Below are 71,633 nucleotides of genomic sequence, written 5' to 3' on the forward strand. Positions count from 1 at the left end.
ATTGCTGAGTCCCTGTGGCTCACAGATTCCTACTATACCAGATGCAGGTCCAGGTGACTCCGCTCCAGGTGATGCGTATGAGCTCAAGTGGGAGTTCGACGAGGACTCTCAATGTTACTATGTGTCTTTTCCTGATGATCAGTAGTGGTGCCCAGTTGGGGTGATCGGGACCGTGTTGCATGTTGGGTTATCTTCTATTTTGGCGCCATAGTCGGGCCATGAGTGTTTGGATGATGTATGTTATTTATGTACTTTGATTTGACGTGGCGAGTGTAAGCCAACTATGTGTCTCCCCTTTTATTCTATATATTACATGGGATGTTGTGATGATTGCCTAACTTGCGACATTGCTTTCAATGCGGTTATGTCTCTAAGTCGTGCCTCGACACGTGGGAGCTATAGCCGCATAGAGGGCGTTACAAGTTGGTATCAGAGCCTTCCCCGACCTGAGGAGCCCCATTGCTTGATCGTTTTTAGCAGCCGAGTTGTGTCTAGAAAAAATGTTTTGAGTCATTTAGGAATTATATATCGGAGAGCTTAGGAATTCTTTTTACTTCCCAATCTCCTCATCGCTCTGGTAAGGCATCCTGACATAGAGTTTTGACTCTTCTCTTCTCAAATTTCACTAAAAAAAAATTTAGGATCACGCGAGTATCTTGGAATCGTTCCGATGGTTTTATGATGAGAACATTGTCTTGGTGCCTCCTGTCAGGGGTTTAGTGGAAGTGTCCCGGGGAGTTGAGCTCTGAGGTGTTGTCATCATAATTTTATCGTTGCAATTCTGGAATACTTGAGATATTTTTGCCGACATCGAAAATCTCTTTTATGCAGTTCGTTGGTGAGATAACCTCGACGCCACCCAGTACTGGGGCGGGAGTTCGGGAGTATCGCCATAACTTGTATAATGGATGCTTTTCGAAGGTTGAGGTAGATGGTTTTAGAAGGTTTCTTGGTTATGTGTTGAAGGATGGATACAGCTGGATGTAGGAATTGCTAGTTTGGGTGAGATATTATGCTTCCCCTGTATCCCCAACACCTGATAGCATAACCGGAAAGTTTCGGGAGTTTCATAGGTGGGAATTCTCGTAGCTCTAGTTCTTCTTCCATGGATATTGGTTTGAGATTGGGATTTCTTACCAATTATTCGTTCTTGATCCGTACCTTGTTGATTTATTTATCTACCTTCATTCTACGTGGCTTCGCAATTTATGGACATGTGACCACTTCAAGAGAAATGCATTCGTTCATTTTGTTCGGATGTGAAGACTTTATGTTGCAATTTTCATTCCGTTGGTTTCAGCTTCATTTATCTGTCTATGTGCTAACGGTGGTCAACCTCTTCAGGATGGCTCCCGCTAAGAGCACCAGTCAGAACCAGAATCAAGATCCGCCAGCACCTCCACCTCCTCTGGAGGCATGGCAAGCTGTGATGGCCGCAACCAATGCAAACACACAGTTGATCATGCAAATCCTCCAAGAGCGCAATCAAGGCAGTCAAGGGAATCAAGGCAGCAATCAGAATCATTTTGCTACACTGAACCAATTCCTTGCTAATGGGCCAAAGACGTTCAGCAATTGTGTCGAGGCAACCGATGCTGACGATTGGCTTGTGGATCTGGGTAAGCATTTTGAGTGCAGCAACGTCAGGCCTAAAGATTTCGTCAAGTTCGCTTCCTTCCAACTCAAAGATCAAGCTGCAGAATGGTTCCAGCAGTACAAGGATTCCAGAGGTGGACGTCTGATCACTTGGGATTATTTCCGTCGAGATTTCCGAGCTCATCACATCCCTCAAAGTGTGGTTGAAAGTAAGCGTCAGGAATTCCGCAATCTGAAGCAAGGCTCTTTGTCTGTCTATGACTACAACAAGTTGTTCCAGAAGCTCGCCCGCTTTGCCAAGCAGGACGTACCTGATGAGAAGAGCATGATATACCAGTTCAGGGTTGGTCTCAGAGAAGAAATTCAGCTCGCTCTTGTCCTCTTTGAGCCATTGAGATACGATGAGTTCTACAACATGGCACTGAATCAAGAGGCTGCTCAGTTGAGGTGTGATGCTTCCAAGAAGCGAGCCAGAGATGCTACTCCTTCTTCCTCTACTCAAGTGGCCAAACAGCAGAAGTATTGGCTTCCTCCTCCTCCGTTCCGTCAGCCGTTTCAGCAGAAGAGCAAAGGTGGCAGTGTTTCTTCCCACCCACCCAACCCTGGCTTTCAGAACAAGTCTTCGTCTCAACCTCCAAGATCGAGTGCTCCGTACCACCGTCCACTTTCAGAGGTCACGTGCAACAAGTGCCAAGAAAAGGGTCACTATGCCAACAAGTGTTTCAACCAGAGGCGTCTTCCTCCTCCTCCTCCTGTGAGATCGGCAAGTATAGCAGTGGTCAAGCATAACCCCAAGCATGCCAAGGTCAACTTGATGAATGCAGCTCAGGCAGAGGATTCTTCAGATGTCATCATGGGTAACCTTCCTGTTAACGATATTCCTGCAAAAGTTCTTTTTGACACTGGTGCATCGCATTGTTTCATGTCGAGACCTTTTGCATCTAAGCATGATTTTGTTACTCAAGTGTTGTCGAAACCGTTGGCTATTGTTTCTCCGGCCCGTCAAATGACATCTCGAGTATGTGTTCCGGATGTTACAATCACTTTGGGTGACTATAAGTTCTTGTCCTCTCCAAATGTTCTTGGTGACTCGGATATTGATCTTATTCTCGGAATGGATTGGCTTTCTAAGCACAAGGCTCAGCTTGATTGTGCAGCCAGTCAGATTCAATTGACTCATTCGTCTGAGGATGTAATTGTCTTTGCCGCTCGTGATAATACCATCCCTCTGTTTTCTCTCAATGAGAAGGGTGAACTGGATTCCATCTCGCAAATTCCAGTCGTTTGCGAATATCAAGACATCTTTCCAGAAGAGCTTCCAGGAATGCCTCCGCACCGGCCAGTTGAATTCGTTATTGATCTTGAGCCCGGTACGGAACCTGTGTGCAAACGTCCTTACAAGCTCGGACCTGAAGAGTTGAAGGAGCTGAAGAAACAACTCGATGAGCAAGAGAGAATGGGTCTCATCCGGCCTAGTTCTTCTCCGTGGGGTTGTGGTGTTCTTTTTGTGAAGAAGAAGGATGGATCGGACCGACTTTGTGTTGATTACCGTCCATTTAACAAGAAGACCATCAAGAACAAATACCCACTTCCCAACATCAATGAGCTGTTTGAACAACTCAAAGATGCTCAAGTATTCTCCAAGCTTGATCTCCGTATGGGTTATCATCAGATTCGAATCCGTGAGCAAGATATTCCCAAGACGGCTTTCAGGACAAGTTTTGGTTCATATGAATACACTGTCATGTCTTTTGGCCTCATCAACGCTCCTCCGACGTTCTCTCGCATGATGAACTTCATCTTCAACGCCTACACCAATGACTTCATTTTGGTCTATCTCGACGACATTCTGGTTTTCTCCAAGAACAAGGAAGATCATGCCAAGCACTTGCGTTTGGTTCTTGATAAGCTGAGGGAACATCAGTTCTACGCCAAGTTCTCCAAGTGTGAATTTTGGCTCGATGAGGTTCTTTATCTTGGTCATATCATCTCTGCCAAGGGCATTGCCGTGAATCCTGAGAAGGTGTCTGCAATTGTGAATTGGGAACCTCCTCAAAACGTGAAGCAAATCCGCAGTTTCCTCGGTCTCGCAAGCTATTGCCGAAGATTCGTTGAAAACTTTTCTAAGATCGCGAAGCCTCTCTCTAATCTTCTTAAGAAGCACATCAAGTACGTTTGGTCTCCGGAGTGTGATATTACTTTCAACACTTTGAAAGAGAAGTTGATCACTGCTCCAGTTCTGACTCCGCCTGATGAATCCAAACCGTACGAGGTCTTTTGTGATGCCTCTCTCCAAGGTCTTGGCGCAGTGTTGATGCAAGAGAAGAAAGTTGTTGCTTATACCTCTCGCCAGTTGAAGCCTAATGAGAAGAACTACCCCACTCATGATCTCGAGTTGGCGGCAGTTGTGCATGCTCTTTTGACTTGGAGACATCTTCTATTGGGAAGAAAAGTGGACATTTTCACTGATCACAAGAGTCTCAAGTACATCTTCACTCAGCCTAATCTCAACCTCAGGCAAACTCGATGGGTTGAAATGATTCAAGCGTATAATCCAAGTATTGAGTATACTCCAGGCAAGGCCAATGTGATTGCTGACGCTTTGAGCAGGAAAGCGTATTGCAACAGTCTGATTCTTAAGCCTTATCAACCCGAGCTTTGTGAAGCTTTCCGCAAACTGAATCTGCAAGTTGTTCCTCAAGGTTTCCTCGCCAACCTTCAAGTCTCTCCTACCTTGGAAGACCAGATTCGCCAAGCCCAGCTTCTTGATTCTATGGTGAAAAAGGTGAAGATTGGGATTGCCAAGAGTTAGTCCAAGTACAAGTGCTACCGCCTTGATGACAAGGACACTCTCTTCTTCGAGGATCGAATTGTTGTACCCAAAGGTGAACTTCGTAAAGTGATCATGAACGAGGCTCACAATTCTCTCCTCTCCATCCACCCTGGGAGCACGAAGATGTATCAGGACCTCAAGCAAGCTTATTGGTGGACTCGAATGAAGTGCGAGATCGCTCAATTCATGAATGAATGTGATGTCTGCAGAAGAGTGAAGGCAGAACACCAAAGGCCAGCTGATCTCCTTCAACCTCTTGCCATTCCAGAATGGAAGTTTGACCACATTGAAATGGACTTCGTGACTGGGTTTCCAAAGTCCAAGCGTGGCAATGATGCTATATTTGTTGTCATCGACAAGCTCACCAAAGTGGCTCACTTTCTGCCTATCAAAGAGTCGATCACTGCAGCTCAATTGGCGGAACTCTATACCTCTCGGATTGTCTCTCTGCTCGGTATTCCTCAAGTGATATCTTCAGACCGTGGCAGCATCTTTACCTCCAAGTTTTGGGATTCTTTTCAGAAGGCCATGGGCACCAACATCCGCTTCAGCACAGCTTTCCATCCTCAAACAAGCGGTCAAGTCGAGCGTGTCAACCAGATTCTTGAAGATATGCTCAGGGCTTGTGTGATCTCCTTCGGCATGAAGTGGGAGGATTGTCTTCCTTATGCTGAATTCTCCTACAACAACAGTTTTCAAGCAAGTTCGGGCAAGGCCCCATTTGAAATTCTGTATGGCAGGAAGTGCCGTACCCCTCTCAACTGGTCTGAAACCGGTGAACGTCAGCTGCTGGGTAATGACTTAATCACAGAAGCAGAAGAAATGTGCAAAGTCATTCGTGATAACCTCAAAGCAGCCCAATCCCGCCAGAAGAGCTACTATGATAGTAAGCACCATGATTTGGCTTTCGAGATCGGAGATCATGTTTACCTCCGCGTCTCTCCTATGAAAGGTACTCGTCGCTTCGGTATCAAAGGGAAGCTTGCCCCTAGATACGTGGGACCTTTCAAGATTGTCAGCAAGAGAGGCGACCTCGCCTATCAACTCGAGCTTCCTTCAAACTTTGCAAATGTTCATGACGTGTTCCATGTCTCTCAGCTTCAAAAGTGCTTCAAGACTCCTGACCGCACAGTCAACTTCGAGGACATTGAGCTCCAAGAAGATCTCTCTTATCGTGAGCACCCAGTTGCTATTCTTGAAGAGACTGAACGCAAGACTCGCAACAAGTCAATCAAATTTCTCAAAGTCAAGTGGTCACACCATTCCGACCGTGAAGCTACCTGGGAATGCGAGGATCACCTCCGTTCTGAGTACACGGCTTTCTTTCAGTCCTAGATCTCGGGACGAGATCCTTTCGTAGTGGTGGAGTGTTGTAACGCCCTGGATATAGCTTTCCCAATTTGTACTCCAACTCTTGCCATTTCCGGCGTTAAGTTATATTTATTTCCTCGGGTTCGGGTCTTTGTCTCCGTGTGTTGTTTTTGTTGTCATGCATCTCATATCATGTCATCATGTGCATTGCATTTGCATACATGTTCATCTCATGCATTCGAGCATTTTCCCCGTTGTCCGTTTTGCATTCCGGCGCTTCGTTCTCCTCCGGTGGTCATTTCTAGCTTTCTTTCGTGTGTGGGGATTAAACATTTCCGGATTGGACCGAGACTTGCCAAGCGGCCTTGGTTTACTACCGGTAGACCTCCTGTCAAGTTTCGTATCATTTGGACTTCGTTTGATACTCCAACGGTTAACCGAGGGACCGAAAAGGCCTCGTGTGTGTTGCAGCCCAACACCCCTTCAATTTGGCCCAAAACCCACCTAACTTTGCTCCATCATCTAGAGCGTTCGATCACGATCGCGTGGCCGAAAACCGCACCTCATTTGGACTCACCTAGCTCCCTCTATGTCTATAAATAGACCCCCCCCCCCCATTTTTCGGATCTTCTCCTCCCACGAAACCCTAAAAATCCCATCACACCGGCCGGACATTGTCCGACCCGGCCGGACACCGCCGCCGCCCTCTCCCACGCTGCCACGTGGCAGGCGCCACCGCCTCCACCGCCGCGGCCCGCCAGGCCCAGGGAGGGCCCCCGCGAGCCCGCGCCGGCCGCCGCCCTCCTCCCGCGCCCGACCTCCTCTTCTCCGACGCCGGCGCCGGAGCCTGCCGCTCCGCCGCCACCTCGAGCGATCCGGCCGCCCGCCGCCCGCGCCTCCTCTCGCCGCCCGGCGACGCCGCCGCCCTCGCCGGCCACCGCGGCGCCATCGCCGCCCCGCCGACGCCACCTCCCCCGGCCGGCCTCGTCCTCCTCACTCCGGCGGCCGACAATCTCCGGCGGTGAACAGTGAACCCCGAGGAACCTCGATCCGGGCGCCAGATCCAGATCTAAAAAACCCTAGGGTTGACTTTCCCCCTCTCCCATCATTTTTTATGCAAACTTTGACCTGTGATATCTCCGTATCCGTAACTCCGTTTTGGACATATAGTATATCAAAATGTTCGCCTCGATGAGTACATCATTTCATTCCATTGCATCATTTTCATTTGAATGCATCTTGATGCCCGAAATTCTGTTAGAAGGAGGCTTCTTGAGTTAATTGTCAGATCCGCTAGTTCATCTTAGACTTTTGTCATTTTTGCCATGATTGTTGTGTGCATGATATGCCCGTGAGTCCTACATATGTTTTGTTAAGGATTTTGTTACCTTTCCAAAGGTGCAACCCATGCATTTTTGTGATGTGTGTGGTGACTTGTGAAAGCTTGCAAAGTGAGGCACCCGGTAAATATGTTTTCAGGGACTTAGTAGTTTTCACTAAGTCTGGGATTGTTTAGTTCATGATGCCATATGTTCATGTTGTTTCCTAGTGATCCGTGCCTCTTTTGAGGATGATCAGTAAAGGAGTTTTATTAATATTGTCATGCTCTATCCATCCATTTCTTTGTTTGCAATTATGGAGCACCCTAGCTTGAGTCAATCAAGATCTACTTTTGCTTCGTGGTGAATCTGGGCAGATTGTCAACTCGTTTGCGATTTTGCCGATGCTATGGTAGTTGATCCGTGCATGCTATGCCATTGTTCTTGCCATGTATAGCTTGCATTTTGTGCCTTCTTAATGGATGTATGCTTGCCTTGCCATGACTTGCACCGTAGTGAGTGCATCGAGCTCGTTTACATGCCTTCGTGAGTTATGTTTCTGCATGTGTCAGTTTTCACTAAGTCTGAAAACTGATTATGTTTTAGCTATGTTCGTGTGCTTGTTAGTATATTTTGTGATCCCTTTTGGCCCAAGGTCACTAAGGGTCTTTTTTTAAGCTTGTTGAGTAGCTCCATGCCATGTTCTTCTTTGTCATAATCAGGTTCTGTAGCATGTTGTTTTGTTGCTCCGAAAAGGGCTTCATGATCTGAAATTTCAGACAAGTGTTAATTTCACTAAGTCTGAGATCTGTTTACCATTTGCGTTTTTGCCATGCTTGTTTGAACCTCTTATTGGATGAATTGGCCGTGGCTCAGTGCTAGTCTTTTGTTAAGCATCTTGAATGCTTCCCTGCCATGTATTTTGATGCCATGTTTGAGTGCTATAGCATGTTCATTTCGTTGCATTTAGATGCCTACTTGCTGTAAATCGCAGACCGGTGCCAATTTTGAATCGCTTGCCATTTCCAAACCGTAACTCTGATTCCGGTGTTCTTTATATCGTTTTCAAGCGGTTTCATCTCATCTTTCCAGTGGAACACTTGGATTTCCAAGTTGAGGCCAGGTTCATGCATTTCCTATCATATCTTGCATTTTTGCATCCCGCATCGCATCCCGCATAGCATACCATCATTGCATCTTTTTGTTTGAGTTTGCACGTGGTTGATTGTTTCCTTGTTGCTTGTTTGTCTTGTTTGGGTAGAGCCGGGAGACGAGTTCGCTAACAAGGAGCCCGTTGAGTTTGCTTTTGAGGATCCAGTCAACTCTGACAGCTTTGTAGGCAAGATGATCATACCCTCGAAATCACTACTATCTTTGCTATGCTAGTTTGCTCGCTCTTTGCTATGCCAATGCTACGATGCCTACCTTTTGTTTGTCAGCCTCCCAATTGCCATGTCAAACCTCTAACCCACCATTTCCTAGCAAACCGTTGATTGGCTATGTTACCGCTTTGCTCAGCCCTTCTTATAGCGTTGCTAGTTGCAGGTGAAGATTGGAGTCGTTCCTTGTTGGAACATTTATTTACTTGTTGGGATATAATTATATTGCTATGTTATCTTAATGCATCTATATACTTGGTAAAGGGTGGAAGGCTCGGCCTCTCGCCTAGTGTTTTGTTCCACTCTTGCCGCCCTAGTTTCTGTCATATCGGTGTTATGTTCCTGGATTTTTGCGTTCCTTACGTGGTTGGATTATAATGGGAACCCCTTGATAGTTCGCCTTGATTAAACCTTTTCCAGCAATGCCCAACCTTGGTTTTACCATTTGCCACCTAGCCTCTTTTTCCCTTGGGTTTCCGGAGCCCGTGGGTCATCTTATTTAAACCCCCCGGGCCAGTGCTCCTCTGAGTGTTGGTCCAACCCAGAGCCCCTTGCAGCGCCACCTCGGGGAAACTCGAGGGCTGGTTTTAGTTGTACGGATTGCTTATCTGAGTGTGCCCTGAGAACAAGATATGTGCAGCTCCTATCGGGATTTGTCGGCACATTCGGGTGGTGTTGCTGGTCTTGTTTTAACCTGTCGAAAAGTCTTGTTGTACCGGGATTGCGAGTCTGATCGGAATGTCTCGGGTGGAGGTATATTCCTTCGTTGACCGTGAGAGCTTGTCATGGGCTAAGTTGGGACTCCCCTGCAGGGATTGAACTTCCGAAAGCCGTGCCCGCGGTTATGGGCAGATGGGAATTTGTTAATGTCCGGTTGTAGATAACTTAAACATAAACTTAATTAAAAATGAATCAACTGTGTGTGTTACCGTGATGGCCCCTTCTCGGCGGAGTCCGGGAAGTGGACACGGTGTTGGAGTAATGCTTGCGCAGGTTGTTCCTCTAGATTCTCGTTCGCGCTTTGCCTCCTCTTCTCGCTCTCTTTTGCGTATAAGTTAGCCACCATATATGCTAGTCGCTTGCTGCAGCTCCACTTATATTTGCCTTACCCCTTCCTATAAGCTTAAATAGTCTTGATCGCGAGGGTGCGAGATTGCTGAGTCCCTGTGGCTCACAGATTCCTACTATACCAGATGCAGGTCCAGGTGACTCCGCTCCAGGTGATGCGTATGAGCTCAAGTGGGAGTTCGACGAGGACTCTCAATGTTACTATGTGTCTTTTCCTGATGATCAGTAGTGGTGCCCAGTTGGGGTGATCGGGACCGTGTCGCATGTTGGGTTATCTTCTATTTTGGCGCCATAGTCGGGCCATGAGTGTTTGGATGATGTATCTTATTTATGTACTTTGATTTGACGTGGCGAGTGTAAGCCAACTATGTATCTCCCCTTTTATTCTATATATTACATGGGATGTTGTGATGATTGCCTAACTTGCGACATTGCTTTCAATGCGGTTATGTCTCTAAGTCGTGCCTCGACATGTAGGAGCTATAGCCGCATAGAGGGCGTTACAACGCCGGCCGAGCAGACGGAGTGGTTGTCTTCTTTACTTGCTTACGAGGCGGAGGAGAAGGACTACGACGCGCCGGAGCAGCTGCCGGAGCGGCGGCGGGTCTCTTCCGCCCTTGCTAACGAGGCGGAGAAGGAGGAGGCTGGCTGCTCGGGCGCGCCGGCGCAGGCGGAGAAGGAGGCGGAGTGCCGCCACGCGCCGGAGAAGGAGCCGGCCGAGTGCCCTGATCGTCACTCGCCGGAGGAGGAGGCGGTGGAGGAGGCGGAGTGCCCTGACTCGCCGGAGGAGGAGGAGGAGGCGGAGGCATCCAGTTCGGAAGGTTGATGAGCTCCTTCCGCCATAGGCATGGAGTCTTCAGAGAAGAACCCAGCCGAGTCTCCCCTTCTCTAGTAGGGTGGTCAAGCTGGAGGTCCTCAAATCCCTCCGTTATGTCATCCACCATCACCTTAACATATCCTTCTGGAATCGGCCGGCAGTGAAAAGTTGCACCGGGTTCATTAGGAAAAACAGAGCCAACAGCCGCCTTGACCTTCATATTAATCCATTGCGTCACAAGGTGGCAATTTTGAGACTCCGTGATAGCATCCACGGGATAGCTGGCAGGAGCCGTCAAGACATGCTCCGGCTGAAGCAGCTCGGTGGAAGCCACACTGCTTCTCCACTGAGATGGCGGGGTAGCTTCAGGGGAAGCTTCGGCAAGTCGTTTGATGCGATTTGCTTCTCGTTCCTCTATCGCTTGTACCCTTGCGTGCAGCGCCGGTAGTTCGGTCTGCTCCACTTTCTTCCTCCTCTCGTGGCATTTGTAACCGCCTGCGTCCGGAAACCCAGCCTTCCATGGAATGGAGCCTAGCGTGCCTCGTGTCCGTCCAGGATGCTCAGGATTTCCGAGGGCCTTTGTGAGCTCGTCGTTCTCTCTGTCTGGAAGGAACGTCCCTTTCTGCGCTGCATCGATATAGTACCGAAGTTTCTTGAAGGATATGTCAAGTTGCTCATCCGTCCAAACGCACTTCCCTGTTACAGGGTCCAAGGATCCGCCAGCCCCGAAGAACCAAGTCCGGCAACGGTCTGGCCAGTTCATTGTCTCTGGTTCGATCCCTTTATCAAGCAGATCAGTGTCAGCCTTTGCCCACTTAGGACGGCCTTTGAGGTAGCCACCTGACCCCGTGCGATGGTGAAGCTTCTTCTTCGCAGCATTTTTCTTGTTTGCTTCCGACATCTTCTTACTCTTATCCGATGTCTTGTGGGCCACAAATGCGGGCCATTGATCTCTGATCTTCTCATATTTTCCCTTGAATTCTTGTGTCTCTTTTTTGTCAACAAACCTTTTCAGCTCATTCTTCCACCTCCTGAATAGCTCTGCCATCTTCTTAGGAGTAGCAGACTTAATTAATTGTTCTATAACCGGCTTCTCTGGATCCTCCTCTGGCGGTAGGGTGAAATTTGCCTTCAGCTCATTCCAAAGATCTTCTTTCTGCATATCATTGACAAAAGACACCCCATGGTCTTCTTTAGCCGGCTTAAACCATTGGTGGATGCTGATCGGGATTTTGTCCCTAATAAGAACCCCGCACTGAGCAGTAAATGCATCCTTCGTCTGGATGGGTTCAATCGGTAGGCCGTCGCGCGCGATCGCTGTGATCTCAAACCTTTCATCCTCGCGCAACTTTTTCTTCGGGCCTTGTCTCTTTACCGAAGTTGAGCTCGATCCGGAGGGCTAGAAAAAAGAAGAAAGACGAGAGTTAATTAATATGTGTACATACCAAAACAATGAATGCATCAATTAGCTAGTCTCAGCATAGGCTTAACTAATATATTTACCTGGCCGGACTCTGTTCGGTCACCGGAGCTGTCACCCTGTTCTTCCGGACCTACTTCTTCACCCTGCTGTTCTTCCGGACCTGCTTCTTCACCTTGCTGTTCTTCCAGACCATCATTGTTGTTAAGAAAACATGACATGACATCACCTCCATCTAAGATTATGTCCCGCAACCTCTCTTCTGCTTCCTCGTCTCGTCCGTGCTCCATTGTTTCTGCAAATATATATTACAACATGGCAATTATTACACAAGCATGACAGCACGTGGATATATTAGTTTGGGTGTACTCCTCAAGAGTTTTCACTGTCGAAGTTATCCGGGAGGGGGTAATATCGACAACGATGAGATACGTACATGGGAAAATAATATTATCGGGGAGGGGGTATATCGACCCCCCCCCACGTGTTGAAGTTATCGGGAGGGGTACATTTATATCGACAACGACAATATACGTACATGGGAAAATAATATTATCGGGGAGGGGGTATATATATCGACCCCCCCCCCCCACGTGTTGAAGTTATCGGGAGGGGGTAATATCGACAACGATGAGATACATACACGGGAAAATAATGTTATCGGGGAGCGGGTATATCGACCCCCCCAACGTGTTGAAGTTATCGGGAGGGGGTAATATCGACAACGACGAGATACATACACGGGAAAATAATGTTATCAGGGAGCGGGTATATCGACCCCCCCCCCCCCACGTGTTGAAGTTATCGGGAGGGGTTTATATATCGACAACGACGACATACGTACATGGGAAAATAATATTATCGAGGAGGGGGTATATCGACTCCCCCCCACGTGTTGAAGTTATCGGGAGGGGATATATATATCAACCCCCCCTCTTGTTGAAGTTACCGGGAGGGGGTAATATCGACAACGATGAGATACATACACGGGAAAATAATGTTATCGGGGAGGGGGTATATCGACCCCCCCCCCCTGTGTTGAAGTTATCGGGAGAGGTATATCAACGACGACAGACCCGATAAAACATAAGAAAACGAAGAAGAAATAAAAAGAGGAGAAGAAGAAAGGAATAGCTAGAGGAGAAGATCGAAGAAAAAAACGAAGAAAAAAAAAGAGGAGAAGAAGAGAAAATAGAATATTCTATTTTCTCTTCTTCTCCTCTTCTTTTTCTTCTTTTTTCTTCTTCTTATTTATTTCTCCTCTTCTTCCTCTCCCCTCTTATTCTCCTTTCTTCCTCTTCTTATTTCCTTTTTCCTCTCATTTTTCTTCTTCTTCTTCCTTCTTAAAAATACATGAAGTAGTATTGCCTAATTCATTGTTCATATGAATATACAAACATTTGCATATTTACAATAATTAATATCACCAAAAAAATCTATGAACAGAAAAAATCCTAATTTTTCTAAGAAACTATCTTTTGCATATATACATGAACATATATATACACAGAGAACATATATATATATATATATATATATATATATATATATATATATAACAAGCATATATATGAAAAAAGCATATATATGAAAAAAATGCTAGCTAGGGAGGGCGCCGGCCGGACCAGGAGGACCGCGGGGTCGGTGGCGAGGATGGCGGCGGGGCAGTGGGCGCACGCTCTGGGTTGGGGGCGCAGGCGACGGCGACGGCGGGCAGGGGCGGCGCGCGTCGGGGAAGGGGCCGGCGCGGGCGACGGTGAGGGCAGGTCGGGGCAGCGCGCGTCGAGGCAGGGACGCGGGCGATGGCGACGGGGGCGGGCCGGGGCGGCGCGCGTCGGGGCAGGGGCGCGGGAGACGGCGACGACGGGGGCGGGCCGGCAACTGCAAGATGAGAGTGACAATTTCCTAAGTGTGGACTTATATAGCAGAGCCTTTAGTCTCGGTTCGTGGCAGCAACCGGGACTAAAGGTGGGCATTAGTCCCGGTTGGTGCCACCAACCGGGACCAAAGGCCACTTTTCAGCAGCCCAAAGGGCGGGAAGCGGCGGCCTTTGGTACCGGTTGGTGGCACCAACCGGGACTAAAGAGGGTCATTGGTACCGGTTCGTGGCACCAACCGGGACTAATGCCCACCTTTAGTCCCGGTTGGTGCCACCAACCGGGACCAAAGGCCTTGTGCTGCTGAGCCCGCGTCGAAAGTTTAGTCCCACCTCGCTAGTTGAGAGGGGTGCGCAGTGGTTTATAAGCCCCACTTCTGCACCCCTCTCGAGCTTCTCTCCATTGCAGGCTTACGGGCCTAATTGTCACTGTTATGCCTGTGAGCCTACTGGGCCTCCTGCGGGCCTGAATCCTGGCCCATGGATGGGTTTCTAGTCGTATTCAGGCCGTGGGGGCCTAGTAGGTGGCACTTTTTTGTTTTTTTGTTTTTTGTTGCTTTATTTATTTTATTTTGTTTTTTGTTTTATTTTTTAATTCTTTTTGCTTTTAGTTTTATAAAAATTATAAACTTTCTATTAGTGCCATTAGTTTTCAAATTAGAATAGTTAAAATTTGAATTCTTTGAAATTTGTGTGAATCACAAGTTTGTGATTAACTTTACCAATGGCCCTGTTTTTTTGTTGCTTTATTTATTTTCTTTTGTTTTTTGTTTTATTTTTTAATTCTTTTTGCTTTTTGTTTTAGAAAAATTATAAACTTTCTGTTAGTGCCATTAGTTTTCAAATTAGAATAGTTAAAATTTGAATTATTTGAAGTTTGTGTGAATCACAAGTTTGTGATTAACTTTACCAATGGCCCACGTGGCTGCCCTTTTGAGAGTGTTCTTGGTGAGAACATTGTTGACAAGGAGCAAACCGGGATTAATGGTATTACGAGGGCCAAACCATAAGACATTAAAGCATTTGAAATGAACTCTGAAAAAGTTGGCATAGCATGTGCATGTACAAAACGGAGAATGGTATCATACTCATCTGTTACAAAGTTGGCATGGTATCATCATAATAGTTGCGGGAGAAAGTCTTCACTTTTTCGTCGCTTGTATCATTTGCTTATTGCGCCGTAACCGTGGATAATCTTCATCGTTTATCAGGATGCTTGGGTCAGCCTTTACTTTGAAGGGAGGAATTTCATGAAACTTTTCATAATCTTCAGACATGTCTGTCTTGCCCTCCACTCCCACGATGTCCCTTTTTCCTAAAAGAACTATGTGGCGCTTTGGCTCATCGTATGATGTATTCGCTTCCTTATCTTTTCTTTTTCTCGGTCTGGTAGACATGTCCTTCACATAGATAACCTGTGCCACATCATTGGCTAGGACGAACGGTTCGTCAGTGTACCCAAGATTTTTCAGATCCACTGTTGTCATTCCGTACTTTGGGTCTACCTGTACCCCGCCTCCTGACAGATTGACCCATTTGCACTTAAACAAAGGGACCTTAAAATCATGTCCGTAGTCAAGTTCCCATATGTCCACTATGTAACCATAATATGTGTCCTTTCCCCTCTCGGTTGTTGCATCAAAGCGGACACCGCTGTTTTGGTTGGTGCTCTTTTGATCTTGGTCAATCATGTAAAATGTATTCCCATTTATCTCGTATCCTTTGTAAATCAATATAGTCAAAGATGGTCCCCTGGACAACAAGTACAGCTCATCACAAACAGTGTTGTCACCTCTGAGACGTGTTTCCAACTAGCTGCTGAAAGTCCTGATGTGTTCACATGTAATCCAGTCGTCGCACTGCTCGGGTGTTTGGAGCGCAGACTGTTCTTGTGTTCATCGACATACGGGGTCACCAAGGTAGAGTTCTGTAGAACTGTGTAGTGTGCTTGAGACCAAGAATATCCGTCCCTGCATATTATTGAGTCCCTTCCAAGCGTGCCTTTTCCAGTCAGTCTCCCCTCATACCACGATTTAGGGAGACCTATCTTCTTAAGGCCAGGAATGAAGTCAACACAAAACCGGATGACATCCTCTGTTTGATGGCCCATGGAGATGCTTCCTTCTGGCCTAGCGCGGTTACGGACATATTTCTTTAGGACTCCCATGAAGCTCTCAAAGGGGAACATATTGTGTAGAAATACGGGCCCCAGAATGACAATCTCGTCGACTAGATGAACTAGGACGTGCGTCATGATATTGAAGAAAGATGGTGGGAACACCAGCTCGAAACTGACAAGACATTGCGCCACATCACTCCTTAGCCTTGGTATGATTTCTGGATCGATCACCTTCTGAGAGATTGCATTGAGGAATGCACATAGCTTCACAATGGCTAATCGGACGTTTTCCGGTAGAAGCCCCCTCAATGCAACCAGAAGCAGTTGCGTCATAATCACGTGGCAGTCATGAGACTTTAGGTTCTGGAACTTTTTCTCTCGCATATTTATTATTCCCTTTATATTCGACGAGAAGCCAGTCGGGACCTTCATACTGAGCAGGCATTCAAAGAAAATTTCTTTCTCTTCTTTCATAAGAGCGTAGCTGGCAGGACCTTCATACTGCTTCGGAGGCATGCCGTCTTTTTCGTGCAAACGTTGCAGGTCCTCCCGTGCCTCAGGTGTATCTTTTGTCTTCCCATACACGCCCAAGAAGCCTAACAGGTTCACGCAAAGGTTCTTCGTCACGTGCATCACATCGATTGAAGAGCGGACCTCTAGCTCTTTCCAGTAGGGTAGGTCGAAGAATATAGATTTCTTCTTCCACATGGGTGCGCGTCCCTCAGCGTCATTCGGAACAGCTAGTCCGCCGGAACCCTTTCCAAAGATTACGTGTAAATCATTGACCATAGCAAGTACGTGATCACCGGTACACATGGCGGGCTTCTTCCGGTGATCTGCCTCGCCTTTGAAATGCTTGCCTTTCTTTCGACATTGATGGTTGATCGGGAGAAATCGATGATGGCCCACATACACATTCTTCCTGCATCTGTCCAGTTATATACTTTCGGTGTCATCCAAACAGTGCGTGCATGCGTGGTATCCCTTGTTTGTCTGTCCTGAAAGGTTAGTCAGAGCGGGCCAATCGTTTATGGTCACGAACAACAACGCCTTTAGGTTAAATTCCTCTTGTTTGTGCTCATCCCACGTACGTACACCGTTTCCATTCCACAGCTGTAAAAGTTCTTCAACTAATGGCCTTAGGTACACATCAATGTCATTGCCGGGTTGCTTAGGGCCTTGGGTGAGAACTGGCATCATAATGAACTTCCGCTTCATGCACATCCAAGGAGGAAGGTTATACATACATAGAGTCACAGGCCAGGTGCTGTGATTGCTCCTCTGCTCCCCGAGAGGATTAATGCCATCCGCGCTTAAAGCAAACCATACGTTCCTTGGGTCCTTTGCAAACTCATCCCAGTACTTTCTCTCGATTTTTCTCCACTGCGACCCGTCAGCGGGTGCTCTCAACTTCCCGTCTTTCTTACGGTCCTCACTGTGCCATCGCATCAACTTGGCATGCTCTCCGTTTCTGAACATACGTTTCAACCGTGGTATTATAGGAGCATACCACATCACCTTCGCAGGAACCCTCTTCCTGGGGGGCTCGCCGTCAACATCACCAGGGTCATCTCGTCTGATCTTATACAACAATGCACCGCATACCGGGCATGCGTTCAGATCCTTGTATGCACCGCGGTAGAGGATGCAGTCATTAGGGCATGCATGTATCTTCTGCACCTCCAATCCTAAAGGGCATACGACCTTCTTTGTTGCGTATGTACTGTCTGGCAATTCGTTATCCTTTGGAAGCTTCTTCTTCAATATTTTCAGTAGCTTCTCAAATCCTTTGTCAGGCACATCATTCTCTGCCTTCCACTACAGCAATTCTAGTACGGTACTGAGCTTTGTGTTGCCATCTTCGCAATTGGGGTACAACCCTTTTTTGTGATCCTCTAACATGCGATCGAACTTCAGCTTTTCCTTTTGACTTTCGCATTGCGTCCTTGCATCGACAATGACCCGGCGGAGATCATCATCATCGGGCACATCGTCTGGTTCCTCTTGATCTTCAGCAGCTTCACCCGTTGCAGCATCATTGGGCACATCGTCTGGTTCCTCTTGATCTTCACCAGCTCCCCCCGTTGCAGCATCACCGTATTCAGGGGGCACATAGTTGTCATCGTACTCTTCTTCTTCGCCGTCTTCCATCATAACCCCTATTTCTCCGTGCCTTGTCCAAACATTATAGTGTGGCATGAAACCCTTGTAAAGCAGGTGGGTGTGAAGGATTTTCCGGTCAGAGTAAGACTTCGTATTCCCACAATTAGGGCATGGACAACACATAAAACCATTCTGCTTGTTTGCCTCAGCCGCTTCGAGAAATTCATGCACGCCCTTAATGTACTCGGAGGTGTGTCTGTCACCGTACATCCATTGCCGGTTCATCTGCGTGCGTTATATATAATTAAGTGTGTCAAAAACCATTACAGAACATCATGAATAGATAATTAAGTGACCAAATTAATATAAGTTCATCATCACATTAAAACCAAAGTACATACATAGTTCTCATCTAACAACATATAGCTCTCCAGAGCATCTAATTAATTAAACCATACATTGAAACTATGTAAAACATTTCAATGCGAAAACAAACGCGATCATAATCGCAACCAAGGTAACAATTGATCCAACGGCATAATGATACCAAGCCTCGGTATGAACGGCATATTTTCTAATCTTTCTAATCTTCAAGCGCATTGCATCCATCTTGATCTTGTGATCATCGACGACATCCGCAACATGCAACTCCAATATCATCTTCTCCTCCTCAATTTTTTTATTTTTTCCTTCAAGAAATTGTTTTCTTCTTCAACTAAATTTAACCTCTCAACAATAGGGTCGGTTGGAATTTCCGGTTCACATACCTCCTAGATAAATAAAATCTATGTCACGTTGGTCGGCATAATTTTCATAAACAATAAATGAACCAATAGTTATAAAGATAATATATACCACATCCGAATCATAGACAGGACGAGGGCCGACGGGGGCGGATACCAAAACCATCGCACTATATAAGATGCAATAATAAAAGTAAGAAAATGATACAAGTATCTATCTAAACATACAAGTAAGAATATTTTTCCTTTCAGAAAGAAGATAAGAACAAGAGGCTCACCACGGTGGTGCCGGTGATGAGATCGGCGCGGGTGATCGACGGCGGTGAAGACGGGGGCGGGGCGTGACGGACCGCTAAACCTAGACAAATATTGAGGAAAATGGAGCTTGGAGGTCGAGCTTGGAGAGGAGAAAGCTTAAGTAGTGTGGCTCGGGCATTCCATCGAACACCTTGTGTGCATAGGAGGTGAGCTAGAGCACCACCAAGCCCTCTCCCCCTCGGCCAGAAAAAACAGAGCAGTGTGCTCTGCTCTTGCGCGAGGGGGTATATATAGGCACCACCATTGGTCCCGGTTGGTGGCATGAACCGGGACTAAAGGGGGGCCTTTGGTCCCGGTTCATGCCTCCAACCGGGGCCAATGGTGGTGGGCCAGGAGCCAGGACCATTGGTCCCGGTTCGTCCCACAAACCGGGACCAAAAGGTCCAGATGAATCGGGACCAATGGTCCACGTGGCCCGGACGGCCCCCTGGGCTCACGAACCGGGTCCAATGCACCCATTGGTCCCGGTTCTAGACTGAACCGGGACTAATGGGCTTACCCGGCCTGAACCTTTGCCCCCTTTTCTACTAGTGACACCGTCCTCGAGAAGATCGGCCTCATGGTGTACAAGCTCGACCTCCCGCCAGAGAGTCAGGTGCACCCTGTCTTCCATGTATCCCAGCTCAAGCCATTCACGCCGGACTACACGCCAGCGTATGCAGAGCTGCCGTGCGTGCCGGACCTCACTGTCTCGTCGGCGGCACCAATGCAGCTGCTGGAACGGCGCATGATGAAGTGCGACAATGCGGCCATCATGCAAGTCAAGGTGCAGTGGGGCGATGGCTCGCCGCCCGCCACCACATGGGAAGATTACGAGGTTCTCTAGCAGCGTTTTCCTGCAGCAGCCATTTCGGAGGACACCGGGGCAAGCTCGCAGGACGAAGCTCAGTCTTAAGGGGGAGAGAATGTCACACCTGGCCACTTGGCATGTGTGACTTGGCAACCCTGCGGGAGGGACCCCCCGAAGTGTGCGTGTGTGAGTCGCGTGAGCATATAAGCTGGCCGCATGTGGCTGGTGTGGCGTGCGTGATGTAACCAGCTCAAACCTCTCACCCAATCCTTCCTCTGGAAGTGAAGTTCTTCTTCCTCCCCAAGCTTTCTCCCCACCTCTCACCTTCCTCTCGATCTCCTCCCCCTACGTTCATTACAGCCTGGCGATGGAGAAGCACAACTTGGTGGGGACGGGGTCGAAGCCATGGAAGGAGGGGCGGTCGGCAGTGCATGGCATACTGGCATGGATATGGTCTGGAGGACAATGGAGCTGGCGGTGGCGATGGTGTTGATCCAGACGAGAGAGAGAGAGAGAGAGAGAGAGAGAGAGAGAGAGAGAGATTGACCAAGGGGAGGCACAACATCGTTGGGTCACTAGTACTACGTAGTATGGAAACGGCGGATGCTAGGTGTCATCCAGCTGATCCGCACGTGGGATCAGCCGGGTCGCTAGCCACTCGATCCCCACGCGACTGGTTTGGTAGCCGCAATGTATACATGACCTTAGTCACAAAAAAATCATATACGTGACCAAACCAATCTGTGTTTGGACAGTTAGAGGGACAATGGTATCCCCAACCCACCAGGATTCAAGTCCTGGTGCTCGCATTATTCCTGAATTTATTTCAGGATTTCCGGCGATGCGTTTTCAGTGGGAGGAAACGTTCCCGTCTACGGCGAGGTGCCTACGGTGACTTCGTAAATCTCAAGATGATATGCGCACTCAGTCTCTCGAAGGTGCTCATAGAGGTAGGGTGTCCATGTGTGCATTCATAAGGGTGAGTGTATGCACGTATGTATGAGTGCTTGCGTCTGCACTGTGTTTAATGAAAAGTTGTTTTTAGCTCAGGTAAAGTTATAAGTAGCAAGTCGTCCATTGCCAAAAAAAGAAGCAAGTCATACATGCTCACGCGAGGACAGTAACTGTTGAAGAGAGAAAAGAAAGGCGACCTCGCCTTCCCTCACGAAGAGCTTCTTCCGCCGCCACCTTCCGGTGGCTCTCGTTCGCCGATGACCTCGGTCGTCGGTGGTGAGGGGGGTCGCCGGATCCACGCGTGTGGATAGGTTTAGGCCAAAGTTGCTTAGTTTTTAGGTTGTTCATCATCTTGGCTTCGGCGAAGGCGATGTCGGCGCTAAATAAAGTTTCTTCGGTTCCTACTCCGAAAAGGCAATCGGTCCTATGGTTGGGGATGGATTTGGAATCCAATCTGTTCAAGCAAGGAATGTGCAGCGGCAACTGCATCCTCTTGGTGGACCTGTGTCCTCGGGCTTCATCGTTATGGTGGCGTTTGCTCCAGCGCCGGCGCGGAGTTCGGGAGGTACGTACTCAAGGAGCGGATGCAGATTGTGGTCTGCATCGACGGCATCTGGAAGATGGTGGATCGTGTGCTGGGTTCGTGATACGTGGATGGCAGGTATGGTGTCCTCCTCCGACATCTTAGTCGTGTGTGGTTGTCAGATCTGGAGTTTGATGGCATGACTGGGGTGTTGCCCTGGTCTGATTCTTTCAACGGGAATGATTTCGCCTTTGGCAAGCCACCTTGGAGGTCCGCAAAATTGCATATCAGCAATGGAGCCGCGTCGAGCTCGGGTGTGGAGGTGATTCGTCATTATTTCCTTTGGTGATTGTTGTGCTGCCAGAGACAGGTGACGGGCATCGGTGTCAAGCTCAGAGATTTCTTCAGTCTTGTTTACAGTTTTACTTCTTGGCTGGCGTTCCATTGTGCAAAGGCTAGCGTTCTGCTAATGGTTCAATTTTGTCAGGTTGGTATGTATGTGGCTTGTACAATGTTCTTTATGATATAAATGAGGCACGTATTACCATGCAAAAAAGGACAAAAGCTGCTTCAAATACAGCGGTGGGGTGGCTGTTGCGTACTAGGTCAGATGCGCTGCAAGCCGAGATGACGATGTCGCGAGGGGTGGTCCGGCTGTTGGGGACGTAGTGTGAGGGCGCGAGCCCGACTACTTCGACGACGACAACAATGCTACCAGGCATGCTGTGACGGAAGCCTGACTACTTCGACAGCGGCGACGATGCTACGAGGCATGCTGCGACGAGCCCGGTCGCTTCGGCGGCAGTGGCGATGCTACGATGCATGCTTGGACGGAAGCCCGACCGATTCGACGACGATGACGAAGCTATGAGGCGTGCTGTCACGGAAGCCTGGCCGCTTCGACAGCGTCGGTGGCGATGCTACGAGCGTGCTGCGACGGAGGCCCGGCCGCATCAATGATGTTGCAACGACATGCTTCGACAGCCGTGGCGATTGCGCGGTGATGCTGCGGCGGCAACTCGGCTGATTCGACAATGTTGCAATGACATGCTTTAACGTAAACCTGGGCATGGACAACCCGGCCCGGTAGCCCGACCCGACCCCGGCCCGAAAAACCCAGGTCGGGCCGGGCCGGGTTCAGGCTTGGAAAACAGAGCATGTCTAATTTTCGGGCCGGGCTCGCGCTCTAAAATTAACCCGAACGAAAGCCCGGCCCGGCCCGAGCATTTGCTGCAAAGAGGCTGAGAAGCAGCGATCCGGCCCAACAGGCTGGCCTTCTAGCCCACAAACTACCTAACCAGCTACCCCTAATGCCTACCCCCCCCCCCCGCTCGCTCCCGCACCCGCACACACACCCCGAGTCCCCGACCAGTCCACCCTCCTCGATCCCCCTCGACTGGCGGCAGCGACGCAAGTCCTTGCTCCTGCTATGGCGAGGCCCCGGCGCTGCTGTACCTCGTCGGCCTGATGAGCGGCGGCTGCGGCTGTAGCCCCGACCAGTCCACCGTCCTCGAGACCCCAAGTCCCCAACCCACCCTGTCTCGATCCGTCGACCGGCAGCGGTGTTGCAGCTCTGGCACTGCAATGGCGCGGCCCCGGCGGTCCTTTCCCTCCTCGACCTGATCCTCCTCTAGGGCCATGCATCGGCGACCCTTCCTCCCCATCACACGGTGGTGCTACCTCCCCATCAGAAGGCGGCGCTCCCTCCCCATCTGACGGCGGCGCGCCCTCCCCATCCGACGCCGGCGACCGGCAGGTATGACCTTCTGTCCTCCTCTCTCTGTTGGTATGTTTATTGTTCCATTTAGGATTTTTTTGCTGCGTAGTAGATTAATATTTGTGCTACTTTGTTTCTCTTGTGTGTTGTATTTTATGGTAGGCATGACTAGTTTGTGGAGTCTAAGTGATGAAGTTCATGAAGAGGAAGAGGAGGATTATAATCCCAGTGTTGAACAGGACAATGCTGCCACAAGTGCAAGGTTGGACCAGATCGTTGTGCCTGATCCTGCTCGTCGCCGTGCTGTCCCATCAGCTACTGCTACGGCAGCACCTCGCAGCAAGCGTACAAGGTTGAACCAAGAGGGACATGGACATGAAGCAAGTCAGCCGCCATCGCCACCGGCACCGCCAGGACCAAAGGTTACTACTGCTCCAAAATTAAGGTCAAAAGCATGGAAAAAGTTCACTAGGATTGAACAACCTAATCCTGATGAAGTAATGGCAGAGTGCAATATTTGTCATACTATACTTAGAGCGCCCTTGAAGAATGGAACATCTAGTTTGTTAAGGCATACTGCTCAAGTGCATCCACATAATACAAATGAAGTGAATAGCTATTTTCTAGAAACTGAAAAGAACGCGGATGGCTCACATTCAGTTAGGAACACAAAGTGACATGGAAACTATTAGAGCTGCAATCTCTATGTTCCTAGTTGGGGGTTCACATGCATTTAGTGTGATAGAAGAAGTGGGGTTCAAAAAAATGATTGGTGTTGCTTGTCCTCAGTTTAAGACTGTTAGTCGGTACACAATTAGAAGGGATATCATGGCAATGTTTGAAAGAGTGAGGACTGAATTGAGAGAAATTATCAGCAACAGCCCTGGTAGAGTTAGCTTCACCACGAACAATTGGAAATCAGATGTGACAAAGTTTAGTTATATTTGTATTACTTGTCATTACGTTGATGATGCTTGGAGACTGAACAAAAGGATAATATGGTTTAAAAAGTTGAATCCACCTTATGATGGGGCTACAGTTGCTGATGAAGTCCATTTATGTTTTCGTGAGTGGAAGGTTGACACCAAAATAATGTGCATGACTCTTGATAATGCTGCATACAATGATTTAATGATCAACACTTTGAGAACTACATTGCTGCCTAAAGGTGTGTTACCATTGTTTGGAACTTTCTTTCAAGTCCGATGTTGTGCACACATTTTAAATCTGATTGTCCAAGCTGGTCTGAAACTTATTGATAAATCTGATTGTCCAAGCTGGTCTGAAACTTATTGATAAATCTGCTGACAAGATTAGAGAGGGCATTCAATATATCAAAATTTCTAGCAATCATATTCACAAGTTCTATGAAACTTAGTGAACTATGTTGTGGACTTATTGAACCCTGTTGCGGACTTGTCAAACTATGTTGCTTGTGTCTTTGGACTTGAGAAATATGCTGCTGTTATGTAATATTGTAATGAATGGATTACATGTATATGTATATGCTGTTGTTTTGTGAAATGCAGCTGTTTTGTGAAATATGTATATGCTGCTGTTTTGTGAAATATGATGCTGTAGTATATACCATGCTACTGTTTATAATGCTATTGTTTGCTGAAATATGTTGTTTCTGTAACTTGTTGTACATCAGGAATTTTCGGGCTTCGGGTCGGGCTACGGGCTTCGGGCTTTTCAGCCGGGCCAGGCTCGGGCTTGTAAACGTGAATTTTTGTCGGGCTTTTCTCAGGCTCAGGCTTTACATTTTAGCACCGGGCTTTCTAGAGCCCGGCCCGGCCCGAAACCGGCCCGGCCCGAGAGATGCCCGGGTTTACTTTAACGCCCGTGGTATGCTTCAATAATGCTACGACGGCAAGATGTTTGCTTCAATAATGTTGCAATGGCTGTGGCGGGTGCTTCGACAGGCGAGGTGATGCTACGACGGCAACGCCGCTACTTTGATGATGTTGTGACAACGTGCTCCGACGGCTGCAAAGATGTTACGACGAACCGCAATGGCGGCATGTTTCAAACGGTCACGGTGATGCTGCGATGATGTGCTTGGATGATCACGGCAATGCTCCAACGAAGGCCCAACTCCTTCAATGATGTTGCGACGGCGTTCTTTCCTGTCGTGGTAGTGTTGCGATGATGGCACGGCTGTTTCTACGGCTTCGACCACCGCGGCAGCGACGGCGATGATAGAGGCGTCAAGGATGCTACTCTAAGCATTGCTATATCCAAGCAAAACAGGACTCCATAAGCTTGTGTTGAGATTATCTGCAGCATTGCAGCATCACGTACATGTGTAGGTACGTGCTAAGCACTACTAGCGAAGTACGTATATATATAAGTGAAAGGAGCACTCAGCTTCAGGAGCCGCGATGGGTAGCGTAACTTCACGTAGTGACACCGAGACGCTCCGCACCACACGATCGCGTGCGTGCGATCGCACGGCGCCGGACGCGGCTGACGAAGCCAAGACTTCATCCGACTGTTTTTAATCGATTTCCTATGGAAATCGGATCCTAGTACGTGAAGTAGTCTCGATTAGGACGTGGGATGTGACTTGTATTCCAATCGTATAGTGGGCTCCTAATGCGAAACGGGATTCCTTCCCTGAGACGAGCTGGGTCACGTCGTTCGGATCAATATAAAGCAGCGACGGTCGCGACGGGTGTTGCACGCGCAACTAGTTAGGCATAGACATAATCGTGTCTGATTGATCGTGCGGAAGATGAGCAGTCATACGCTCTCGCTGCTGCTGGTGACGTTGATGGCACTGCTGGCGTTGACGACGGCAGCGGAGTACAATGTGGTGGACTATGGCGCGAGGCCCGATGGCGGGGCGGACTCAGCGGGGGCGTTCCTAGCCGCGTGGGGTGCGGCGTGCAACGACACGGGGCGCTCCGGCTCCCAGCCGGTGCTGCGTGTGCCGGCGGGCAGGTTCCTGCTTAGCCAGGCCTATTTCAAGGGGCCTTGCCGGAGCGCCGGCGTGGTCGTGGCCATTGACAAAAACGGCACGGTCTTCACGCCGCCGGCAGTGGACAGCAGGGCGTGGATCATGTTCCACCACGCCGATGGTCTAGCGATCCGCGGCGGGACGCTAGACGGGAAGGGGCAGGAGTATTGGGCATGCAAGAAGGTCAGCAATTGCACCGGGCAAGGCCCCACGGTGAGTGATGACATGAACTTCTTGGTTTTCCTTTTTTGCAATGTGGTTGGGTTCAATTTCCTTGTGACGGGCGTTGGTCATACGTACGTACGATTGCAGACGCTCGACATTAGCCAGTCCAAGGGCGTGAGTGTGAAGCAGCTGACGCTGCTCAATAGCAAGGTATTCCACATGGCCATCTTCGACTGCGCCGCCGTGACGGTCCAAGGCATCCGGATCATCGCACCGGCCAACAGCCCCAACACCGACGGCATCCACGTCAGCCACTCCCGCCATGTGAGCATCCTCAACACCACCATCGGCACCGGCGACGATTGTGTCTCCATAGGGCCTGGCACCTCCAACGTGCTCATCAGGGACATCGAGTGCGGTCCGGGCCATGGAATCAGGTGCCACCTTCAGTTGCTAGTTCATCATCCATTATTGTGTTTGCTTGTGGTTTGCGCAACGTAATAGCATTGGTTTTGTGTATTCATTGGATGGACGATCGCAGCATCGGGAGTCTAGGGTGGCAGGACGGTGAGGAGGGGGTGAGGAACGTGACGGTGGAGATGGCGGTGCTGACGGGCACGACCAACGGCCTGCGGATCAAGACGTGGGCGATGCCCAACTCCGGCTCCGTCACAAACGTCTCCTTCTCACGGGTCACCATGAACCGTGTGGCCAACCCCATCCTCGTCGACCAGAACTACTGTCCCCGCAAGGTCGACTGCCCAGGCAATGTACGTCTCCTTCCCTACATGCATGCAACTACTACACGTGAACCAACCCATCGATCGACTATATCATGAGCTGTGTTGTTGTGTGTGCCTGCAGAGCTCGGGGGTGCAGATCAGCAACATATCATACACGGACATCGAGGGCACATCGGCGACGCCCATTGCAGTGAAGTTCAACTGCAGCAGCACCAACCCCTGCAGCGGGATCAAGCTTAGGAACATTAGGCTGACGTACAAGCACAAGCGGCCGGCGCAGGCCAAGTGCGGAAATGCCGGCGGGTCCACGTCCGGAGAGGTCAGACCGCCGAGCTGCTTCTGACGATCGGAGTTCGCCGTCGGGCCGGAGAAGCGCGAGCATCTTATTGATTCGATGGTTTCTGTAAATACTTCTCTTGCACAGTTGCGTAAGATCAAAAAGAAAAAAAAACATGATAGCGTGATCATTGCTTGGAGGATCTCAAAGCGACCCTTATATGTAGTCCAGGGTAGTAGTTTTAGCAGATTTGCTAATTCTCAATTGATTGAGACATAGTTAAACCACAATCAACGTCATAAATTTTGCGTGGTTGTTCTTGTAATTTTTTTTAGATTTTTTATTTGTTTTTTGAGATGGCTAATCTTTGTGTAAAATCTGATGGTTATAACTTGTGAGTGTATAGGTTTACGGGAGTCTGGATGTCCGTCTAACTAATCCGTGTTGTGTCGTTTGGCGGAAAGCGGCTTGATAAATTTTAGAATCAAGTGGCCTCACTTCTCTCCCCATTTATAACTCACCAAGAGCAGAAATATTTAACTCTCTTTTCCCGAGCTTGAGAGAGGCCTATGTCATCTTTGCCAACAGCCTCCTCAACTTGCTATCTATGTCAAACAACCGTTATCTTTAGCCTATAACATGCATATGTGTTGTTTTGTATGTTAGAACGATCAAAATGGCTTCTAACCGGCGAAATAAGAGTTCACATTGTCACATAACTTGATTGAGATTTAACTTATTGAATTAGTAGATCTGTTGAAATAAACGAATGCAACCCGAGCGAGTGGCATGGAAAAATTAATTAGGCTTAGTTTAGCAGGGTATTTTCAAAACCGTAGTAATAGTAATCTAAAACATTAGGGTTAGTTTGGGTGAACGGTATATTTAAAACCGTGATAATGCACGAATACTTCAGTCTGTGAAAACTAGTATGCTTTAGAAGAAAAAACCTCTTTCTAAGATTGGTCTAAAAGATGGATAATGGCAAGTGAGAGACCGAGAGTGCATGTGTATTGTAGTGGCATTTTACAAGCCTGAGTTTTTGTACTGATATATTATTCATCAAGTGCCAAAATTTTAGTGGCCCGCCAAAATATTGATTTCATGCATATGGTGCACTCAAGTTCATAACAGAACCAGTAACTCCAGGATGTGCACCACGCAATAGCAAAGGGAGCACATGAAGTAGCCTTATTTGAGATTAACAAAAACCAAACTTAGATATAAAAACGATCTATTTCACATGTGGCAATATATATAGCTAGCTGCCATGCAATACTAGTCGGTCATGCATGTCGTTTGACTAGAGTTTCTTCGGATTGATAGATTTTCGTTTCTTGCTGCCTTGATCAATCGGCGCGGACTTGACGTTGGTGGTAGCCGAGGCTGCAGGAGAAGGAGGAGGAGGAGGAAGAGGACTAGTAGGGGCGGCAGCAGGAGGGGGAGGAGGAGGAATGTGTTTGTCAATGTGGATGGTGAGGGGGACAATGTCGCCAGACAGATACGCTTTCGGCACCGACAGGGACGTAAACTCGTCCGGCCATGGCGTGCCAGCGGGCAGGGAGCTGCTTTTCATGACCAGTAACTCAAACGTCACCCTCGCGCCACTGCCGGTGTGCTCCACGGCGAGCTTGGACGAGAACTGCGGCGCGCCCGGTGCGTCACCGTCCGCCCTGACGCACACCAGCGACACCGCAGAGTCCTTGTCGCGCTCGGCCAAGACCACGAGGAACACGCTCCGATGCCGGTTGGCGGTTGGCCATGTCGTCCTGGTCGATGAGGACCTGCCAGCGCCGTGTCAGTGGCAGGCTTGTTGGCACAGGCCCCTGTACGTTGCTCTTTAGACGAGTTCTTTCTGTCGAGAGCACTTTCGTTTGTCGAGTCGGCCGAGTACTTTCTGTCGGGGATATACCCCTCGGCGTAAACCGGCCGGAAGTGTAACCCGGCCGGATTTGGCGGTTTATTGAAAGACCCCGCTAACACTTGGCGGTTTACTAGCGACCCGTCCTGACCTGGCGGTTTACAAGCCACCCGCCTGGTCATTATGACTCACTGGTGACTCGGCGGGCGGGTCAGACGGATGACAAGCCCAAGGCCCAGAAGGCCGGCTCATGTTATGGTGGGCCGGTTTAAGAGGAAAGGCGTGAGGAATATTTGTCTTACAGGGAGTTAAGACCTGGACTTGTATCCGGTTTGTATTAAAGATAGACTAGTCCTAATTTTAATAGGACTTCACATGTAACCCGCCCCTTCAACATATATAAAGAGGGGTAGGGTTCCCCAAAGAGGGGCAAGCTACAAGCAACAAGAAACAATCTTAGGGCTAGTCACAAAGAGGAGAGCCGGTTTACAGCGACTCCCTCGTGATAATAATGAGACCTAGCCACAAACAGCATGTAGGGCTATTATCAGATGATGTTTCCTGAGGCCCGAAGCTGTCTAAACCCTTGTCTTGTGTGTTGATCCGCCCTGCGTCTCTCGTTTCATTCAACCCCTGTCAAACTACCGCATAGATGCGTTGGCCTCACGACTAAGTCCTTATTTTAGGACATCTGCCGTGACAATTTCACGACACTTTTCGACCGTACACAAACTGTACGTACAGAACTAACCGATGCTAGCAAGTAGGCTGGCTAGTAGGTGGATGCTTATGTGGTGGCTAGCTCAGAACTACGCAACGCCGAAGGGTTGATCGATTCGAACTAGCACAAGTCGCCGAGAACACACGTAGCGATTTATGGCAACAGGTGCTTGCGTGTCGCACCTGTGTTTTATTTCCTTTTGATCTAGACGGAGGAATTGCGACACCTTCATCATCGGCATTGGTGCTCCTGCTGCCGCCGTCACGATCTCCTTACCTGTGTTCGACATGATCCTTTGAGTGCTTTTCGAAGATCACGACCGACCAAACCAAGCTCCGAATACCAAATGTTGGCTACAGGCCTGACTCGACGAGTACTTTCCGTCGAGACGACTTCGTACGCAGCAGCCGCTAGCGACACTAGCCAGCCAATTGTCCGTCAGATGAGATGCGTACGTACACAAGGAGCAAGCAGGCAGACTAGCTGGTGGATGGATTCCTCACGTACGTAGCTAGGTAACTAGTACACGCACAAACCAAACAACCAGCCGCCGGCGCCTTCGATCGTAACTAGCACAACTCGCGGAGACACACGAACACGCACGCGATATTATGGCCACGGGAGCGTGTCGCTCCCGTTTGATTGCTTTGTATTGATCTGAGTTCCAGATTACAGGGGTATCTGTACGTATATATAGTAGCTAACCAAAAGTTACTACTAATCCTATACCTACACGGCTACGTAGTGACGGTTCAAGTCCGAGCCGGACTGGACAACCTGGTTAATTCCAACAAGGCTGAGCCTCCCCGTCTGGCCGTAGCGCATGAGGATGACTTGGCGGGAGTGGTTCGTGGAGATGTGGTCGAGGAGCATCTCCCGGGAGCCTGAGAAGTCGCAGCCGCCGCCGCCCGAAGGCCCGTCGCGCTCAGGGGTAGCAGGGCGCGTGCTGGCACGCGCAGCGGTGGTCCACGGAGTCGTGGTAGACGACGAGCCCCGCCTCGCAGCCGAACTTGACGTAGTCGCACATCAGCTTGACGGCGCCAGCGTAGGCGTCTGCCAGGCGGCAGTGGGCGGCAACGCGGCCGCAGTCCTCGCCGTGCGCGCCGTGGCAGGACGAGCACATCAGATGCCCGTCGTCGCACTGCAATTTATTATACTAATATGTAACGATCAAGACCAACAGCCGTTCCGATGGCAAGGGGTAATAATCACCATGACTCTAATCGATCTGTAAATAAGCTACTCGATCTAAGATTCAAGTTGATAATCAGTAGTGTACCGCGAAGATAGGCGGTTTGAGGGGAGGTGGCAGGCATGGCAGTCCAAGAGCTCCGGTGCCCTGCACTTTTCGAAGATGAGGAAGGGCGGCACGTCGAGGGCAGGCTGTCGCTGCGGCTTGACTTCCACGGGAACCACGGCCAGAGCTCTGTCTCCTCCACCGCCACCGTCGCCGCTGCTGCCATGAGCCATTTCTCCTCTGACTTAGCTTGCTTGACAGGGTCAAAGATCGCACGCATAAATGATTCTTGAGACTGATATAGTGGCGAGGCCGAGTGGAGAACCCAACAGCCGTACGTCCGCTCCACATTGACATTGACATATTCAACACGTACAAGCCTATGATGCTATACTGTGACAACAAAGCTGCTATTGACATTGCTAATAGCCCTGTTCAGCATGATCGAACCAAGCACATAGAGATTGATCGTCACTTCATCAAGGAGAAGCTTGATAGGAGAGTTGTTTGCCTTCCATACGTAACTTCAGCAAGTCAAGTAGCGGATGTTCGTAGCAAAGGACTCCCAAAAAAACATTTTTCATGTTTTGTAGCAAGATGGGTCTGTAGGATATATTTTCCCCATCTTGAGGGGAAGTGTTGGTGTATGAATACTGTAATTAGGTGACTTCTTAGGGACTAAAATGTAAATTGTATAAACAAATATAAATGAGTACAGAGAGAAGGGATCGATGTGGAAGATCCAGAGTGTCCCCAAATTCTCTTCATGCTCCCTCAAATCCCTAGCTCAAATCACTCAAATCTCATATGATTTTCAACAGTAGGGAACAACCAGCATGTATGACGGGAGGATTCTAACGGCGATAGAGACGCAGTACACCATGGGCCTGAGCTTCCATGGGATTCACGATGGAATCGGTAGGCTACTCCAGGAACACCCCTTGAGGTGCTGGAGGCCCCCCTTGAGAAGGTTAACCAAGAAGAAGAAAAACCGCATCATGAGATCTTGGACCATCTGGTTTTAGTTTGCAAGTTACTGGACTAGACCAGTCCCATCATGCAAGTTTGTGTCCCCATAGTGTAACCTCTTAAAAAGGATCAAAGTATGATGTCCGTTCTACAATAAGTTGATAGTTGAGCTCCTATCCTTTTAGGATAACATAAATGAACCAGGTCATTAAAATAGACCATACAAGATAGAGATATACGAGTTAGAGTGCTCGGCCCCCGTGTTGCCTAACCCATGCGACGTGGGCGGGAGCCCCTGATACGTCTCCAACGTGTCTATAATTTTTGATTGCTCCATGCTATATTATCTACTGTTTTGGGCAAAATTGGGCTTTATTATCCACTTTTATATTATTTTTGGGACTAACCTATTAACCGGAGGCCCAGCCCAGATTTGCTGTTTTTTGCCTATTTCAGTGTTTCGAAGAAAAGGAATATCAAACGGAGTCGAAACACAATGAAATCAACTGGAGAAGTTATTTTTGAAAGGAAAGCTACCGAATGGACTTGGACCCCACGTCAGGAGATAAGGGAGGTGCTCATGAGGGTGGGGCCCCCCCTAGGGCGCGCCCCCTGCCTCGTGGGCCCCCCCGAAGCTCCACCGACGTACTTCCTGCACCCATATATACCTACGTACCCTAAAACTTCCAGAACAGAGATTAGATCGGGAGTTCCGCCGCCGCAAGCCTCTGTAGCCACCAAAAGTCAATCGGGACCTTGTTCTGGCACCCTGCCGGAGGGGGAACCCTCACCGGTGGCCATCTTCATCATCCCGGCGCTCTCCTTGACGAGGAGGGAGTAGTTCACCCTCGGGGCTGAGGGTATGTATCGGTAGCTATGTATTTGATCTCTCTCTCTCGTGTTCTTGATTTGGCACGATCTTGATGTATCGCGAGCTTTGCTATTATAGTTGGATCTTATGTTTCTTCTCCCCCTCTACTCTCTTGTAATGGATTGAGTTTTCCCTTTGAAGTTATCTTATCGGATTGAGTCTTTAAAGATTTGAGAACACTTGATGTATGTCTTGCCGTGCGTATCTGTGGTGACAATGAGATATCACGTGATTCACTTGATGTATGTTTTGGTGATCAACTTGCGGGTTCCGCCCATGAACCTATGCATAGGGGTTGGCACACGTTTTCGTCGTGATTCTCTGGTAGAAACTTTGGGGCACTCTTTGAGGTTCTATGTGTTGGTTTGAGTAGATGAATTGAGATTGTGTGATGCATATCGTATAATCATGCCCATGGATACTTGAGGTGACATTGGAGTATCTAGGTGACATTAGGGTTTTGGTTGATTTGTGTCTTAAGGTGTTATTCTAGTACGAACTCTAGGGCTGTTTGTGACACTTATAGGAATAGCCCAGCGGATTGATTGGAAAGAATAACTTTGAGGTGGTTTCGTACCCTACCATAATCTCTTCGTTTGTTCTCCGCTATTAGTGACTTTAGAGTGACTCTTTGTTGCATGTTGAGGGATAGTTATATGATTCAATTATGTTATTATTGTTGAGAGAACTTGCACTAGTGAAAGTATGAACCCTAGGCCTTGTTTCCTATCATTGCAATACCGTTTATGCTCACTTTTACCACTTGTTACCTTGTTGTTTTTATATTTTCAGTTTACAAAAAATCTATATCTACCATCCATATTGTACTTGTATCACCATCTCTTCGCCGAACTAGTGCACATATACATTTTACCATTGTATTGGGTGTGTTGGGGACACAAGAGACTCTGTGTTTTTTGGTTGCAGGGTTGTTTAAGAGAGACCATCTTCATCCTACGTCTCCCACGGATTGATAAACCTTAGTTCATCCACTTGAGGGAAATTTGCTACTGTCCTACAAACCTCGGCACTTGGAGGCCCAACAACGTTTACAAGAAGAAGGTTGCGTAGTAGACATCAGCCCCCTCCCCCATCACGCCGCCATCGGCCACCCCTCCTCCAGCTACTCCCCTCATTGCCGCCGAAGGCCACCACCGAGTGAAGCTCACATAGTGGAGGCGGCGAGTGAAGGAGGGTCTCCCCTGCTGCGCGGCTCTCCTCGTGTGGGCCTTGTGGCTGGCGGCCTGCCTCTCGGTGGTCCGTTAGCGCCTCTTCCAGTGGCCAATGACGTGTCTCCTCAAGGCGGACCCGGTGGCTCTGCTCCGTCTCACGCTCTTGGTGGTGCCGCTCCCCGTGTCTTCTTCTGGTTGCGGATTTGGCATCGCCGCCATGGTTCCTTCCGGTCGTCGTCTCCGGCAGTGCCAGGTGCGGCTTGTTGCCCCCATCCACTACCGGAATCGCACCCTATGCCGACGGCCAGGGCCGTCGGCATAGGCCTGAGTCCCGTCGGGATAGGCCTATGCCGACGGCCCCCGTTGGCATAGGGCCGTCAGCAACATATGCGTCGGCACAGCCAGGGAGGCCGTCGGCACAGAAAAGCCGTCGGCATATATGATACGCCGACGGGGGCCGTACATCTATGCCGACGGCCCCGGACGTCGGCAATGATCACGCCTAACGGCGGCCGCCGTCAAGTCTGCCCAACCACTGGTTGCCACGTGGCACCCCTATGCCGACGGCCTAGCCGTCGGCTTAGTCAAAAACTATGCCGACGGCTAGACCGTCGGCATAGGTGTGCCACGTGGCGACCAGCTGCTGCTCGTGGACCAGGGCTATGCCGACGGCTGGGCCGTCGGCATAGTTTGAAACTAAGCCGACGGCCAGGCCGTCGGCATAGTCCTTCATACAGAGCTCCCAGTAGCTGACACGTGGGCGCCTATGCCGACGGCCTAGCCGTCGGCTTAGTTTCAAACTAAGCCGACGGCTAGGCCGTCGGCATAGGCGCCCACGTGTCAGCTACTGGGAGCTCACGCTAGCCCTATGCCGACGGCCTAGCCGTCGGCATAGTTTGCTTTTTCTTTTTTTTTCTTTTTTCTGTTTGTTTTCAGATCAATTCAATTCAAATAGCAGCACATATCAGCAGATATATATGATGGGATAGACATAAAACACAACGGGATATCATCCGGCACCATCACAACAATATATGCATAAGCATCATCACACACAAGTCTCTAAATGAACATCATCACAACCAACATAAGCATAAGCATATAGAGAAGCACACAAGTCATCTAAATGATCATCACCACACACAAGTCATCTCAAGCATCATCACCACACAAGGATCATCGAGCACCGCGGAGGTCGTCACCGCCAAGACGGCCAAAGCCCAGGTCGTCACTGCTAGCGACAGCGCTACCGCCAAGACCGCCTCCACCTCCTCCTCCGCCTCCGTGGATCGGAGTGGTCGGGCTCCGTGTCTCCGGAGTGCTGCGAAGACCACCGCCAACGGTAGATCCACCTGTTCCCTGCATGTTGAAAAGACATATGCACGGGATCTATGACTGTATTGAAAGGCATGACATGCTTTGGGTGAATAGATTGGGGATGAACTAACCAGCGAGGGGCCAGCGTTCTGTGCCACAAACTCCTCAAAGCTCATCAGCATTGGTTGTGCTGGAGGGCATTGTGCTGTAGGGAACTGAGGACACCTGCCGGCCGCCATATCCTGAAAAGCCTGCTGCATCTGGCTATCCCTCTACACTTGGTGTTCATAAAGCCTCTGATGCCACGCCATGGTCTCCTGGCGTGTGTACTCCATGTAGGCCTACGGTATGACATAATGGAACTCATAAAACTACTAAATGCGGAAAATAAAGTGAGAAATGAAGATAAGAGGGAAAATAATTACAGATTGTTGCTCCTGAAAGAGGGACTGTGTACTAGTCACTGGCTGGCTCGTGCACTGGCTCAGGCTCGGGTCGATCCGACGAAGCTGTGTGTAGGAGATACTAGGAGTGATCACAGCATCGAGAACCGCGTCCCGACCGTGCTCCTTGGGCCCCATCCTCACCATCGCCATGTCGTCCAGAGGCGCCGTAATGGGGTCAGGTGTGTCAGGATGTAACTCCAGATACGCTTCGGAGTAGGCCTTCTTCCTCCCTGCGGTCTTCTTGCCGTAGTACTTGGGCTCGCCAGGCTTGGGGTCCTTCCGCGTATGGGCGATCTCCCACGCCTGCATGTGTGAGAGCGGCCGCTTCAGTTTCTCCTCCTGCACCACCAAACAGAGGTTAGTCATACATAAGAAAGTGATGGTAAATAGAAGAAGAAGAATGTTTAATGGGGTTAGTCATACATTAACTGCCTTGTGGAGATAGTGGTTTCGGTTTCCCTGAGCATGTACTCCCTCCGTCCCTCGGTTAGCCTTATTTTGGGTTCTCATAGCCGCCCAGGCTCCAGCCTCATCACACCAAAGATCCACCAATGTCGTCCAGGACTCGTCTTTTCCATAACACCAATTTGGACACACCTACATAATAAAAGCATAATGGCATGTAGGTGTGTCCAAATTGGTGTTATGGAAGCATAAAGCATAAAGCATAAAGCATAAAGCATAATGTACCACAAGGTAATGAAAGCATAATGAAAGCATAATGAAAAATCTTTTATACTTACCGCCAAGAACTCGGGCCTCTCCAAGGTAATGCCCATCCTCCGCGCTTCTTCCTTGGTCATCTTCACACCAAGATAGTCGTGGTAGTATGTGGAGATGGCCACATAGCGCACCTCGTACTGCATCTGGCGGGCCTTCTTCTTGCATTGGCGCAGCACGATCTGGTCCGCTCTAGCCCTATGCTCTGGAAGAACTCGATAGAATTTCTACAATCATGCATGAAACAAGAACGGGAGAAGCCATGAGTTAAATCATTCATGAAACTAGAATGGACTTGTGCTTCTGAAGAGAACTCACCCAGAAAGTAGTGATCACGGCCTTGGCATGGGTCTCATGGTCCGCGTGGCGGGCCGCTTCCCAGTGGTCCCAGCTCGTGGCCAAAACCTGACGGTCCGGCTGCCTGACTGGATCAGGACAGTACAACCCCGGCCAATATAACTTCAGCAAGACGGTGATGAGGCCGTTGGGAATACGGACCCCTTTAGAATATATCCAGTTGCTGCAAAAGAATGAACTATTAGCATGTGACAAGAAAAATAAATAACAATCGGAATAAGCATGTGACAAGCAACATAATGAACCACTTACTCTTTTCCCGTGGGCTCAATGAGCCACTTCTGCTCCTCAGTAGCAGGAACCTGCTTTGGTAGCTTTGCGTTGCCACGTAGCCACCCCTTCGTGTCAACCCCCTTCCCGTCACCACCATCATCCCCGCCACCACCCTCCTCCTCGCCTGCCTTCCCCTCCCCAACCTCCTCCCCAACCTCCTCCTCCTCCTCCTCGCCTGCCTCCTCCTCCACCTCCTCCTCCTCCTCCTCCACCACCACCACCTCCTCCTCCTCCTCCTCCTCCCTAGAGTGTACCTCACTAGAGGAGGGTACCTCACTAGAGGAGGGTACCTCACTAGAGGAGGGCCTCGAAGACAACACCCCCAAGTCGGTGAGGGTGCGCTGTTTCTGGCCGCGACCCCCTGTAGTGGCTCTCCCCCCAGCACCTCGTCCTCTAGAGGCTCTCCCCCCGCCCCCTCCTCCTCTAGGGGCACCTCTCCCTCGACCTCCTGTGATGAGTCATCGTCAAGTAGCCGAGGGGGAGGATTACGTGCTCGACCACTCCGACTAGGCAGGCTGACGACCTTGCGTAGGAAACCCACGCCGTCGGCCTTCCCCTTGCCCATGTTCCACGAACCAGCATTGAAAAGAGAAAAAGCAATTAGTAAATTAATGAAATGAAGGAAAAGGCATGATAATAAACACATTAATAAAAATGCATAAAAAGGCATATTCCTAAACTATAGAAAAAAACACTTGAAACATACATCTGCTAGAACCCATATGAATCATCACTGTTGTAACCTCTTTCTCGGTCCGTCTCATCATCACTATCAATCATATCATCTTCATTGTCCGACGGAGGTGGAGGCTCTTCCTCGTCGTCAGCGTCTTCGTTTAACTTTTCTAGCATAAGTATGTCATTTTCATTGACAATGGTCTCACCATCATTCCGTGCATCGTCGACGTTTGGGTCCACATCATCATCACCCAATGGTCTAGCGTCATCGTTTCTAACCACATCATCATCATCATCATCATCAGGTTGCTCTTGATAGAACACTCCCTCGTATGTCATGGGGTTAATGTTGTAGTAATCGTCTTCATTCGGGTCTGGTAGCTTACCATGTGGCGACACCTTGAACACAACTTCCCAACCCTTTAGATACACTTTTTGGCATGGGTAAGGCAGATAATATACTTGTGTAGCTTGGGTAGCCGCAATGAAGAGATCGGCTCCGGCATAGACGGTTGATGGTTTAACTTCGACCAAACCAATGGAAGGCGTATGTTTTACCCCCTCCCGCGGATCGAACCATCGGCATTTGAACACAGGCAGACTTAGGGTCTCACGCCCCTGGCGGAATTTAACCTCGTATATATTTTGTACCCTTCCGTAGTAGTCTACTGAATTTTGACCGGGGGTGTACACTCCAGTATTTATAGTTTTGGGATCGGGGCGGCTGTTTTGGTGCTCCTCTGTATGGAAGCGATACCCATTCACATCATACTTTTTACATGTCATGACGGCAGGGTCAAAACCCATGGAAACCCATCTCAATTCATCATCCATAGATATGTTCGGATCTTTTCCCTACAAGTATAATGGAAATTGTTGCGTGCATTAGTTCGGTTAACTAATAAATGTTGAAGTAGGTATTTAATAGGGGAGTGTGGAAAATTACTTTGTCCATGAACCAAGCAACAAAATTTTTACGTCCAGGGTTTCCATGACGGAGAAGAGTAAGTGCCTCCGCCTCAGTAGGAGGATTCACTCCCGTCCATTCCTCTTGAACGAAATCACTAAAAAAAGATAAGCGGTGTTAGACCGGGACTAAGTGAACATGAAACATGATGATGTGGAAGACATAAAGGAATGGTGTAGTGGTATTACCTCATCCACACTTCCTCAACTTCCTTGATGTTGTGCAAGATATAGAACATGAGGTCCTCCCACTCTTGTCATGGCATGTTATAAGATTTCGAGGCCCCAGCCCTCCCACCTTGCGCGTTGAATAGATCGAGTCTGGGTTGATACTTGGGCTCTTCTATATTGTATCGAGGCACCTTGTTATGCAGATGGGGAACGTGGTCTGGATAGTATGATGTCCTGAGGTCTGACACCTCCTCTAGGATAACTGCCTCAGCTATGGAAGCTTCAATCTTAGCTTTGTTTCCACATTTCCGTCGGAGATGCTTGTTCTGCCTCTCAGGGCCGTACTGCCAGCGATTTTGCACAGGGCCCCCCAACATACCTCATTCGCGAGGTGCAGAATGAGATGTGTCATCAGAGTAAAGAAGCCTGGCGGAAAGATCTTCTCTAGCTTGACTATCAACTCCGGTGCCTTCTTATGCAATTTTTCAATCACCTCTTTACTTACTTCTTTAGCACAGAGTGTGCGGAAGAAATGGCTAAGCTCGGCAAGCACTCGCCAGACATGCTCGGGGACATAGCCTCGAACCATCACCGGCATTATCCGCTCAATCCATACATGGTAGTCATGACTCTTCAGGCCGGTCACTTTGCCCGTTGAAAGATTGACTCCCTTACTTATATTCGATGCATAACCATCGGTGAACTTCAAAATTTGTTTCAGCCAGATAAGTACTTCTTTTTTTCTGGCGGTTTAAGGACAAAGTCAGCATCTGGCTTGAACCAGTTTTTTCGACCGCCTGTGGGAGGCTTCATGTTCAGGCGTGGTCTATCACAAATTCTCTGTTGATCAGCTCTAGCTTTTACGTTATCCTTCGTCTTATCAGGAATGTTGAGGATCGTGTGGAAAAGGGACTCTGCCACATTCTTTTCGGTGTGCATCACATCAATATTGTAAGGAAGTTTGAGGTCCTTGAAATAGGGAAGCTGCGAGAAGGGGGTAATGTGCGTCCAGTTGTGCGTCTCACCATATCCCTCGAAGCCTTTGCCTTTGCCTTTGCCTTTGCCTTTGCCTTTGACTTTAGGCTTGAGAGCTTTTAGCTGAGCAAGAACATCTGCCCCCGAAAATGTTGGAATCTCGGTTACTTCATGAACAACCCGGCCTTTCGTGAAGTTCTTCTTGTCTTCCCTGTCTGGATGGTCTGGAGGGAGGAACTATCGATGCAGGTCAAAGGCTACATACTTGCCACCCTTACTCAGCCAAATCATTCGCAGAGCCTGCATGCACACTGGGCATGGCATCTTACCACTTGTACACCATCCGCAGAATAGAGCATAGCCGGGAAAGTCATGCATGCAATAGTGCAACCAAACTTTCATCAAGAAATTTCTCTGCAGATCCCGGTCGTATGTCAACCTCGGAAAGTACCAAGAATGGTGCAAAGCATCCACAAGCGGCTGCATAAACACACCCAATTGCTTCCCCGGGTAGTCAGGCCCCGGAATGATGAGCGACAAGAACATGGTCTTCCGTTGCATTAGGGCACCGGGAGGAAGATTGAGCGGAATTACAAACACAGGCCAGCAGCTGTATGGATTGGACGACATACCATATGGATTCAACCCATCACCTGATATGGCTATTCTGACATTCCCAGCCTCGGCTGCTTCCTCGGGGTATTCTTCATCGAATGACTTCCATGCTTCCCCTCCCGATGGATGTACGATTTTTTTGGATTGTACCTTATACCTTCCTTGTGCCACTTCATCATTTTGGCAGACTCCTTCGTGATGAAAAGGCGCTGCAGTCTTTTTATAAAATCAAGATACCGAAGAACCTTAACGGGGATGGTTAGCTGCTTTTTCTCACCATCCTCACCGACCACCTCAATGTACCGAGACGAACCGCACTTCCTACAGTACTTGTCATCCGCATACTCGTGCCTAAACAAAAGGCAATTCTTCGGGCAAACATCTATTTTCTCATAATCCATAGAGAGTGCCTTCATGATTTTCTTTGTATCGTACATGCTTTTCGGCAGTTCATGACCCTCAGGGAGGCTGTTAGCCCATACTCCCAGGAATGCTTCGAAGCATTTCTGGCTACAGCCGTACTCAGCCTTGACTGCAATCAGTTGCGAGATGGCATCCAGCTGAGATATTTTCGCACCCGCATAAAGAGGTTTCTTCGACGAGGCCAAGACCTCCAAGAAGGCCTTTGCGGTTGCCTCCGGCTCCTCCGGTTCATTCTCTGAAGGTGTCGCATTTGCCGTTTCTGCAACAATGACATCATCTAGCATGTCCCTGACCCCGTCGTCCTCATATCCATCGATGCGTTGTCGCATCACCTCCTCTCTACCACGGTCCTGCTCGGCTATGTTTATCGGCGGCATGTCAAAGTTTGGCATATATCTGTGCGTGCGAAGGTGCTCACTCATGTCTGTCTGATTTTTATGATGACGTCTGGCACATCTCGTGCAGGTGCATGGTGGGATGATTCTCATTGGACGACGGAATATCTCCTTCAAATACACATCGGTTTTCGCGATCCACTCTGATGTTACTCGATTCCGACGGATAAAACCACTGTACATCCACTGATTATCTGCCATCCTCTGCTTTTTTGCATCCCACACAACATAATTAAGGATTCACTTAAATTAATCACATCAAATTTTCAGTTTCTACCGCGTTTAATCCACCTACATCTCTAATAGGTAAAGATGGGTCCTAATCCCACCCGAGGATGTGTAGATTGAGTACGTTCTCCATTCTACCCCGTTCCGAGACAAAATTTCGGCAGCACCTCCCCGTTGTTCTCCAGATACACGTCTCGGCAAATAGCCGAGAGAATGTGCTCCGGAGAACAATGGGGAGGCGCCGCTGAAATCCTGTCTCGGAACGGGGTAGAACATGGAGAACATACCCAATCTACACATCCTCGGGCTGTCCGTGGAAAACGCTGGACAATCCAAAAGAGTTGCGGTGATAAATATGCAATTGAATGCATATTTATCCATGCAATCCTTTCGGACGGGAGGCGCCTAGGTTATGTCAGTTGACTTGAGAATGAAATCTAGTGATATGAAAAAATGGAGGAGATAGACTTATAGCTCACCCTCGGCTGTAGAGGAAGTAGTCGAACAGCAGAGGGATGCTCAGGGGGACCAACGCGTCGTACAATGGTCATGAAATGCGACACCACAAAGCCTGCAAATTCCATTGCGACAAAAAATTAGAACATCACAACTCATAGAACATCACAATATCATCATCATCGTCTAACAATCATCGAATCATAAAAAAACATCATCATCATCTAAAAATTATCGAAGCATAAAAAAACACCATCATCTATCATCAACATCATCATCTACCAATCATCTATCACCGAAAGAACAACTAAGATCATCACATCTCAGTAAAGTGTCAAACTTTTGTCTTCTATTTTTTAGCAAGATCATCATGAGTATCATTTTTTAGCAAGATCATCACATCTTAGTAAGTCTCAAAATTTTGTCTTCAATTATTTTATCAAGATCATTATGAGTATCAAAAAATAACAAGATCATCACATCTCAGTCAAGTGTCAAATTTTGTCCAACATCAATCCATCCATTCATCTATCATTAACTTTACCAACATACATTCGTCAACATGACCTAACATTAAATATATGACAAACAAAGTTTCTAAAAAAATTCACCGACATTACATCCATCCACCATCTATGATTCTAACAACATCCATGAATCCATCTAAGAAAAATTTATCCATACATACATCCACCTAAAAACTATCTATCCATCCATTCATCTAACTATCTATCCATCCATTCATCTAACTATCTATCCATCCATTCATCTAGCAGCACAACAGCGGCAGGGGAGCAACGGCAGTAGCGGGGGGAGCGGCAGGATGACGGGGGAGCTCACCGAGGGGGCAGGGGACGTGGTGGCGGAGGTGGTGTCGGAGGGGCCGACAACGGGTGGCGGAGTGTGGGCGGCTGGGGGCTCCCCGGTGCTCACCAGCAGCAGAGGAGGGCCGGGAAGGGGGCGTCGGACCGCCGGAGCCGTGGCCGCAGCCAGCTCACCACGAGCAGGAGGGTCGAGAAGGGGGCGAGGACGACGGGGCCAGTCCCGGGATGGGGCGGCCGGGAACGACCAGCGGCGATGCGGGGCGGGCGGGGACGGTTGGCGGCGGTGCGGGGCGAGAACAGCCGGCGGCAGTGCAGAGGGAGGACGCGTGGTGCGGGGCAGGGACGGGGGGCGAGGAGCGTGGGGAGGGGTCGGTGCGACGCGGCCAGGACGGGGGCGGCAGCGGTGCAGATGGGGGCGTCGGCGGTGCGGGGCTGGGATGGCCGGTGGCGGGGGATCGAGTGGCGGAGGGCGGGGATCGAGCGGCGGCGGGGCTGGATCGAGCGAGGAGGGTGGATGAGGGGGTTAGGTCGAATGAGTGGTCGGGGCGTGGGGTGCCCGGTTGGATAAGGTGTGAGGTATGCCGACCGTTGTGCCGTCGGCATACCTGCTTTTTTGTTTTTTGTTTACATTAAATTCAATTTATTTAAAAAATGTCCTAACAAAATGTAATTATTAATGTCTGGCTCTCAGCACACTGTAAAAAATAGTTCCACCTCGCCACCAATCTATGTTCACATACTTCTCCACCTTCTCAGTTGGCCGTGTGTAAGCTGTGGTGGCCGTTTCCCCCCTCCGAGACATGGCGGCAGCGACGCCCGTGAGGGTGGCACACCCCGAAGCCGCGTGTCGGGTGCCTGAGCCGAGTGGATATGGTATGATATATGCCGACGGCCTAGCCGTCGGCATAGCTACTTATCATTTTTTTTGTTACGACATTTAAAAAAAATTACAACATTTTTTTTATAAATTCAATTATTACTATTTTTTAGTTTCCAATACTAATTTCATTAACTTAAATGTACAGAAAACATATATCGATTGTCCCCCACACGGCCTTCTTCCGTCGTGTCACGGAGAGGTTAGACGGGACGGGGTACCTGTGGGGGGTAGCAATGCCGCAAGGTGTTGCGGTGGGCCCTCCTACGGTTGTGGAAACGTGGTGGCAGGCGCAGGCACGCGGCTCCGGGGTGTGCCCCCTCCCCCCTCACGGGCGTGGATGCCGCCGTGCCCCAGAGGGGGAAACGGCCACGTCGGGCCGACGCAGAGGGAATCTTGGGGTGGGTTGTGCCGGGACTGTGTTGGGGGTGTAGCTATGGCTGGGCTATGACAACAAGGTGAAAAGGCCCGCCGGTCAAACTACGTCCAGCGAAAGTCAAAGGGATAGACCCAACGGTCGTCTGTGTCAGGGTTAGACGGGACGGGGTGCCTGGGGGTAGCAATGCCGCCAGGTGTTGCGGTGGCCCTCCTACGGTTGTAGAAGCATGGTGGCAGGCGTAGGCACCCGCATGCATGAGGGCCCGGTGCGACGCTCCGGTGGCATTGCTACCCCCGAGTGCCCCCGTCCCGCCTAACCCTATAGCGTTTGACCACTGGATCTACCCCTTTGACTTTGCACGGACGGGCTTTGACCAGTGGACCTCCCCACCCGGTTGTGTTAGGTCAGCCCATAGGAACACTTTGGAGCAACATCCGGGCCAGACCCACAGCAAGATCCCCTCCGTGTAGACCCCACGCGTCCGTTTCCCCCCTCCAGGTGCCGGCGGCGGCGCCGTCCGTGAGGGGGGCACACCCCGGACACGCGTGCCGGGCGTTTGCAACCGCCACAACAATTCCAGACTTGTGAGAGGCCGCCGGCGCAAGATTTGGCGGCATGCTAGCCCCCGGAGGCCGCCGGCCACAGCCGTAGACGCGCGAAGGGCAATCCGCGTAGAGGGAATTTTTCGGATACTTCTCCATCACCAAAAATTATGAAAAAATACCATCATTCCTATAGCACATGTGCCCACGTCGTGCAAAAAAACTCATGATTTTATCGCGCTCCGAGTATTTAGTAATATTGACGCCGCATCGTTACCGCAGAACGTCTACTACCGTGTCATCGCCGTCCGTGAGGGGGGCCACGCCCCGAAGACGCGTCCCGCCTCTTCGGACATGCCACCACACCACCCCGCATGTATGAGGGCCCGGTGCGACGCTCCGGTGGCATTGCTACCCCCCAGTGCCCCCGTCCCGCCTAACCCTGTAGCGTTTGACCACGGGATCTACCCCTTTGACTTTGCACGGACGGGCTTTGACCAGTGGACCTCCCCACCCGGTTGTGTTAGGTCAGCCCATAGGAACACTTTGGAGCAACATCCGGGCCAGACCCACAGCAAGATCCCCTCCGTGTAGACCCCACGCGTCCGTTTCCCCCCTCCAGGTGCCGGCGGCGGCGCCGTTCGTGAGGGGGGCACACCCCGGACACGCGTGCCGGGCGTTTGCAACCGCCACAACACTTCCAGACTTGTGAGAGGCCGCCGGCGCAAGATTTGGCGGCATGCTAGCCCCCGGAGGCCGCCGGCCACAGCCGTAGACGCGCGAAGGGCAATCCGCGTAGAGGGAATTTTTCGGATACTTCTCCATCACCAAAAATTATGAAAAAATACCATCGTTCCTATAGCACATGTGCCCACGTCGTGCAAAAAAACTCATGATTTTATCGCGCTTCGAGTATTTAGTAATATTGACGCCGCATCGTTACCGCAGAACGTCTACTACCGTGTCATCGCCGTCCGTGAGGGGGGCCACGCACCGGAGACGCGTCCCGCCTCTTCGGACATGCCACCACACCACCCCGCATGTATGAGGGCCCGGTGCGACGCTCCGGTGGCATTGCTACCCCCAGTGCCCCCGTCCCGCCTAACCCTGTAGCGTTTGACCACGGGATCTACCCCTTTGACTTTGCACGGACGGGCTTTGACCAGTGGACCTCCCCACCCGGTTGTGTTAGGTCAGCCCATAGGAACACTTTGGAGCAACATCCGGGCCAGACCCACAGCAAGATCCCCTCCGTGTAGACCCGACGCGTCCGTTTCCCCCCTCCAGGTGCCGGCGGCGGCGCCGTCCGTGAGGGGGGCACACCCCGGACACGCGTGCCGGGCGTTTGCAACCGCCACAACACTTCCAGACTTGTGAGAGGCCGCCGGCGCAAGATTTGGCGGCATGCTAGCCCCCGGAGGCCGCCGGCCACAGCCGTAGACGCGCGAAGGGCAATCCGCGTAGAGGGAATTTTTCGGATACTTCTCCATCACCAAAAATTATGAAAAAATACCATCGTTCCTATAGCACATGTGCCCACATCGTGCAAAAAAACTCATGATTTTATCGCGCTCCGAGTATTTAGTAATATTGACGCCGCATCGTTACCGCAGAACGTCTACTACCGTGTCATCGCCGTCCGTGAGGGGGGCCACGCACCGGAGACGCGTCCCGCCTCTTCGGACATGCCACCACACCACCCCGCATGTATGAGGGCCCGGTGCGACGCTCCGGTGGCATTGCTACCCCCCAGTGCCCCCGTCCCGCCTAACCCTGTAGCGTTTGACCACGGGATCTACCCCTTTGACGTTGCACGGACGGGCTTTGACCAGTGGACCTCCCCACCCGGTTGTGTTAGGTCAGCCCATAGGAACACTTTGGAGCAACATCCGGGCCAGACCCACAGCAAGATCCCCTCCGTGTAGACCCCACGCGTCCGTTTCCCCCCTCCAGGTGCCGGCGGCGGCGCCGTCCGTGAGGGGGGCACACCCCGGACACGCGTGTCGGGCGTTTGCAACCGCCACAACACTTCCAGACTTGTGAGAGGCCGCCGGCGCAAGATTTGGCGGCATGCTAGCCCCCGGAGGCCGCCGGCCACAGCCGTAGACGCGCGAAGGGCAATCCGCGTAGAGGGAATTTTTCGGATACTTCTCCATCACCAAAAATTATGAAAAAATACCATCGTTCCTATAGCACATGTGCCCACGTCGTGCAAAAAAACTCATGATTTTATCGCGCTCCGAGTATTTAGTAATATTGACGCCGCATCGTTACCGCAGAACGTCTACTACCGTGTCATCGCCGTCCGTGAGGGGGGCCACGCACCGGAGACGCGTCCCGCCTCTTCGGACATGCCACCACACCACCCCGCATGTATGAGGGCCCGGTGCGACGCTCCGGTGGCATTGCTACCCCCAGTGCCCCCGTCCCGCCTAACCCTGTAGCGTTTGACCACGGGATCTACCCCTTTGACTTTGCACGGACGGGCTTTGACCAGTGGACCTCCCCACCCGGTTGTGTTAGGTCAGCCCATAGGAACACTTTGGAGCAACATCCAGGCCAGACCCACAGCAAGATCCCCTCCGTGTAGACCCCACGCGTCCGTTTTCCCCCTCCAGGTGTCGGCGGCGGCGCCGTCCGTGAGGGGGGGCACACCCCGGAGCCCCAAGACGGGCGTCTACGCATGCATGAACACTTTCACATATGCATCGGGACCTGTGCAATGTTTCGGTGACATAGCTACACCCCGAATCCCCCCACCAACCAGAATTCCTTCCGTGTCGACCGTTTCCCCCCTCCGTGACACGGCGATAGCGACATTCGTAATGGGGGGCAATTGATATACCATCGGGTATGTTTTTTTAGATAAGGCATAATTATCTTATGCTAAAGCAAAAACTAAAATAAAGTAAAAATAACAAAACAAAGTAAAAATAAATAAATAAAATAAAATACACGTATGCCGACGGCAAGGCTGTCAGCATATCTGTGCACACACGCAGATTGTCCCACGGATCGATGACGTGGCGTGGCACACAGATCGATGACGTGGCGAAGGGGCCTATGCCGACGGCCATGCCGTAGGCATATCTCTGCCACAGATAAAATAAAATATTAAGTAAAGTAAACATATGCCGGCGGCATATCTGTGCACACACGGATCGATGATGTGGTGTGGCACACGGATCGTTGACATGGCAGAGGGGCCTATGCCGACGGCTGTGCCGTAGGCATACCTCTGCCATAGATATGCCGACGGCCGCCGTTACCGCCCGTCGGCATAGGATAAACGCCGTCAAGTGGTCAGCACTGACCGGGGAGGTGGGCCCAGGATATGCCGACGGCCTGTCCTATGCCCACGGGCCCCGTAGGCGTTTCTCGGGCGGTCCCGACGGCCTCGTCGATGCCGACGGCCCCGTCGGCATAGATTAATGTGTGCCGACGGCTTTTCTACGCCTACGGCCCATCCTCGACCGTCGGCATAGGTGCGGCGATGCCGACGGGGGCCGTCGGCATAGATTCGGCCGTCGGCAAACGCAGTTTTTCTGGTAGTGATCCTCCCCTAAACTCCACCTCTCCCGGCCACTCACCCCGCTTGGACTAGCTGTCCAACGTCATCTTAGCAGTATGACCTCATCCCGGCCACGCATCCTCTCAGGATGGACGTGGTCGTGCTCCTGGCCCCCTGGTCTTTGGTTGTCCAACATCCTCCCAGTGGCGGACCTCGTCACGACCATGCCTCTTCCTCTTGGGTTGGCTATGGTGTGCTAATGGCGGTGCATTCAGACCTCCCCCTTGCTCGACCTGTCCCACAGTGGTTGTCCGTGGTAGAGCGTCTGGCGGCACCCATTGTCACCTTCCTCGGTGATGGGTACGACTCCTCTTACGACGGTCGTGTTCTCGCCTACTATGATTTCCATGCCTTCGAATGTTGATCCTTTTTTTGCGGGGTGAATGTTGATCCTGCAGTCTTTGGGATTGTGCAGAATTTGGTTGGGCGAATGCCCTACTCGGTTTGCCGATGCTGGTGGCGGGTGATACCTGCAGATGTCGTCCCCTAGTTGGAGGTGTTGCCATGGCCTCTTATCCGTGACCCTACCAAAGTATCGGGGGAAACCCCATATCCGGTTCACTAGATCAGGAAGCGAGGGCGTCTCAGCATCGTATCCTTTATGAAGGCGTTGTTTGTTGCTCGTGGTGTGTTCGGTGTTGGATTCCGGACGCTTTGTTGGTCCGGGCTGCTCCTCATTGTGTGGCATATGGGGCACAATGTACGACCTCAACGACGCTCTCTCCAAGGCTTCTCCTTCCACTACGGGCAGGTCTTGCATCCCACTTGCCGATTCTCTAGGCGCATAGGGGGGAGGTACGTTGATCTGGTCTAGCCTAGAGTCGTGTTGGTGCGATGATGTTGCCGGGCATTGGTCGTGACGTGGCCTAGATACCTTGTATCTCGCCTCTTTGCCTTGTCGGCTGGAGTTCCAGCTAGGAGAGTTTTGTGCTATGTTGTATCCCTCTTTACTTTTTCCACACCTTGTGTAGTTATTTTTCTCCTACTTATCAATGAATGATACACAAGCTTTTTGTATTTTTCATGAAAAAAGGTAGAGATGGAATGGCTCCGACCGGAGTAGCATTTTCCAGGACAGTACTTTTTTAAGGATATTTTCCTCAAGTGCCAATAATTAGTGACCCAACAAAAGGTTGTTTTAATTCATGCATCTTGTGCATTCAAATGTATAACATAATCCGTAACGCCAGGGTGTGCACGAGGCAATAGAAAAGAGAGCACAGAAAGCGTTATTCAGATTAACAAAAGGGTGTGTCTAGAACTCAGCCGAGTGACGTTAGCATAATTTTTTTGCAACAAGCAGCACGGCTGGATACTCCAAACGGTGACAAAAAATGTTGCGCCGGTATTGCAAGCAACAACAATAAATGCGGCGACCGTTCTAACTAAAATGCTACAATCGTCAATAAAGGATGTTGTAACCGGTGAGATGACGTGCTACAACCGATGAGGGACGACATTTTACAACCAGCAAGACGGATGTTGCAACCGGTAGGAAAAGATATAGCAAACGATGTCATAAAATGTTGCATGGTTGACTGAGACTTGGTTAAATTTCAGTTGACTGATTTTTAGCAGGCCCCTTAACAAAAACCAAACTCATTAGATATATAAACGATGCATTTCACATGGCAATATAGCTAGTTGCTATGACATACTAGCTAGCTGGTCTTGTTTGACTAGAGTTTCCTCGGATTGCTAGATTTTCGTTTCTTGTTGCCTTGATCTGTCGCTGTGAACTTGAAGACGGCGGCGGTTGCCGGCGCAGGAGGAGTAGTGTCAGAAGGAGGAGGAAGAGGAGGAGGAACGAGTTTGTCAATGTGGATGCCGAGGGGGACAGCGTCGCCAGACAAATACGCTTTCGGCACGTACAGAGACGTGACCTCGTCCGGCCATGGCGTGCCACCGGGCAGGGAGCTGCATGTCATCACGGGCAACTCGAACGTCACCCTCGCACCACTGCCGGCGTGCTCCACGGTGAGCTTGTACGAGAACTGCGGCACCGCCGGTGCGCCTTCGTCCGCCCTGACGCACACCATCGACACCGCGGCGCCCTTGTCTTGCTCGGCGAGGACCAGCAGGAACACGTTCCGCTGCCGGTCCGCCATATCCTCCTCGCCGACGAGGACGTGCCAGCGCCGGGTCAGGGGCAGGCTGAGCTTCCCCGGCTGGCCATAGCGGACGACGATGACGGGGCGGGAGTGTTCCGTGGAGATGTGGTCGAGGAGCATCTGCCGGGAGCCGGAGAAGTCGCAGCCGCCTTCGCCGCCCCCGGGCCCGGCCCGCTCGGGGCAGTAGCAGGGCGCGTACTGGCAAGCGCGGCGGTGATCCGCGGCGTCGTGGTACACGACGAGGCCCGCCTCGCAGCCGAACTCGACGTAGTCGCACGGCAGCTTGACGGCACCGGCGTAGGCGTCTGCCAGGCGGCAGTGGGCGGCGACGCGGCCGCAGTCCTCGCCGTGCGCACCGCGGCAGCACGAGCACATCAGATGCCCGTCGTCGCACTGCGAATTATTATAGTAATATATAAGGATCAAGACGAGCAGTCGTTTCCATGGCAAGAAGTTATAATCACCATGACTCTAATCAATCTGCAAACAACCTACCGAGAAGATAGGCGGTTTGAGGGGGAGGTGGCAGGCATGGCAGTCCAAGAGCTCCGGCGCCCTGCACTTCTCAAAGATGAGGAAGGGCGGCACGTCGAGGGCGGGCGCTCGCCACGGCTGCGGCTTCGCTTCCACGGACACCACGGCCAGATCTCCGTCTCCTCCCCCGCCGTCGCCGCTGCTGCCATGAGCCATTTCTCCTCTGACTTAACTTGCTTCAGGGTCAAAGATCGCACGCATAAAAGATGCTTGAGATTATATGGAGGCCAGGCCGAGTGAAGAACCCAACAGCCGTACGTCCGCTCCACATTACTCCGGTGGCATGCAAACTCCGACGGCGCGTTTCGGTTCCCGGTGTGCGCCCGTGAGGTGTGTCTACGAATTAATTGATGGATGGAGAGCTGGAGAGACGGCGAGATGAGAGAAAGTCAGATCGGGAATGCATGCATGCACCAATGCATGAGACTTATTTTTCTACCATGAGAACGTGTATCGGCATCCACATCTTCTTGGGGAAAGGTGCATGCATGTGTTCCCAGATTTTACACAGAAATTGCACATTTTTATAACCTACTCCCTCCTTTCCGATTTATAAGGCTCAATTCAAAATTCTTACCAACCAAGATAAATGATGAGTGGTGGAATATTTTTTGTAGTTTGCAAAAACACCCAATTAATGCTCTTGTTTTCCTCAAAAAAGTATGGTTACCAATGCATTAATTGCAATGCATGCATGCATAAATTACATGCATTGGTCAATTTTCTCTTAGTACTTGCATGCAATGATTTAATGCACCTTGAAATCTAAACATGTGATGGAAAATAACCAAATTGAGCCTTATAAAATGGAAAAACTAAAATTTTGAAATAAGCCCTATAAACCGGAAAGGAGGGAGTAAAACCTAAAAAGTGCTCGCTGGCTCGTTTGTCTTACAGAGCACACGCGTGTCTGCGTCGTTGGATCGCGATCGATCGCTCAGGTGTCGCGCGGTCGTTTTCGTCCCTCGCCCCAGGTGCCACATGGTCGGCTCATCCGTGTTAGGCCGAAGCGGCAGCCTTCGGTCCCCACCAAACCACCTCTCCCCCCAACCCACCCCACTTCTTCCTCCCCCACCACCGCACTCTCATCCATCTGCAACCGCAGCAGGGCAGTCTTCCAGATCCGCCAATTCCCCTTTCTTCTCCTTCTTCCTTAGCGACCCCGGCCGATTTCGCGGGTTGCGGAGCGATTCCACGCGAGCGGAGCCTTTTTTGCGGGGATTGTAAGGCGGAGGAGTGGGGGCGCTGGTGATCATTTCGCGGGCGCGGCAACGAATACATGCGGAGGACGGAATGAGGCAAGGGGGGGTGGGGGGCGCCGCTTCTGCATGCGCAGCAGTCGAGAGCTCCGCGAACAGGAGGTGGAGGTACGAGTAGGCGATGCGTGAGTTGTGTCGAGGTTCGTGCTGTCGTCAAAGAGCTCGTGCAATCGCCCGCAAATTTCCGGTAAGCAACTCGTTCTCGATTCAGCAGTTTTTTCGCAGTAAATCAGTCGGTTTCACTGCAGGAGGGTGACCGATGGGGATGCGTGTGCGAGATGAGGTGTCATGTTCGCGCAAGGGGCTGGTTATAGGAGCGTTAGATGTGTGAATAATTGGGGTTTGTGGTTCGTGAGATGCACGAGGGGCTTGAGAGAGAGAGAGAGAGAGAGAGAATAATTGGGGTTTGTGGTTCGTGAGATGCACAACGAGGGGCTAGAGAGAGAGAGAGAGAGAGTAAACTATTCTAACTGTAGTTTAGAGGGGAGTAGCAGAGGATGTAGCAGATGTTGCCCGTTTTCTGTAATGAGATCTGCCAGGCTACCCGTATGAGATTTGCTTGATCCATCTGCTAGTACCGAGGGGGAAGTAATTGCATCCTATGAGTAACATGAGATAGTTTTGAGATATCTTGTCAGATTTTCTGTAGTGATATACGGAGTATATGACATTGATATCCTTGATATAATTACCGACTAGCATCTGCTATTACTTTTCCTTGGGAACTTTTGCCTAATACTTGTTTTCTTACTTGCCTGCTATTTGTCAGGGGTTTTGCCTAATAGCTGTTTGTCTATATGCCTATGTATTTTGTCAAGATTTTTATCAATCCATTATTGGCACTGTTTTTGTCAACTGCAATTAGTTTTCTGAATAGGTGTCCATTGATTTCAGTTTTCTCAATAGGGATATCCATTAGTTACACATCATAAAAAACTGAATAAAATCCTTAACTTCCTCCATCATACCTTGTACTGGGCAGTAGATAAAATAGTACATCTTGATTTTTTTAGATCAGAGCACAACTTGCCGGCAACCTCTAATGCATTTGCCCACGGGACACATCACAACTTGATTTTTTAGGACATTTTCTTTTCAACGAACCAAATATAGGTCCACAAAAGTTAAAATAGAGTTCCTCACAATATAGATTCACGTTTTTTTCCAGAATATTTTTCTTCGGCAAGCAAGCTAATGAGTGGCTGCAGAATCTATGGGAATTGTATACAAACCCAGTACGAGTTGCTAAATTTTAATCCTTTTTCTAAACAAAACCTTGAGTTGCCTGTATATACTATGCAATTTGCTTAGATTAGAGCACTACTTGCTTACAACCACTAATGCACATTTCCTAGGGGACACACCACAACTTGATGTTCACACAATATAGGTCCACATTGTGGACGATGAAAAGTGTTCGATCCACAATGCGCGCGACGGGAGGGGGGACGCCGAGGTGGAATTTTTGCAGGCAACATGCTGGGAGGCGGTTGTTGGATGGGGGGACGAGAGGGCTAGGGCGGATAGGAATGGCACTTCTGTTAAGCAAGCAAAAGTAAGAAGTCGTGGACTGTACTCTAGACCGAGAAAGTGTGCAGACAAAACAAATGCTTTCTTCTAGTCAATCTATAATATTTGTGCGCATTGGGTTCTAGCCAAAAAATATGCTTTCTTCTAGAGCCAAGGAGGCAGTGCCATCTGTGCGGCACGACCACCTAGTGGGGTGGAGCTAGATCCGGGAAAGCATTGTCTCGAGTGGTCGAGGAACTAGGCCGCAAATCGTTGTAAGTATCTCGAAATCGACTGTGACGCCCGGATAGTTATGCTACAGTAATCCCCACTAATGATGCCACGTCACCTCGGTTACTGTGGATAAACTCGCGTTAGTTCGGAACCTAGTTCGAATTTCAAATTCAAAATCGAGCAAACAATAAAAGTTTTCAAATATTAAAACTAAAATGTTCGGAGTGAACCAAATAATGCATAGGTAATTATGGTGGAGGAACCACACTTTTATAAAATGTTTAATTAATCTAAAATGAATAAAACAGTAGCAAAACCGATATTTAAATGCTTTTATAAATAAATAAAATACTAAACTAAATTGTTTTGGGATAAAACCTTTTGTGGCAGTGGTTTCATGGTATTACTAATTTAGGGATCATTTTAATATTAAGTAAAAAGTAAACTTAAAAGAAAGTAAAATAAAAACAAAAAGAAAATAAATAAAAAGAAAAGAAAACACAAAACCAGAAAAGAAAACTAACAAAAAAAAGGGAAAAGAAAACCCCCCCAGGCCAACTGGGCCTGGTCCCAACCAGTGGCCTGCCAGGCCGGCCCACTCCCTCCCCTGGCCTATAAGCCCCTAGGGGCACCAAACCCTAACCTACCCACTCCCCGATCCCCACTCCCCCCACTCTCCCCTCACTCCCCCGATCTGGATCGAGATCGGGGCGACCACGCCACCGCCCCGGATCGCCCTCGCCGTTGCCTTCTCGCACCCCCTCTCCTCGCGCGACCCCCTCCCCCCCGACGCTCCCCCCGGATCCCGACCACCGCCCCCCCCCCACCGCTCGTCCTCACCCCCTCCTCGCCGGACGCCGTGGACGCGCGCCGTCCCGCCGCTGCCCATCGCCAGACCTCGCCGTCCTTCTCCTCTACATCGCCGGACCTCATCGCCCCGCCGCACGTCGTCCCCGTCCTCCACCTCGCCGGACTGCGCCCGCCTCCCCGATGCCGCGGCGACGCCTCGTCCCCATCCTCCTCCACAATGGTCGCCCCCGAGCCTCGCCGCCCCGCTTCTCTGCAACGCCGGTGAGGCCACGGCCTCCTCTTCCTCTTTGTGCCCGCTCTGCACGACTCCCCGTCGCCACCCGCACCGGCCTCCCCTACTCGACGCGCCACCGCGTGCGCCCGGCGCTCGTCGCCGCGGCCACCGCACGCGTGCGTCCCGTGCACGCCACGCCTCCTCGCACCACCACCGCGCCCGGCTCCCCTGCCGCCCGCGGGCCCGCTCGTCGCCGGCCCCGCACTCCGTTTCCCCCACGCCGGCCGGCCACCGCGGCCGCCCTGGCCGCTGGCCTCGCCCTATCGCACTCCCTGCGGGCGAGCGCCTGCCCAAGCGCCCGTTGCCCCCTTCCCGAGTGGACTCGGGCGCACGCCCTCATGCCCATGCCCGCTAAGGCCATTGGCCCTATGACAAGCAAACCCCACCCCCAGAACGTTTTAATAAAAAAAGAAAAGGAATTAAAAAAATATATATTAAATAAATAAATAATAATTAAAATAATTAAAATAGTAATTAATTAATTAAATAATTAATTAAGTTAATTAATCCTGATTAGATTAACCTAATCACTAATTAAACTAATTAATCTGTTTTAGTTAATCTTAGTCAATGACAGTGGGACCCACATGTCAGGTTGACCAAGTCAACTCTGTTGACTGCTGACGTCAGCATGACATCATGCTGATGTCATAAATCCATTTTTCGAATTAATTAAATAATTAATTAAATTCCAGAAATTAATATAATCTTTAGAAAATCATATCTTTTAATCCGTAACTCGGATTAAATTATTTTCAACATGAAAGTTGCTCAGAACGACGAGACGATTCCGGATACGCAGTCCGTTCGTCCGCCACACACCCCTAACCTATCGAACTCGCAACTTTCCCCCTCCGGCTCCTCTGCCCGAAAACGCGAAACACCGAGAATACTTCCCGGATGTTTCCCCCCTTAACCGGTACCACCTCATACCACGTTAGGGCACACCTAGCACCGCTCATTGTCACGTCACGCATCGTCGTGTTTATGTTTGCATTGTATTCATTGTTTCTTCCCCCTCTTATCTCCGGTAGACTACGAGACCGACGCTGCTGCTGACCAGTTCGACTACGGAGTTGACGACCCCTCTCTCTTGCCAGAGCAACCAGGCAAGCCCCCCCCTTGATCACCAGATATCGCCTACTCTTCTCTATACTGCTTGCATTAGAGTAGTGTAGCATGTTACTGCTTTCGTTAATCCTATTCTGATGCATAGCCTGACATTGTCGCTACATCTGTTGATACCTTACCTGCAATCCTAAATGCTTAGTATAGGATGCTAGTTTATCATCATTGGCCCTACATTCTTGTCAGTCTGCCTTGCTATACTATCGGGCCGTGATCACTTGGGAGGTGATCACGGGTATATACTATACATACATACATACTATACAGATGGTGACTAAAGTCGGGTCAGCTCATTGAGTACCCGCAAGTGATTCTGACGAGGGGGCTGAAAGGACAGGTGGCTCCATCCCGGTAGAGGTGGGCCTGGGTTCCCGACGGCCCTCGACTGTTACTTTGTGGCGGAGCGACAGGGCAGGTTGAGACCACCTAGGAGACAGGTGGGCCTGGCCCTGTTCGGCGTTCGCGGATACTTAACACGCTTAACGAGATCTTGGTATTTGATCTGAGTCGGCTATGAGCCTATACGCACTAACCATCTACGTGGGAGTAGTTATGGGTATCCCGACATCGTGGTATCAGCCGAAGCACTTCAGACGTCAGCGACGGAGCGGCGCGCGCCGGATTGGAACGTAAGCCTGCTCTTGTATTAAGGGGGCTAGTTCTGCTTCCGGCCGCCCTCGCAACGTGCAGGTGTGCTCAGGGCGATGGGCCCAGACCCCTGCGCGCTTAGGTTTAGACCGGCGTGCTGGCCTCTCTGTTTTGCCTAGGTGGGGCTGCGACGTGTTGATCTTCCGAGGCCGGGCATGACCCAGAAAAGTGTGTCCGGCCAAATGGGATCGAGCGTGTTGGGCTATGTGGTGCACCCCTGCAGGGAAGTTAATCTATTCGAATAGCCGTGATCTTCGGTAACAGGACGACTTGGAGTTGTACCTTGACCTTATGACAACTAGAACCGGATACTTAATAAAACACACCCTTCCAAGTGCCAGATACAACCCGGTGATCGCTTTTCCGCAGGGCGACGAGGAGAGGATCGCCGGGTAGGATTATGCTATGCGATGCTACTGGAGATGCTGCTTGGAGATGCTACTGGGAGATGCTACTTGGAGGACTACAATCTACTCTCTTCTATATGCTGCAAGACGGAGGCTGCCAGAAGCGTAGTCTTCGATAGGACTAGCTATCCCCCTCTTATTCTGGCATTCTGCAGTTCAGTCCACTGATATGGCCTCCTTACACATATACCCATGCATATGTAGTTTAGTTCCTTGCTTGCGAGTACTTTGGATGAGTACTCACGGTTGCTTTCTCCCTCCTTTTCCCCCCTTTCCTTTCTTCCTGGTTGTCGCAACCAGATGCTGGAGTCCAGGAGCCAGACGCCACCGTCGACGACGACCCCTACTACACCGGAGGTGCCTACTACTACGTGCTGCCCGCTGATGACGACCAGGAGTGACCTAGGAGGATCCCGGGCAGGAGGCCTGCTCCTCTTTCGATCTGTATCCCAGTTTGTGCTAGCCATCTTATGGCACCCTGTTTAACTTATGTCTGTACTCAGATATTGTTGCTTCCGCTGACTCGTCTATGATCGAGCACTTGTATTCGAGCCCTCGAGGCCCCTGGCTTGTATTATGATGCTTGTATGACTTATTTTATTTGTAGAGTTGTGTTGTGATATCTTCCCGTGAGTCCCTGATCTTGATCGTACACATTTGCGTGCATGATTAGTGTACGATTAATTCAGGGGCGTCACATCGACCCCCTAAGCATGTGTTTCTCTACTCACATCTACAATTTTATGTGATAGAGGTGGAATAGGGAGGTTGAAGAGGGGTGTGGGGGTCCCATGTTTATGGGCGAATCGATGATTTTGAGCGCGGCGGTGGTTTGCGACTTGGGGATGTGGGGGGCTGGAATCGGGTACTGATTTCAGCAGAAAGTTTTCAAAACTTGCCCAACGCATGACAGTTAGTTGCTAGAGATGCCGGTGTAAGTCGCCCAAAGATCCGGTCCCGAGATGGGGGGCTGGAATCGTCGATGATTCGAGCCGAAAGTATCCAAAACTTGCCCAACTCATGATAGGTAGTTGCTAGAGATGCTAGCGTAAGTTGCCAAAGATCCGCCCCCAATATGTTGGGGCTGGAATCGTCTATGACTTGAGCCGAAAGTGTCCAAAACTTGCCCAACGCATGATAGCTAGTCGCTAGAGATGCCTGCATAAGTTGCCAAAGATCCGCTCCCGAGAGGCGGGCTCTGAAATCGTCTATGATTTGAGCCAAAAGTGTCGAAAACTTGTCCAAGACATGATAGTTAGTTGCTAGAGATGTTGGCATGAGTTGCCCAAAGATCCACTGCCGAGATGCGGGGGCTGGAATCGTCAATGTTTTGAGCCAAAAGTGTCCAAACTTTCCCAACACATGATAGTTAGTTGCTAGAGATGTTGGCGTGAGTTGCCCAAAGATGAGAACATTGGGTTTTATTTTCGCCCAAAATTTGCCCGATGTATGATAGTTGGTTGCTAGAGAGGTTGGCGCGAGTTTCCCAAAGATTTTTTAGCAAAAAAAAATGATTTTATTTTGCACACAAGTTGTGTTTTCCAATCGGATAAGTTGTCTACATGTAAATAGTTGTTGCCTAAATCATTTAAGTTTTGTAAATATGGTTTTGTAGACGTTTTTGCCTAAACAGATTGTTTGTTCCGTTTGCAGGGCCTCACTGAATTATAAAGTCAAAGCAACATTTTTTGAGGTTTTGTGCACAAGCCCAAACAAGAAGGTTCAACATCCACTTCCTGGTAAGCTTTGCACAAAGATATCCAACTTTTTTATTTCAGCAAAAAAAAGTGGAGTTGCTTACTACCAACAGTGATTTTTCTTAAACAAATCCTAGAACTTGGCTGCTCTTTTTTGTTTTCTCAACACAATCCTAGTACCAAAAACAACTTAAGAAAAGCATCAAGGGTTTCTCTGGATGTACAACAGCCAGTAGTTCGAGAAAGGAAATCAAAACAGTTTTCATGTACAGACATGACTAACTTTTTGTCAATACTTGATTTGCTTAAAAACCTGCTATAGTTGCTCACTAATTCCTTTTTACCTTTTTTTGCAATAGATGTAGTAAAATCAATACTGGCTGCTCATGCCAGAAGAAACAAGGGGAAAACACTAAAAAATAGTTGCAATCAGGATGAACAAGGTGAGAAAGAAAATCAAACCTGCTCTTTCTTTTCCTCCTCTACACGCCAGGTCATTCTGATTCGATGTGTGGGTTGGTTAGTTAAATATTAAACGAGCAAAATATGGGCCAATTTTGCCTGAATTTTTATATGCAAGTTTTTTCTTAGAAGAAATCCATATAAAGGTGAAACATTTTTATCTGTTTTTTGCTTCTTGGGGTTTTGAGCATGGGTGGCCTATAAATCAATCTCTTTTTTCACATGCATACACATCAGCCCTAGGAGATACCTGTCCAAAATCCAATGCACAAGCTAAAAGCAGAACTTCAAGAGGGTTATGTTTGTTTTTATTCACACAACTAAAAAAACATGAGTTGCCTGTAAACCATTCCCTACTTTCCCAAACATTATAGAAACTTGCCTAGATATGTGAATAGCTAGAAAGACAACCAACATAGCAGCTACAGTTAGAGCAAATCCCCAGATAGATGCATTGCCCAAAATCCAGTAGTGAAATTCACAACGAAACACAGCAGCTACTACTACAATTGCGAAACATGTAGTTCAACAAGACATTTGCCCCAAAATTCACTAGTAAAAGCCAAACCTTATAACTTTGAAGACCTCTTTTTTCCTTAATTTATTTTTCTACCACACAAGAAACATGAGTTGCCTGCATTTTTTTCCCTGATTGCCTACACATATACTCAACTTGCCCAAAAGCTTTGACAAGTTTGAAGATCAACCAAAAAACAACAGCCTCGCGCAACCTACAACACTCTGCAGATACTTGCAAAAAATTCAAGCATAAACTAGAATAGTAATTTCAAGAGAGGGTTTCCATGTGTTTTCAGCACGAGTTGCCTGGAAATCATTCCAGACTTGCATGCACATCATACCAACCTGCGCCGCTTCTGCATGCGCAGCAGTCAAGAGCTCGGCGAACAGGAGGTGGAGGTACGAGTAGGCGATGCGTGAGCTGTGTCGAGGTTCGTGCTGCCGTCAAAGAGCTCGTGCAATCGCCCGCAAATTTCCGGTAAGCAACTCGTTCTCGATTCAGCAGTTTTTTCGCAGTAAATCAGCCGGTTTTCACTGCAGGAGGGTGACCGATGGGGATGCGTGTGCGAGATGAGGTGTCATGTCCGCGCAAGGGGCTGGTTATAGGAGCGTTAGATGCGTGAATAATTGGGGTTTGTGGTTCGTGAGATGCACGAGGGGCTTGAGAGAGAGAGAGAGAGAATAATTGGGGTTTGTGGTTCGTGAGATGCACAACGAGGGGCTAGAGAGAGAGAGAGAGAGAGAGTAAACTATTCTAACTGTAGTTTAGAGGGGAGTAGCAGAGGATGTAGCAGATGTTGCCCGTTTTCTGTAATGAGATCTGCCAGGCTACCCGTATGAGATTTGCTTGATCCATCTGCTAGTACCGAGGGGGAAGTAATTGCATCCTATGAGTAACATGAGATAGTTTTGAGATATCTTGTCAGATTTTCTGTAGTGATATATGGAGTATATGACATTGATATCCTTGATATAATTACCCGACTAGCATCTGCTATACTTTTCCTTGGGAACTTTTGCCTAATACTTGTTTTCTTACTTGCCTGCTATTTGTCAGGGGTTTTGCCTAATAGCTGTTTGTCTATATGCCTATGTATTTTGTCAAGATTTTTATCAATCCATTATTGGCACTGTTTTTGTCAACTGCAATTAGTTTTCTGAATAGGTGTCCATTGATTTCAGTTTTCTCAATAGGGATATCCATTAGTTACACATCATAAAAAACTGGATAAAATCCTTAACTTCCTCCATCATACCTTGTACTGGGCAGTAGATAAAATAGTACATCTTGATTTTTTTAGATCAGAGCACAACTTGCCGGCAACCTCTAATGCATTTGCCCACGGGACACAGCACAACTTGATTTTTTAGGACATTTTCTTTTCAAGGAACCAAATATAGGTCCACACAAGTTAAAATAGAGTTCCTCACAATATAGATTCACGTTTTTTCCAGAATATTTTTCTTCGGCAAGCAAGCTAATGAGTGGCTGCAGAATCTATGGGAATTGCATACAAACCCAGTACGAGTTGCTAAATTTTAATCTTTTTCTAAACAAAACCTTGAGTTGCCTGTATATACTATGCAATTTGCTTAGATTAGAGCACTACTTGCTTACAACCACTAATGCACATTTCCTAGGGGACACACCACAACTTGATGTTCACACAATATAGGTCCACATTGTGGACGATGAAAAGTGTTCGATCCACAATGCGCGCGACGGGAGGGGGGACGCCGAGGTGGAATTTTTGCAGGCAACATGCTGGGAGGCGGTTGTTGGATGGGGGGGCGAGAGGGATAGGGCGGATAGGAATGGCACTTCTGTTAAGCAAGCAAAAGTAAGAAGTCGTGGACTATACTCTAGACCGAGAAAGTATGCAGAAAAAAAACATGCTTTCTTCTAGTCAATCTATAATATTTGTGCGCATTGGGTTCTAGCCAAAAAATATGCTTTCTTCTAGAGCCAAGGGGGCAGTGCCATCTGTGCGGCACGACCACCTAGTGGGGTGGAGCTAGATCCGGGAAAGCATTGTCTCGAGTGGTCGAGGAACTAGGCCGCAAATCATTGTAAGTATCTCGAAATCGACCCCCTAAGCATGTGTTTCTCTACTCACATCTACAATTCTATGTGATAGAGGCGGAATAGGGAGGTTGAAGAGGGGTGTGGGGGTCCCATGTTTATGGGCGAATTGATGATTTTGAGCGCGGCGGTGGTTTGCGACTTGGGGATGTGGGGGGCTGGAATCGGGTACTGATTTCAGCAGAAAGTTTTCAAAACTTGCCCAACGCATGACAGTTAGTTGCTAGAGATGCCGGTGTAAGTCGCCCAAAGATCCGGTCCCGAGATGGGGGGCTGGAATCGTCGATGATTCGAGCCGAAAGTATCCAAAACTTGCCCAACTCATGATAGGTAGTTGCTAGAGATGCTAGCGTAAGTTGCCAAAGATCCGCCCCAATATATTGGGGCTGGAATCGTCTATGACTTGAGCTGAAAGTGTCCAAAACTTGCCCAACGCATGATAGCTAGTCGCTAGAGATGCCTGCATAAGTTGCCAAAGATCCGCTCCCGAGAAGCGGGCTCTGAAATCGTCTATGATTTGAGCCAAAAGTGTCGAAAACTTGTCCAAGACATGATAGTTAGTTGCTAGAGATGTTGGCATGAGTTGCCCAAAGATCCACTGCCGAGATGCGGGGGCTGGAATCGTCAATGTTTTGAGCCAAAAGTGTCCAAACTTTCCCAACACATGATAGTTAGTTGCTAGAGATGCTGGCGTGAGTTGCCCAAAGATGAGAACATTGGGTTTTATTTTCGCCCAAAATTTTCCCGATGTATGATAGTTGGTTGCTAGAGAGGTTGGCGCGAGTTTCCCAAAGATTTTTTTAGCAAAAAAATGATTTTATTTTGCACACAAGTTGTGTTTTCTAATCGGATAAGTTGTCTACATGTAAATAGTTCTTGCCTAAATCATTTAAGTTTTGTAAATATGGTTTTGTAGACGTTTTTGCCTAAACAGATTGTTTGTTCCGTTTGCAGGGCCTCACTGAATTATAAAGTCAAAGCAACATTTTTTGAGGTTTTGTGCACAAGCCCAAACAAGAAGGTTCAACATCCACTTCCTGGTAAGCTTCGCACAAAGATATCCAACTTTTTTATTTCAGCAAAAAAAAAGTGGAGTTGCTTACTACCAACAGTGATTTTTCTTAAACAAATCCTAGAATTTGGCTGCTCTTTTTTGTTTTCTCAACACAATCCTAGTACCAAAAACAACTTAAGAAAAGCATCAAGGGTTTCTCTGGATGTACAACAGCCAGTAGTTCGAGAAAGGAAATCAAAACAGTTTTCATGTACAGACAGGACTAACTTTTTGTCAATACTTGATTTGCTTAAAAACCCGCTATAGTTGCTCACTAATTCCTTTTTACCTTTTTTTGCAATAGATGTAGTAAAATCAATACTGGCTGCTCATGCCAGAAGAAACAAGGGGAAAACACTAAAAAATAGTTGCAATCAGGATGAACAAGGTGAGAAAGAAAATCAAACCTGCTCTTTCTTTTCCTCCTCTACACGCCAGGTCATTCTGATTCGATGTGTGGGTTGGTTAGTTAAATATTAAACGAGAAAAATATGGGCCAATTTTGCCTGAATTTTTATATGCAAGTTTTTTCTTAGAAGAAATCCATATAAAGGTGAAACATTTTTATCTGTTTTTTGCTTCTTGGGGTTTTGAGCATGGGTGGCCTATAAATCAATCTCTTTTTTCACATGCATACACATCAGCCCTAGGAGATACCTGTCCAAAATCCAATGCACAAGCTAAAAGCAGAACTTCAAGAGGGTTATGTTTGTTTTTATTCACACAACTAAAAAAACATGAGTTGCCTGTAAACCATTCCCTACTTGCCCAAACATTATAGAAACTTGCCTAGATATGTGAATAGCTAGAAACACAACCAACACAGCAGCTACAGTTAGAGCAAATCCCCATATAGATACATTGCCCAAAATCCAGTAGTGAAATTCACAACGAAACACAGCAGCTACTACTACAATTGCGAAACATGTAGTTCAACAAGACATTTGCCCCAAAATTCACTAGTAAAAGCCAAACCTTGTAACTTTGAAGACCTCTTTTTTCCTTAATTTATTTTTCTACCACACAAGAAACATGAGTTGCCTGCATTTTTTTCCCTGATTGCCTACACATATACTCAACTTGCCCAAAAGCTTTGACAAGTTTGAAGATCAACCAAAAAACAACAGCCTCGCGCAACCTACAACACTCTGCAGATACTTGCAAAAAATTCAAGCATAAACTAGAATAGTAATTTCAAGAGAGGGTTTCCATGTGTTTTCAGCACGAGTTGCCTGGAAATCATTCCAGACTTGCATGCACATCATACCAACCTGCCCAAAAAACACACATTATTTTGCATGCATAAAGTCTTGGTAGTTCATTTTTGCAGTTTCGCAAACATTAACTGCCATGTTGTTGTATATTCCTTCATTAATAAATCCTTCGTTCCACAGGCATTTGTAAAAGAGAAGCATCTGAGAGGGCACAACAAGATGGAAGCTCAGCTCTCAGGTCCATGGCCACCAAAACGGGGGAAACAGTTGTGGCAATGGAGGAGAGGAACAGATGGAGAAGGGGAGGTCAAGGGGGGAGGTTTGGGGGTTACGACTAGGAAAGGGAAGGACGATTTGGTGCGTCAGCGTGAGCCAAGGCAGGCTAATGTCATAGGGGGAGCAATAGTTAATATTGTGACAGACTCGCCCCTGGGGCCATGTGCAGTAGTTAATGTCATAGGGGGCCATTTCTTTCCTTTTTGGGTTTGCCAGCTGGATCCGGAAAGAGGTCCACTACTAATTCTAGGGTGTGTGCTGTGGACCGCTAGCCAGCCAAGGGTTGCTAGCTAGCCGCGTCCTTTTTATAATATGCAAGAATAAGAATACAATAGTATAGTTGAGTTTTCAGAAAAAGGGAAGTTTCCTTAGAGTAATTGAATTTGTTCGTTAGTATTATCATTAAAGAAGAAAGGACATAAATAAGAAATAAAAAATAAAAAAACCAAAATTTTCAGGAAAGAATGAATTGCCGCTTTGTTGTTACCCTTTCAGAAAAAATAAATTGAAATAAAACTTAAAAAAATAATGTGCTTTTATAAGGAAGAATGAATTACTGAAATTGGCTTTACCCTTTGAAAGAAAGTAAATAAAATAAAAACTAAAAAATTCAAAATAATGAGGTTTTCCAAGAAAAATAAGTTAGTGGCATTGGTGTTACCCTGTAAGAAGAAAAAAATAAAAAATCAAACAAACAACGAATTTTTTTGCACACAGCAGTCACAAAAAAAATGCGATTTTCAATAATATGCAAGTATAAACATATAATAGTAAATTTTTACAAAAACAATTCCTAGGAAGGAATGAGCAACTCACATTGCTTCCCTTGAAGAAGAAAGAAAATAAAATAAAATAATAATTATAAAAATCAAATGAGGAACATTAACTAGAAGCAATGGTATCACCTTTTAAATAAGATATACAAAGAAACAAGTTTAAAAACTTGCACACTATTTCGCTCCAAACTTGCACCTTTTGTAGTATACAAACAATAATCATATAATAGCATACTTTTCACACATATTGCGTAGTATTTGCGTATATGCATTATTGCATTTACACTCACTCAACAACCAAAACATACCCACAAAATAAAAATTAAAACCAACTAACAAAGAAAAGCAAAAGCAGAACACATTAAAACAGAAAAAAAAACAAAAGGGAGGGAGACAACCTTGGATTGCATAGTTAATGGGCTTGAGCCTAGTAGCAAATCGGCTGACCCAAATATTGTGTCAGTAAAAAAACAAGCCTAACACTATACGAGTTGGGCTTGATAGGAGGGGTACGTTGTGAGAGCATGCTGATATATATGTCATTGTAAATATTCATATTGCTTTCAATAAATTTGGTCAAACTTTATATAGTTTGACTTAGGACAAAGCTGCGCCGTCCGTTCCACAATGCAGTGCATATTAGGTTTCTTAAAATTCAAACACGTTTATCTTTTACCAAGTTTGACTTTATGTAATTTTCACTTTTCCAAAAGTGGTGAATAGTCCTAAAACAACCATAAATAAGTGAAATGAAATATATTTCACATAAACTTATTTTATGAGAGAATTATCTAATGGTTAGTTAGCACAATCGTGTTCCCAGTGATAAGATTCTAACATATGTCAATCTTGAATATATTTTGAGAGGATTTGAAATTCGAATTCCAAAAGATGATGAAAATTGTGAACTATAAAAATTATGGTGCGGTATTATACTTGCTTCATGTCATTTTACATAAGTTGTTTGTATTTTCTACTCCCTTTGTAACAAAATATTTGGAGTTCTTGGTTTACCCTAAGTGAAACTAAAGTTTGACCAAATTTATAGAGCTCCTAAATTGTACTCAGCAAATTGTTTGCTGAGTCACCGTGGAGAGGATCTCTACTTACGACCCTTTGTCGACATGGTGTAGTCTAGCCGTCGTTGCCGAGGGCAACACTCGGCAAAGCCCTTGCCGAGTTGTATCTGTCCTTCGCTGGGTATTTTTTAAACCCGGCGTACTATGTTATTCCTGTAATGTCCCTTCACCTAGCGTACGTATGCAGGGTACAATTATTTTTGTCATGCGTGTTCAATTTTTTTTGTTATGCGTGATAGGTGCACCCAACAAATTTAAAAAGATTCTTCTCCGTACAAGAGGAAATAAAAGCTTCACAGCATTCTGTTTCTTTCTCAATGGGCTTTTTTTGGAGAAACTTCCAATCTATTCATCTTCAATCATGGTAGTACAACGAACACCATAAATAATAAAAACTACATCCATATCCATAGAACACCTAGCGACGGCTACAAGAACTGAAGCGAGCCGAAATGATAACAACTCAAATGTTCAGAGAAATGTTGGTTAGAGCTCTGAATTTTCGATTTAAGTGAAGCATCTCTAGTTATTGAATCTGCATATATCTACAAAGGTCTTTGCTAGAACCCAAAAAACAAGATACAGGAAAGTAGTAAATAGAACGTACGGCATTAGGCAAGCTACAACCCAAACTAGGGACATCACCCAGTAGTTACCAAGTACTCCCTCCGTACCATAATATAAGAACGTTTTTGACACTAGTGCAGTATCAAAAACGTTCTTATATTATGGGACAGAGGGAGTAACAGATAAGAGACAGACAAGTTGGAGATTGGAGGTGGAAATTTGAACGTACCAGCTGCTGGTTGTGGCTGATACCAAGGATTATCATACATTAGTAATATTTGTTATCGATTGTAATATGAGCATGGTTGGGATGCAAGGTGATAGCGCTCCTAATAGCAGACTCTGCACTTCGCTTTTGAGATTCAGTACCACTCCCTCGTATAGAGATTCTTTCAAGTGCTAACAAGTGCTCGATACCTGTAAGTGGGGCATTCTTGTCCTGATTCCACCCATCGGCGTTCAACCATAGAGAGAGTCTCTGGAGCTTAGGCATTGCCCCAGCTTGGAAGATAAGGTGTGGCATGTTCTTCTCGCAGCAGACCTCAAACCGTTTTAGGATTGCGAATGTTGTCCCATCAATGGCAATTGTTTCTTCCAGGGCTCTATCAAACTCTAATTCCAGGTTGATGAGGGCTGGTAACTCTGAAAGAATACCAACACCATCCTCGTCCAGCTTCTCAACAGTGAGATCCAAGGTCTGGAGGTTATGGAGTTCCCCAATCCAGTTTGGGACCCGGGACATTTTCATCATGAGGAGACTCACAAGGTTGGGGGGAGGAGGCGACAAGGTTAGCGCCTCAGGTATACAAGGATGTAAAAAAAATTCCAGCACCTCGAGGTTACAAAGTTTTGCCAAAGAAGTGTTTAGAACATCAATGTCCGCTTCTTCAGATAAACTGGTTCCAAGACCTAGAGTTCTTAGATTGGTGAGCTTCCCTAGGCCCTTGATTTTGTTTTGAGTTCCGCTTCGGTACACCCCCCTCACAAAACGTATAAAGGGTAGTATGGACATTTCACAAATTGTATCCACTAGAACTGTACGCCGTAGGTACGTACAATTTGGGCGCACACTCCTCCCTCATGGGCTCAGCCCGTTTAGATTCTTTTTTAAGTTTTAAACTTCAAAAAATGGATGGCTGAACCCTCGTACAGAGATTCTTTCAAGTGCTAACAAGTGCTCGATACCTGTAAGTGGGGCATTCTTGTCCTGATTCCACCCATCGGCGTTCAACCATAGAGAGAGTCTCTGGAGCTTAGGCATTGCCCCAGCTTGGAAGATCAGGTGTGGCATGTTCTTCTCGCAGCAGACCTCAAACCGTTTTAGGATTGCGAATGTTGTCCCATCAATGGCAATTGTTTCTTCCAGGGCTCTATCAAACTCTAATTCCAGGTTGATGAGGGCTGGTAACTCTGCAAGAATACCAACACCATCCTCGTCCAGCTTCTCAACAGTGAGATCCAAGGTCTGGAGGTTATGGAGTTCCCCAATCCAGTTTGGGACCCGGGACATTTTCATCATGAGGAGACTCACAAGGTTGGGGGGAGGAGGCGACAAGGTTAGCGCCTCAGGTATACAAGGATGTAAAAAAAATTCCAGCACCTCAAGGTTACAAAGTTTTGCCAAAGAAGTGTTTAGAACATCAATGTCCGCTTCTTCAGATAAACTGGTTCCAAGACCTAGAGTTCTTAGATTGGTGAGCTTCCCTAGGCCCTTGATTTTGTTTGGAGTTCCGCTTCGGTACCCCCCTCACAAAACGTATAAAGGATAGTATGGACATTTCACAAATTGTATCCACTAGAACTGTACGCCGTAGGTACGTACAATTTGGGCGCACACTCCTCCCTCATGGGCTCAGCCCGTTTAGATTCTTTTTTAAGTTTTAAACTTCAAAAAATGGATGGCTGAACCAGGATTCGAACTACAGTCCCCATGCACAATCAGTAAGCGCACAACCGTCTGGGATAGTTAATCTGGTGTGCATCTTAACCTTTTTTTCTCCTTCTTGTGCAGGTAAATAACGCTAAGAAAAAAAACACAACACCTACACTCTTTGTTTTTACTTTCGTTTATTTATGCACAGTTTTTGCTTGGGTTTTTATATTTACTTTTTTGTTCATAAAATACAAATATTATTCTTTTTAGAAATTGTACAGAATTTTTTTAAAAATCATCTCTTTAAAACTTGCTCAAATGCCAAAACACGAACATTTTCCAAAAAGACCAAACAAAATTTTGAATGCAAACATTTTTTGAAAAATAGTAAAAATTGAATTCCACAAAAAATCATAAAAATATGAACATAATTTGAATTCTAAAAGTTTTGAATATATGATAACCAAAAATAAAATGAAAAAAAGAAAAGTCAAAGAATACGAAAAAGGAAATAAAAAAGAAACAGAAAAAAAATCAAACAGGAGAGAAGATAAAAATAAAAAATGCGGTTCACTACCTCCGAGAAGGTTCACAAAACCGGAAAAAATGACTGGGAAGCCGATGTTCCCAAAACTGGGAACGCTTGTTTGCAACCTTTTCTTGGTGATTTGTTTTGAATTTTCCAAATAAAAATTGAAATCCATGATTTCTTTTTTGAAATTTGATAAAAATAAAATAAAATCCGCGAGCTCTTGGGTCGGCCCAACACACGCCTGACGGCAGCGATGTCGTCGCCTAGTTGTGCCAAGGCCTAAGCGTTTTATTTTATTTTCTACTTTTCATTTTTTTATATTTTTCATTAATTCATTTTTATCTTTTTAATACCAAAATACAATTTTAAGTAAATTTCTTAAATAATAATTTTATATAATTTATTCTTGAAATATTTAATAAATGCTTTTAAAAACATTTACGGGTTTTAGTTCTATCTCTGTGTATTTATTACTTATGTTAAAAGCTCAAAATAACAATTTTAAGTACATGTTCAAACTATGATTTTAAATGTATTTTTCCTTCGAACCTGGAATGGTTGTGTCTACCATGGGCATGCCCACCAGCTTGCAAAAATTTGGACCATTTTAAGAATGTTAAAAATAACACCATGTTCAAGTCGAGTTAGGCTGGAAGACTCGGTTTAAGAGCACGTTGCTTCTGGACAACCATCAAACGACCCCAATTTTTTATTTACTTTTATGACCATCTCCAGGCGCCATGCAAGTACTTTTATGGCCCTCTCACTTACCTAAACACCCTCTGTTGATCATGGTCTATGTTTGGACATCATTTAAATCAACCCAACTTTTGCAAGCAGGTGGGATGTCCATGGCAGACATCCATGCCATGTTTGAATGATTTTGACACTGTATGCAAGTTGCAACATGTTCAGCCATTTATTGGTCTTTTTGATCGAGAAAACTCCAGAAAATACAAAGAGATGCAAAAACCAAAACAGTTTGGCATTGAGCCTGGAATTGGTTGTACAAGGCCATGGAAAAATATATTTTCATTTCAAGGATGTCAAAAAATAACGTGCTCTCAACGGAGCCTTATGGGCTTCTTGCCTACCTGAACACCCTTTGTTGAACATGATCTATTTATGGACATTCTTCAAATGACACCAAATTTTGCAAACAGGTGGGCATGCCCATGGTAGGCATCCATGTCAGGTTTGAATGATTTTTTACACCATATGCAAGTTGTGACACATCCGACCATTTATTGACCTTTTTTGACCAAGAAATCTTCAGAAAAAGCAAAAATTGTCAAAAACCAAAACAACTTGACATAGTGCCTTGAAATTGTCATACAAGGCCATGGAAAAAATGGGGTCATTTCAAGAATGTCGAAAAACAACATGCTCTCAGACGGTGCCTTCTGGCCGAACACCCTCCATTGAACAGGTTGTCCTTTTGGACATTCATGAAATGACCTCAACTTCTGCCAGATGGGCATGCCCATGGTAGACATCCATTTCATGTGAGGAAAAAATATTTAAAATTATAATTTAAATAGGTACTTAAAACTATTGCTTTATTTTCCCTTTTTTCATGCGCGACAGTGAATCGGCCCAGTCAGGCGGCCTCCTGTGAATAAAGTATTTAATTTGTGAACTTTTTTATTTCAAATTTGGGAACTTGTTTTCAAATCTATGAACTTTGTTCAATTTTTTCAAATTCGTGAACTTTTATTCTAATCGATGAACTTTTTTCAGTTTCGCGAACGTTGTTCCTCCTTGGAGTTGGGGGTGTTCGTGTGTTCCTGGGCCAGTCCATCAAAATCGAGGTCCCTGTGTCAAAATCTAAGTTGGCCCTATCTTGTTAGAGAAAAACGTTCGACTGGATCAAGTTGCCGTGTATGGCAGGTTGCATGCATAAAAAGTATTTTGAGGTGTTCTTTTTCAATTACTTTAATATAGATTTTTTTAAAGCATTTTGACGAAATGCCTCGAAAAAGCAAAAGTGTTTCCTCACATGCCTCAAGTGAATGGAGGCAATTTGGCATTTTAGAAAATATCTCCACAAATGACAGGAATCCTAAAGTTGATAATTTTATATACTCATAGAAAGTTGAAGTCATAAAGGTTATTTTTCTTTCTCTAACAACTTTTTTTTGGAGATCTAGATTGATGGGCCGATGGACTGGTCTTGCGTTTGGGCCTAGTGTTCTTATAATATTTGTGCTAATTTTTCACAAAAGGGCAGCGTAGTGGAGCGGCAAAGCTGTGTAGTTTTGAGGATGAGGTGACTAGTTCGATTCCTTGTGGGAACAAATACCTTTTTTCTGGATTTTTACGTCTTTGAGTAGCAAGTGGCCTAGCACCTTGTGGGCCGGCCCAGTTGTCCAGGGACTCGTCCGTACCCACGTCGGGTATCAACTGTCTAGCATGGCTTTTTTCCCCTAGGGTTTACCTAGGGTTCCACCCATCCTCTGGCGATCTCGCCAGAGTCCACGCAAATTCTCGCCGTTCTGCCGGATTCTTCC

At 48.1% G+C, this 71,633-nt stretch overlaps 2 protein-coding genes and 2 pseudogenes across 3 annotated transcripts; 2 read left to right on the forward strand and 2 right to left on the reverse strand.

Annotated features, from left to right (window-relative positions):
- Positions 1-20,996: 20,996 nt before the first annotated feature.
- LOC123185686 (polygalacturonase-like) lies at positions 20,997-29,134 on the forward strand (annotated as a pseudogene).
- Positions 29,135-30,344: 1,210 nt separating this feature from the next.
- LOC123191770 (uncharacterized) lies at positions 30,345-31,302 on the reverse strand (annotated as a pseudogene).
- Positions 31,303-49,756: 18,454 nt separating this feature from the next.
- On the reverse strand, positions 49,757-50,878 carry LOC123191771 (putative E3 ubiquitin-protein ligase SINA-like 6). Its single transcript, XM_044604384.1, has 2 exons — positions 50,684-50,878; positions 49,757-50,581 (listed from the first exon to the last, which is right to left on the reverse strand). The coding sequence occupies exons 1-2, from the start codon at positions 50,876-50,878 to the stop codon at positions 49,757-49,759; spliced, it is 1,020 nt and encodes a 339-aa protein (XP_044460319.1).
- An 883-nt stretch (positions 50,879-51,761) lies between these two features.
- On the forward strand, positions 51,762-64,673 carry LOC123189719 (uncharacterized). Of its 2 annotated transcripts, XM_044602195.1 has the most exons (7): positions 51,762-52,168; positions 58,645-58,730; positions 59,048-59,131; positions 59,966-60,147; positions 62,707-62,792; positions 63,111-63,194; positions 64,201-64,673. In XM_044602195.1, exons 3-7 carry the CDS (start codon positions 59,123-59,125, stop codon positions 64,356-64,358), a joined length of 519 nt encoding a protein of 172 aa, XP_044458130.1. In that variant the 5' UTR covers positions 51,762-52,168; positions 58,645-58,730; positions 59,048-59,122; the 3' UTR covers positions 64,359-64,673. The 2 variants fall into 2 exon arrangements, with proteins under 2 accessions (XP_044458130.1, XP_044458132.1); XM_044602197.1 differs by lacking the exon at positions 63,111-63,194.
- Positions 64,674-71,633: the final 6,960 nt, after the last annotated feature.

The sequence above is a fragment of the Triticum aestivum genome, chromosome 2A (assembly GCF_018294505.1).
Source record: "Triticum aestivum cultivar Chinese Spring chromosome 2A, IWGSC CS RefSeq v2.1, whole genome shotgun sequence".
NCBI classification, from domain to species: domain Eukaryota; kingdom Viridiplantae; phylum Streptophyta; class Magnoliopsida; order Poales; family Poaceae; genus Triticum; species Triticum aestivum.

What these genes read in the sequence shown, in the direction of transcription:
- LOC123191771 (XM_044604384.1), bottom strand. Translation starts at nt 50,878, where the DNA reads ATGGCTCATGGCAGCAGCGGCGACGGCGGGGGAGGAGACGGAGATCTG. An exon ending in TCAAACCGCCTATCTTCTCG is followed by an intron (nt 50,582 to 50,683) that starts GTAGGTTGTTTG and finishes AATAATTCGCAG; the next exon opens with TGCGACGACGGGCATCTGAT.
- LOC123189719 (XM_044602195.1), top strand. An exon ending in CAATCGCCCGCAAATTTCCG is followed by an intron (nt 60,148 to 62,706) that starts GTAAGCAACTCG and finishes TTCCGTTTGCAG; the next exon opens with GGCCTCACTGAATTATAAAG. An exon ending in GGTTCAACATCCACTTCCTG is followed by an intron (nt 62,793 to 63,110) that starts GTAAGCTTCGCA and finishes TTTTTGCAATAG; the next exon opens with ATGTAGTAAAATCAATACTG.